At 36.0% G+C, this 72,089-nt stretch overlaps 3 protein-coding genes and 2 long non-coding RNA genes across 7 annotated transcripts; 3 read left to right on the top strand and 2 right to left on the bottom strand.

Moving 5' to 3' along the window:
• Positions 1-3,611: 3,611 nt before the first annotated feature.
• LOC130014228 (E3 ubiquitin-protein ligase TRIM63-like) lies at positions 3,612-5,942 on the bottom strand. Its single transcript, XM_056103122.1, has one exon. It carries the CDS (start codon positions 5,701-5,703, stop codon positions 4,465-4,467), a length of 1,239 nt encoding a protein of 412 aa, XP_055959097.1. The 5' UTR covers positions 5,704-5,942; the 3' UTR covers positions 3,612-4,464.
• Positions 5,943-13,154: 7,212 nt separating this feature from the next.
• LOC130014229 (uncharacterized) lies at positions 13,155-43,374 on the top strand. 3 transcript variants are annotated; one of them, XR_008789185.1, is made up of 5 exons: positions 13,155-13,892; positions 24,347-24,512; positions 25,161-25,274; positions 25,816-26,099; positions 42,541-43,374. It is a non-coding gene; the product is annotated as an uncharacterized LOC130014229 (long non-coding RNA). The 3 variants fall into 3 exon arrangements; XR_008789186.1 differs by lacking the exon at positions 42,541-43,374 and adding an exon at positions 26,324-29,372; XR_008789184.1 differs by lacking the exon at positions 42,541-43,374 and having other exon boundaries at positions 25,816-29,373.
• Positions 35,952-38,307, bottom strand: LOC126807830 (tripartite motif-containing protein 55-like). The gene has a single exon (XM_050532678.2). The coding sequence runs from the start codon at positions 38,034-38,036 to the stop codon at positions 36,798-36,800; it is 1,239 nt and encodes a 412-aa protein (XP_050388635.2). The 5' UTR covers positions 38,037-38,307; the 3' UTR covers positions 35,952-36,797.
• Positions 43,375-59,150: 15,776 nt separating the features above from the next.
• Positions 59,151-67,879, top strand: LOC130010533 (epidermal growth factor receptor-like). Its single transcript, XM_056103123.1, is given in 11 exon segments — positions 59,151-59,297; positions 59,738-59,918; positions 60,409-60,657; positions 61,380-61,519; positions 64,523-64,640; positions 64,642-64,689; positions 65,340-65,453; positions 66,099-66,383; positions 66,943-67,006; positions 67,293-67,374; positions 67,736-67,879. Coding segments are annotated over 9 exon segments (1,110 nt in total). The 5' UTR covers positions 59,151-59,297; positions 59,738-59,918; the 3' UTR covers positions 67,746-67,879.
• A 39-nt stretch (positions 67,880-67,918) lies between these two features.
• Positions 67,919-72,027, top strand: LOC130014231 (uncharacterized). The gene is made up of 4 exons (XR_008789188.1): positions 67,919-67,958; positions 68,355-68,452; positions 69,034-69,120; positions 71,889-72,027. It is a non-coding gene; the product is annotated as an uncharacterized LOC130014231 (long non-coding RNA).
• Positions 72,028-72,089: the final 62 nt, after the last annotated feature.

Raw genomic sequence — 72,089 nt, forward strand, 5'->3', positions numbered from 1 at the left:
TGATTAATGGAATATAAATTTTATTATGTATTGACACTAAGTTTTCTGGTTAGACTTTAGCCTAAAAAACATGCGTGCTGATGACAATTTTGGCAGTCATATCTGAATGACTCAAAAACTGGTCATATTTCTTCTTTAACTTTTGGTATACTTAAATTCGGGCATTATATGTGGTAGAAAGATATAATAAAATGAGCTAAAGCTTTAAAACATATTTTTAAATATGTTGATGCACCCTAAATTGAATTTGAAGCACCAGGGATAAAAAAATAAAAATAGCTATAATGCATGATTTTATTGTAACTAGTGAACTGATAAATATTGTAAGGGCGTTGTTTAAAGATATAAATAATGTATCTTAATATTTTTCGCTTATATAATTTGATTTTCAAATACAAAGCATTAATACTTATCTAAGCATTAAAACAATCAACCATTTGTGGTTATATTGAAATTTGTAAAAGACGCATTCTTTTTGAATATATGTTTAAAAACTAATAAGTTAAGTAAAACAGTCCAGTAGGTTTTGCTGCATTAAAAAATCATTTTAGTAACACTTTTTCAACAAGCAATTGTTATACTTTTAGTGATTTGTAGAGCGTCGAATCATAATGTTATTGTACTGTTTTAAATTGTAGATTTTATTCATTCATGAAAAACATTTATTACAATTTTATAATAAAATGTATAAAATGTATAAAACACTGAGTTCGAGATTCAAATCACAAATCCACCTAAGCTAGCAAACTGCAAATCCGAATATTTTTGTTAATAAAATATTTACTTTCCATTCAATAAATAATCCAGTCATCTAGTTTACGATTTGGGGAAATTCATTCTCCTTTTCCCATAAATACAGATTGCCGTATTATTTAAAAATCAAACCAAACAGCATGTAATCAAAGAACGCTTGTATCCGCCATATGTAATATTGTCACGTGACATTGTTATGACGTCATGTGAATTAACTCTATTTGTTGACAGCAAATACAGCTAATAATTATCTTGGATAAAATACCTCGTTTAGTAAACGAGGCAATTTTACCCAGCCTCGTTCTGAACAAAATACCTCGTTCCATAGTTGACCCGAGGTGAAGGCAATCCCTGAAAATGATATTTTATAATTGTGTGATATTTGGTTTGAGGACATTGAGAGGAGTATACATGGATTCAAAATATATGTCTACATTCCATAAGACCTGGTGTTCCATAATCGAATGTTCATTTCAGTAGACCCGACCTTCCATAACCGAATGTCCATTTCAGTAGACCCGACCTTCCATGACCTATTGTTCATTTCAGTAGACTGAATGTCCATTTTAGTACACGACTAGGTCATTTCGGGACCAACACAGGGTTCAATTTATTTCAATAATTTGCTCCCGCGTATTATCTTTCAGTGGAAGGAAACCGGAGGACCCGGAGAAAACCAACGAGGTTGGACATGTGACCCTACTCCTTGTCACGCACAACCGGGGAATTGAAACACGCCACTTGACTTAATGACAGAGCTTGTGATTTCACGCGCACGCGTTAAACTACTAGACCACTCGACCCCGTCCACCTAAGAAATATGAGGGATGGGACAGTGCTTATGCAAAGAACTGTATCTCCGAGAACACGTATTACGCTTCTGGACGTGGATCCTTGCTTACCTTTTTTCTGGTTGATTACATCGTTTATAAACATTGATGGTCTGTTACTAAACATGTCGGCCCTTTTCACCAAAGCTTCTTTAATCAAATCATAACCATTGATAAATATAAATAATCTCGGTCCAAAATAAACGCTAAATATATCTCCATGTTTCTTCCTCAGTTGTCTTATAGCTAATCTCATATCACCGTCTCCTCCTTCCAGGGACAACAGATCTTCTAGTATTGGTAACGTAAATCTTGGACCTGGGGGAATCCCTCGGGGTTTTCGCACCAGCCACCATAGTCCAACACCAACGCCAAATATTAAACAAGTTCTGACATTAACATTATCCTTACAAAACTCCTTGATATCGTCGATGGTAATGGCTAGAAATACGACATGAAGTTTTGTTAGAATTCCGGCCATGTTATTGAATACTAACTATGATTATATAAAACACAAATGAACGGTGCCTGGGCCAAAGTTCAATGTTGTAATTTCAGTTGAGTTAGTACCACACCACATAAACTACTGAACACAGTACATCGACGTAACATCAATTTATACAACTACTACGTTAGCGTAATATATATCACAAATTACATATTTGTCAGTTTTTGTTATCATACTGATTGAACATATTATAGAGTCTTGCATCATTAATGGAAGCAATCCAACCAAATATCTCCGCTATAACAGTGTTTTAACATACCCCAGTCTTATCGCTGTTTATATTATTTATTGTAGGTCATATTTATGGAGCGGAAATCCCGACATAATTGTTACTTGACGCAGTGTCGCGTCCTTTAATACATGTATCCTCTGGTTTGAATATCGTAAATTAAAAGAGTTAGAACTGTACCGTGAATTCAGCTCTATACAGTTAGTGCGTAAACAAGCACAGTCAGGCGCGAAATGAGTTAGCTAAGAAAAGAAACTATTCGTGAGTTTCGCGTCAATACATAGGGTCAGTAAAAAGGGCTAAATTCTGGTGGAATAAATACACTAACAGACCAGAAACATGATCTGTAGGCTACTGGCATAGGTTTATTTGTTTGAGGGTTTTCTTTTTATGGGTGGGGTAGAAAATAGTGTTTAATGTACACTAATCACTGAATAGGTCAGTTCGGGTACATATAGTACAGTTAGCTTGCCTGGGGTGTTTTTTAGAATAAGGTTTAAGTGGGTGGGGTGGGGGATTAGATATACTTGGACAGTTCCTGGAATCCCCCAAAAGACAATATTGGTGTCAGTCATTATGACATATTATGTGATAGAACTGGTTACGCTCTATATATAATTTTAACTCAGAGATGATTGCTACGATAGATGCGTTATGAAGCTTTCAAGAAAGGGAAGTGACGAACGCAAAAGGAAAACACGAGTTATCCTTCTATATAACTAACTGAAGTGACAAGTGATAACAGATACAAGGGCCAATTTCTGCTCACTAATAATTCCTTCGAAAACCAAAAGTTGTTATAAAAAAATAATTGACTGTCACTAGATACGGGAAAAATAGAAAAAGTCCATGCATTACCGTATTTTTATTGAGCATAGAATGAATAAAAACAAGGAAATGTACGGACTATTTCTATTTTTCTCGTTTTCCCTTATCTAGTGACATTCAATTAATTTTGAATTATCAGGATATCCTCTCACAGCCTCACAATTTCGATTTAATTGGACCAATCGGTGCACGAAATGACTGGACGATAGTACCCTACTTTCAGCAATTGATGGTGGCAGAAAATGTCTGTGACTTAGTTTAAGAAACTTGAATCTTGTAAAATACCTACTTAGCCTATTTGTGGTTGTCACCCATTTGTTTAACCACTTCAATATATTCAACAGAGCACCTTTCATAGAACTAAAATAACCCCTATAGTATTACAAGTTGCCATACTGAGCGAGGCCAATTGACCCTTACATTTGAGTGATGAAGGGTTGGGTGGGGTAGAACAATATATAACAAAATTAAAATATTTTATTAATATATGATACAAACAATTAATATGAACAATTAGATCTAGATAAATTACATACCAATGTAATCCGGGTGAGGGTGCTTTATTTAAGATTGATAGAAAGAGCTGACTATTCTTGCTACAATGGTTCAAAATGCATTTTTAAAAAATGAGTTACGAGTGTTTGAAGTTTTTAATAAATAGTCTCGATTGTCAAGTTGCTACCATAACAAACAAAGTCTAGGTTATCCATTTAAACTAAAAGGATGAATTATCAAATGGCGCGATTGTTCTAATTCATTCAATATCACGGCCTTCTGATGAACTAGAGAGTTAGCATGTGAATAAAGGCTTAATAACATTTAAAACTAGATAAACATCTCCAATAGTCAGATGTAGAACTTGTATATTGCTTATTAATTAATAATTTTACTACGTCTACACCACGAGAAGTGGTTTTAAATGTTCTAGACAGACTAAGTATATCCTACCTTGTACACGACACTTATAGTTATGTACATTGTTCCCCCTGGCCATTGACACACAAGTGTTGAACCAAGCGCAAAAAATTAGGCCACACAGAACAAATAATTCAAGATCTCAGATATCGCCGTATCACAACAAAAACAAAAAGAGTTGTAAATATATTGTCCACGTATTGTTGCCACAAAATGAAATATGCATACCACGTGATGTGTGCGCTCACTAATTACTAAAATTTAGAGGGAACATGTCGATAATATATACCTTACAAAAATTATGTTTGTTGACATTCTGTAGTTGATCCTATTATTGTTTATGAATGTAGGCTAATGTTTATTATATAACTATAACTGTTATTGTTTATTATATGTCTTCACTATCGTTCTACATCAGTTATATTAACAGTAGTTTGTACAGTAAATATCTTGTCATCATCAATAAAACCATTGTTTATATCTTGTAGTTCATCCAAGTCTATACCTAATACAGCACTATACATATAATCACCAGGTAAAAATATACGTGTATTTTGTCTAACTAGTGATTTACTTTCATCATTGATATTTAACAGTTTTAATGTATAAATAGCTTTAACAGCTTTATTAGTTTTATCTTCTACTTTCTTCGATTTAAGGCCAATATATAATGTTGATGTACCACGTCTAACACGTACACACCATGGTAATCCTTGTATTATTACATCATCACTATAGTAGTCCTCATGTTTCTTCACTATCTGGTTCAAACTAAAACTACTGGTAAATGTTGTTGGTGTTTCTACTTCACCCAGTAGTTGTTTTAAACAGTCAACATCAACCTCAACCATAGAATAACATGGATGTCTGACTACAGGTTTCTGTAAATTTGTTGATATGTTGTAATCAGTTTTGGTTTGAACATCTGTTAATCCATGTTTATCTACGGCTGTAATTATAGATCTATGTTGTAATATACGATCAGCATATTCACACCATTCTTTCATTTTAGATGTCATCTTGTCATCATCTTCTACTAGTTTGGTTAGTTTACTGTTTTCATCTTCACGAATTTTATTGATGTCATTTTTAATTGTTCCTCCCATCTTCTTGGCTTTTTCACAAATATCGTCTATTTGTTTCTGAACTTTATCACAAGCTGTCTTACATGAGTTGTTCGTGTCAGCTATTTTGGTCTTCAGAAAGTCAGAATGTTTCTGTAACTGTTTTATCTTCTTTTCTGATTCCGTTTTCAGTTTCATGACAATTTCTCTCATCTCCTGGTCTACTTCATCTAAATCTGCCAATATGTGGCCTGTATGATCCACCATAACACAAACAGAACAACATGGTTTACGACAATCTCGACAATAAACTTCTATTTCTTTCTTCTTGTGTTTTGTACAATACTGTTTATCATCATCATCGTCTTCTAGATAAAAGTTGTTGACAAACTGACTGGCGCCACCTGATGGCACCTCTGTTTCTTGTCTACAGAGAGGACAGTTAAACCTGTTCAAATGAGCATGAGCCTTGATGTAGTCATCTATACATTGTTGACAAAACGTATGATAACATGGCAGTAGCTTGGGTTTAGTAAAGTTGTTTAAACAAATAGAACAGGTATATTTAGAAGCCATATTAAAATCCCAGGAAATCAGAATGATAAATAATTGCCGTTATAAATCCATTTTAGAAAACATCCGTTGATTAACCATGTTAATGTTAATAACTACCGTTATACATCGACACAGAAAACATAATTTGATTAACCATGTTACCAAACATCCAGTTATAATCTGATATATTTTACAAGGTGTTTGAACAACATATAATGTTTGTGTACACCTCACTGGTTAGCGCGAATAAAATGAATAGACAGACCTATTATTCTCCTTAACGCCGTCACATGGGTAAAAATAAAACAGATATTTGAGTAACGTCTTTGTTGAATAAGTATGTCAACTGTAATATATAATGTAAAGACGACTGTGTGTGAAATTTTATACGTATGTATAACATCAACGATAAATAATTCATTATTTATACATTTGGATTATAACGTGGCTTATGATTTTTTTTCATAACCAGAGGCCTTTTATGAAGGGTGTTTCATGACAATTGGCATGCCTGTTCTTTGGCATGCATCGATGTGTTGAAATAGATGTGTATGTTCTTGTATGTTTAAGCGACACAAGACATGTTTGAATTGATTATGGCCGAACCGAAAGCAACACTGATTTAGTATTTCAGTCTACATTAGAACTAATCGACAAGGGACGCACGGGGATAAGTTCTTGTAAATAATTTATTAACAGAACAGTGTTATATTATATAAAGAAAACGAAACAAATAATGTGACAAATAATGCTTCGGAGTCGTCAATATATCCCACTGCCCACTAGTTTGCTTCTTAGCGATTTTACAGAACCATTCTCGACGTAGCCGTTGGTATCGCGTTCTGTTTTTCGTCCGGTGCGTTTTGGTTATGACGGTAGTGTCCGATTGCGTTTTTCACGACCGTTTTATTATTGGTGGCTTGATTGAATTCTAGGAGCTATCTAGAAATTTACCTAATTTCCTTTTCTCTTAGTAGCCACTAGTGCTCGTTACCGAGTGTATGGGTGCGTGTGTAGGTCGGACAGTGATTCACGCATGCGCGACAAAGCCTGTACTGATAATACGATAGGTTATCTTCGGGACTGTTTCTGTGAGGTTTAAGTAGATACATCCGCTGAAAGCCAATGTATCGTAATTAAAAGACAATTTAATAATGTATTTTCTGAACGCAGTGTGCGTGCTTTATGTAAATCCCGTTTTAATACGTTTTGGAAATTAGATATCTTGATACTAAGGCTCTTGAACGCAGTGTGCGTGCTTTATGTAAATCCCGTTTTAATACGTTTTGGAAATTAGATTTCTTGATATTAAGGCTCTTGAATTATTTCAGTTTCCATGTACTGTCTATAATAATTTCTACTGGTAACCAGGTTATTGCCAGAATATCAAATTTACTAATGAAGCATTTACAAACTTTTCGCCCAATTTTTGTTTCGGTTTATTTTAAATATATTGATTGTTTTCATGGTCTAGAGTGAATCAACACCCCCAGTTGATCGGGGCACTTGGGGAATCTCTCCCCCGCCCCCTTTCCTAATCCGGTGTTGGTCAATATTATTTTTTATCATTTGAATAATGTAATTGTATTAATATGCATAAAGGATTGGGCGATATTATAAATGAAATATGGTTTAACGTCCTACTGGGGTAATGAATAGTCAGTCATACGCCATTTTATGAAAAAAAGTTTGTTTAAACAGTTGCGTTTCCACCTACTAAAGGCTGTTTATGTGAAGTTGAACGCCGGGGAGACATTCCTCACGGGGTCAATCACTTTGAATTGCACATGACGTCAGAATTTGTTTATGTGCACGCCATAGAGTGTACGACTGGAACTCGGTTTTTCGTCAAATCAGCTCGTTCCTTTGATAGAGGCCATAAGCATGCCGAGTTTCAAGATGATCTATGAAAAATTGCGGCCACAAAATATTAAAATAAAAGAGTGGGCGTGGCACTGCCCGTTGGAGTGGATATGGGCCAATATCAATAGGTACAATCTGTTATTAAAATAATTGATCATGATTCATACTGAATTGTGGCTTGTAGGCGATACACATAAAAATAATTTCCGTGGTTCCGTCCCTGAGGGTCGGGCATGCACCAAAACCAGTAGGGGTCATCCTTGGGTATAAGGACTAGGTAAGGCAGAGTTTCAAGACGACCCGTTAAGAATTGCTCATTGAAATAAATAATTATTGTATGATATTATCCAGCAACGTCGATAAATATTCGCTTAACTGAGAGTTTATTTTCATGTGGTGGGTAGCCTGGAGGTCGGGTGTTCGATTCCTGCATTGTCCGATTTTCCGGCGTGGTTACCCCTTGTCAGTGATGCAGGACGGAGGGCCTGACAAGGACAGCGGTCTAGTCGTTCGGTTGGGACAGAAAACCGAGGTCCCGACTACACATTGGCGTACACGTAAAAGATCCCTTAACAGTTGGAATTCGATATAAGAGGAGGCTGTAGTGCCGTTGTCCGGGCAATATTTCCCTCATAGCACACTGTATGGCGTATGCCCGTCTTCATTAGCCCAGTTCGGAGTAGAACAGTAGGACGTTAAACCCCATTTCATTTCATTTTGTTTACTACAATACTTTCTATTTAGTTTATTTTGAATGGAGCTAGCCACACCTCACTATTATTAAAATGCTAAAAATAATCCTACAGCGTGATTGGTTGAGCCATGTATAAACTATTATGAACAGTGTAACGGGGTTTCCCCTAGGAAAACTATGAATGGAATGACTATGACGTGCGCTTCTAAGAAAGCGTTTTCTATTAATTTCTATCAATAAGCGTGTCACGATCATACCAGTATATAAGCTTATATGGATTATTATTAGTCATAATCATTATTGAGCAGTCTGGATGTTCGCTGCTTCATTATTTACCGTGATTCATGGGTAAACACACCAAGTTTCACTTCTAGTATTGCGACATTTGGTGTTTAGATTAATTCGATGTGGTCAATCGTTGTCAAATACACTAAGTAAAGGAGAATCCGTAAATATGTCACGGTCAAGTGGATCGGGTAGTCCCCGTTTATCTAAACTAGCTGTCCCTCACGATGTACTGGAAATTCCTCAACTACCAAACCCCAACATGTCCACCCTGACGATAGGGGGGCATACATACGAGTGCAATGATGCTCAATATTTTAAAAGAATTCGTCTTCTTGGACGCGGGGCGTATGGTGTCGTGGAGGAAGCCGATAATATAGAAAAGGTCCATAGGTCATTTTGTAAGAAAATGTTGGGTGTTAGAACATCAACAAGTAACGTATTAGTAGCCTTTGAACTTGGTAGATATCCTCTCAGTATACAGAGGAATATATTAATAATTTAAGTACTGGTTAAATATAATTAAAAGTAATAATAGTGTTTTAAGTAATTGTTACTATGATAACTGTTTTATTGTTGTACACATAATGAAAGAAATTGTGTTATTTCACAGCTGAATTGTATGGTAAGAACCGTAGAACCACCTTGTAGGGAATAACTTTTAATCTTTAACACCCTAATACACACTATGTCGGCGGCATGTTTGACCTACATTCACTTAACCTTAATCCAAACTTTAAATCATTCAACGGTTTACAAGAAGGTGCTAAATATTTCCATTTAAACTTTTAACCTCTGTAAATAAATACAAAAAGCAATTCGAAAAATAAACCATAAATAAAGTACCATAGATGGGTGTCATCATAATACAATGATTGTTAACTGATCCCATTTCATACAAGGGGTTAACTGATCCCATTTCATATAATTGACAGAAATAATAAAAGGTTGTATACGTTGGCATGCATGTAAGGAACCCTTGACAGATTTCGAAATAAGAGTAGGTTGTAGCGCCGTTGTCCGAGCAAGATTTCCCTCAAAGCACACACTGCATAGTGCACGCCTGTCTTCATTAGCCGAGTTGGAGCAGAACATTAAACCCCATTTCATTTCTTTTTTTTCAAACAGTGCCCTAGCTCTTAATATTATGATGACACATTTGGAATCGTTGGAATTGGTGAAGTTGAAGGAGATACGTCAAGATGGCATCCTGATAGCGGGCTTCCATTGCAAAGTGTCATTCCTCCACTGTTTTCCATGAGAAAGTGACTGTCTTCATTTAGAAAGTGACTGTTTTCATTTAGAAAGTGACTGTTTTCAATGAGAAATTGACTGTTGTCCAGGAGAAAGTGACTGTTTGCCATGAGAAATGATCGTTTCCATAGGAAAAGGTGACTTTTTTCCTTGAGCAAGTGACTGTTTTCCATGAGAATGTGACTGTTTTCCATGAGAATGTGACTGTTTTCAATATATAGCAAGCAGTGCCGGACTGGGTCCACCTGTCCCCCTCCTTCTTTCCTAATGATAGTGCTCTTAGGTCATTCTGTTATCTAATTGTATCAGAAAATTAAACATTTGCCTTCTTCTGCTTTGGTCTGAAATGCTTGGAAAATGTGTTTGCGGTTGTCAATTTTCTAAATTTTCCTTGGGGGAGACCCCCCCCCCAGACGCTCGTGACGCCTTTGGCGCGTACTTGTGTGTGCCTTGGTCAATGACCTGACAGGTCCTGCACTGATAGCAAGTGACTTTTCAATAGCAGTGTTACTGTTTTTTTTTATAGCCAAGTGAAAGTCTTCCATTGCAGAGAGTGGCTGTCTTCCATTGACAAAGTGACTGTTGTCCATAACAAAGTGACAGTCTTTCATTAACAAAGTGACTTTTGTTCATAGCAAAATGACTGTTGTCCATTGACAGAGTGACTGTTGTCCATTGACAGAGTGACTGTTGTCCATAACAAAATGGTATCATATATTCGAGAGAGATTGATGTTGTATATTTCAGGAACCGAATCAATGAGACAGTTGTAAGAATGTTACCATTTTAGATAACAACAATGTCACCATCTGTCTAGCAGAGTGTCCAAGTATCATGTACCCAGATGAAAATAATATCTGTAGAAAATGTCATAAAAACTGTGCTGATGGGTGAGTAGCCATCTTCTTTGTAAGCGTAAAATACAGAGCCTTAAAGCATCTTCAAGTTTATAACGTCAATGATGGTGTTATATAGACTGTAGCTAATCCTTTAAGCCATGGGGGGATTTGCAGTGGCTCAGTGAGTAAGACATTATCTCGCTAACCTGGAGATCGCAGGTTCAATCCCTGTGTTGGCTGAGAAAGTTCATCTGGATTTTACAGCGTGGGTTTCCCCTTGTCTGTGGTGCACGACGGAGGGTCTGACATAGATAGCTGTCTAGTCGTCGGATGGGACGAAAAACCAAGGTCCTATGTAAGCATTAGGCAAAATTTTCCTCATAGCACACTGTATGGCGTATGCCCGTCTTTATTAGCCCAGTCGGAGCAGAACAGTAGGACGTTAAACCCCATTTCATTTGCTGGTCTACATTAACTGAAACCAGGGGCCGTATTTATAAAAATTCTTAGAGTTTTCATAACTTTTACTCTAAGACTTCCTAAAACAACATTTAGTTAAAAGTTACTCTTTAGAAATATTTATAAAGGGTCTTAGAGTTACTTTTAACTAAATGTAAGACTTGGGTCCTAACCAAACTCTTAGCGATGTAACCATGGGAAATCCGGGGATTCCCTGAAGTTATTTATAGCTCAGTGTTGATGTCATGCAATCACTCTACTCACTGTAGGTTGACTGACGCCGAAATCGTCACCACTACACAGTTGCATTTTACCAGTAGCTAGGAAACGAAGCGTAATGGCGATCTTCATCTCAGCGTCGATTGAGAAATTTCGTTTAGTAGGACTCGTAAGTAGATGACGAACTAAATCTGTCACAAAAAGAATCCCACCCATGTCCATTCGATATCTCCTTATATAAGAAATCTCTTCTTGTTTTAAACTCTCTTTACACGGACGGCCATGTTAACCAAGATAAGGACGTGTTGAATTGATTCCTTGTTTCTCCTCGCCCGCGCGCTTAGGTCGAGGACCCCGAAAATCGTGCGCTTACGTTTTTAAAACAAAAAAAAAAACATGGTACACAACCCTCAGACTATATAGGTATTATGCCAGACCACTTTGTGTTTTGAAACCCACTTTGTGTTGTGTTTACCGCACTACCGCACATGATTGCCAGAGTGGTGGCAGGAGAAACAAGGAATCAATTCAACACGGCCTAAGAGTACTTTTAACAAGTTAGGAGTGCTACAGGAGGACTCCTAAATATGTGTCATAGTTAGGAGTAATTCTTAAAGTAAAATGTTTTATAAATAGGTCTTAGGAAAATCTACAAAGTTAGGAGTAGTTTTTGACAGTTAAGAGTTGGTTCCAACTCTTAGAATTTTTATAAATACCGCCCCAGTTCCCTGATTATATTTATGTTACATTTCGGTTAATCCAGGTGTTAAAGGCTTCATTCGGGTTCACACTTATATTTATACGTTACTTAAATCTATGTGTTTCAGATGTACAGGAAATTCTGATATTGTGGGTCCAGGGGGATGTAACTCTTGTGAAGTCGGTTTTCGAAAGTCTCATTTTACAGAAACCATAAGATGTTTACCAACCGATACTAATTCCTGCCCCGACTCCCGTTAAAATAGACAATTATAATCTACTAGGTGGAAAAAGGGTAAGATTGTGTTTCTGTCATTTAGGGATTGTGGTGTTAGAGGTATAATGTCCTAGGTTTTGGTCATTTAGGGACTGTGGTGTTAAAGGGATAATGTCCTAGGTTTTGGGAGCTCATTGTGTGTAAGGTGTTGACTCGCTACATTGCAAGTTCCGTTTTCGATCCCTGTGTTGACCAAGAAAAATTATCAGGATTTTCTGGTCTGGGTCCCCAAAGTCATGCAGGATGCTACAATCCATAGTTGTTTGGATGGGAGTAAAAACCGAGGTTCCATGTACATATCGGCGTGCAGGTAAATTAGCATGCTCTAAGGTGTATACTTGTTTTCATTAGCCCAGTCGGTGCAGAACAGTAGGACATTAAACACTATTTTATCTGTCGAAAATAACATATATTGCAAATTGTTTTTTATTTAAAAAAAATTATATATATTCCAAATTGTTTTTTATTTGCATAAATACTATATATTCCAAATTATTAATTCTATTTTAGATGTGTGAACCTTGTCATCGACTGTGTCAGACATGTTACGGGGCCAGTAATATGAATTGTAATAAATGTAAATTTTTCAAGGCCGATTCGTGTGTAGATTTCTGTCCAACTATGACATTCAGTAATAAAGCGACACAGAAGTGTGAACCATGTTTTGACGAGTGTCGAAGTGGATGTTGAGGATCAGAAAGTACAGATTGCTTGGTATGTAAAAACTTCATAATCTACATCGGTGAGGATGATAAGAGGGTAAGTGCTTGAATTTATCTTGTAGATGGTGGTAGAATTTATCTGGAAGGGTGCAGATTGGGAAGATGGCGATGATATGATGGGGGGGGGGTAGATATTAGATTTTATTTGGGCGTGTGACGGTAGGGAAGATGGCGATAACCAAGATGTTAGTGGTAGAATTTATCTGGGAGGGTGCAGGTTGGGAAGATGGCGATGATACATTGGGGGTAAATGGTAGATTTTATTTGGGCGTGTGACGGTAGGGAAGATGGCGATAATCAAGATGTTAGTGGTAGAATTTATTTGTAGGAGTAGGGAAGTTGGCAATGATACAATGATAGTAAGTTGTACATTTTATACGGTACTATTAAACGTTTTGAAAGGGGTGAGAGTAGGGAAGTTGGCAGTGAGGGTAAGTGGTATTATTCAATGTTTTGAAAGGGTGAGGATAGGAAAGTTGGTAATGAGGGTAAGTGGTACTATTCAATGTTATGAAAGGGTGAGGATAGGGAAGTTGTCAGTGAGGGTAAGTGGTACTATTCAATGTTTTGAAAGGGTGAGGATAGGGAAGTTGGTAATGAGGGTAAGTGGTACTATTCAACGTTTTGAAAGGGTGAGGGTAGGGAATGATAAAATGGGCAGTTGTTAAGCAAATGGGAGGCCTCTGTCTGGGATATATGTACCCGATTTCATTCATCCTGGCCGTTTGAATTTAGTAAATATATTTTATAAATTTGTAGTTTAACTGCACGGATGAATGTCCACAACATCTACCATATTCAGTGTTGGATAACAACACAAATAGTGAAACAGCATCTAGAACAGTTTGTGCTGATAATACCCATCCAGAAGTCATCGCTTTATTATCACGTAACGCTGAGTAAGTACTGTATATGTATTTAGTGTTTGTGTCTTCCATATATCGAGGAGGGGTGGATGGCTGAATGGTTAGTGTGTGCTTGTTGTATCATAAGGTCTGGCATTGAGTCAACTGTTGTGGTTTCCATTCCCCGGTTGTACATGACAAGGAGTAGGGTCGCCTGTCCAACCTCATATATTTTCTCTGGGTCTTCCTGTTTCCTCCCACTGTTAAAGACCCCTACTTGGAAAGGAATTATTGAAATTAAATTGAACCATATGTTAGTCCCGAAGTGACCTAGTTTGTGTTAGCTCCATTTCTCTCTTTCTCCAATATTGATAGAACTGCTCAATCTGACATTTCTATTACAAGATGTTATTTTTCATTTTCATATTTGAACATTTCTAATAGGAATACTGAGCACAGTGGGTAAGACGCTGGAGGTCGCGGTTTCGCTCCTGGTGTTGGCTGAGAAAGTTCATTGAGATTTTCCGACATGGTTTCCCCTTGTCCATGGTTCAGGGCGGAGGGTCTGATAAGGATAGCTGTATAGTTGTTCAGATGGGACAAAAAACTGAGGCTCTGTGTACACATTGGCATTCATGTAAAAGTTCCCTTGGAATTTTGAATTCGATACAAGAGTAAGCCATAACACCGCTGTTTGGGCCAAGTGTCTCTTATAGCATACTGTATGGCGTATGCCCGTCTTCATTAGCCCAGTCAGAGCAGAACAGTTGTCCTCAAAAATAGAATATATACTGAGCGCCATGGAAAACGCATCTCTTAGTTTTTCGTATAACAAAATGATCCTGTAAACAGATCTTATTTATTTTGCTTCTTATTGTCAACAATATTCAAATGGGAACACATCAATAACAACACATTTGTACACTTATGGATGTTTAATCTGTAATCAACGGTACAAAGTCAGAGGGGTCAAAACCAAAGGTACGACACAGATGTCAGTAGCGCGTGTGTCCTCCACGGGCTCTTACGCACGCTGTGCAGCAACGGCGCATGGAATTAACCAATGTTTGAAAGAAGGCCTGGGGCAAATTGTTCCATTCTTGGACAAGAGCAGCTTCTAAAGCAGCAATGGTGTGCATCTGTGGTCTCCGATACAGACGGCGTCCAATCTCATCCCAGACATGTTCTATCGGTGCCATGTCCGGAGACATGGCTGGCCAGTCCAAGACATTGATGTTGTTAGCAGCCAGGTAGTCCATACTAAAACGGGCGGTATGCGGACGCGCTTTATCCTTTTGGAAGTGCTGAAGTTGTGGGTGCGCTCGAAACATCGGACCAACAATTGAATGCAAGACATCATCACGGTAGGCTACAGCATTAACGCGACCCCTGCAAATGTGTAGGGTGGTCCGTGCGATGAAATGTGAAACCTCCCAAAACATTACACTTCCCCCACCCCATCGATTGGTTTTGAAGACGCAGCAGTCTGCAAGACGTTCCCCAAGACGTCTCCACACACGTTGACGGCCATCAGCGTGAGAAAAGATGAAAGCGACTCTCATCACTGAAGAGCACACTTTGCCAGTCTACTCTTCTCCATGTCTGGTGTCTTTGAGCCCATATCAAACGCCGCTGAAGGTTATGATCCCTGAGGATAGCTCCAGCATAAGGTCGTCGTGCACGGGGTCCTCCTTCTCTTAGACGACGTCTTATGGTGTTGGCACTTACTGGTACGTGTCTTCCGACGACTGCTGCACCTGTTCGAGTCGCTGGGTGGAATCTGTCACGCAGATGAGTGACCCTGATGTAGCGGTCTTGAGCCTGGGTTGTAACGCGTTGTGGACCAGGACGTTGACGGTCACGTGTTGATCCAGAAACTCGAACATGTTCCACCAACCTTACAATAGTGGACTGATGACAATTGAAGTGTCTGGCAATAGCATGTGTAGACATGCCAGCCCTGGACATTCCCATGGCTTCATTCCGTTGATTTTCAGTAAGTCTCGGCATCTCTAGTGCGTTTGGGAGCATTGTGTGAAACAATAGTTCATAGTATTGCATAATATTATACATACAGAACCACCTAGTAATAAAACATTTGGGAAAAAAAAGTGATGCGTTTTCCATGGCGCTCAGTATATTATATTATCTACAAAGATAATGTAGTTATAGGTCTGTTATAAATCCAATTGAATCCAAGCTGTGATATTATCTAGCTTCGGTATTTTCATTACTTAATATTAAAGGAGCTAAATTGCTAATATTTGGGACGTAGAAATTGACACAAATGAGATGCAACGCATATAATAATGTAATTTGAATGTATATAAATCTTTTTACATTCAATCGTTTCCGTTTTCAGTATAATTTCTAATCAGTTATGTTCGGCAAAATACGACAGAAGTCTCAATCGAATAGCAATCTCTAGTGTCTGGTTATTCCAGACTAGGCCTACACCGTAGTATTTATTGCACATGCTCTCCAGATAAGAATATGGCGTAACCGTTTGACATGACTTGTCGAAAATGTCTAGCCTTGTTCTTCGAATCCCTTGTTACAAAATGTCACTGAAATGCATTATGGTACACGATGTGTTTTCCAATGGTAAAATGTTTATTTCGTCTTAAATATTGGATATCAGAAGCCCATCTTTTCCCGGTAAGATCACATCATCGATGTTGATTTAAATTGACAAATAATTTGTGTTTTCAATGTCGAATACTTTGGATGATATTGAGTTTAAGACTTAGCTACTTTAATGTTAAATAATCATATTATGTTAAGTACATATTGGTGTGGGACTAAGCTGTAAGAAATTTGATATTTTAATCACATATATATGTTAAGTACATATTGGTAAGGGGTTATTTAAGAAATTTGATACTTTACACTATAAACCTCAGAATGCCTCGTTCGGCATTTCTGTCCAAACGAGGCAAAAACGTGTCAAAATTTTTGCCCCGATTTTGCCTCGTAACGAGGTAAAAAAAATACCTCGTTTCTCTGGAGTTCCAAAACGTGTTTTTTTAAATTGCCCTGTTTTTGGAACGAGGTATTTTGTTCAGAACGAGGCTGGGTAAAATTGCCTCGTTTACTAAACGAGGTATTTTATCCAAGATAATTATTAGCGGTATTTGCTGTCAACAAATAGAGCCATACAAATAATGTTCGGACCATCATGTGACCAATTGCAGATCTACAAATTAGATTATTTATTTGGGACATGATATTGTTCATAGTTATGGCTTACTACACTGGAGTTCTATTGTGTATAATAAACGCTTCCCAAGCAAAACAAAACATAACAATGTCACGTGACAATATTACATACGGCGGATACAAGCGCTCTTTGATTACATGCTGTTTGGTTTGATTATTAAATAATACGGTAATCTGTATTTATGGGAAAAGGAGAATGAATTTCCCCAAATCCAAAACTAGATGACTGGAATATTTATTGAATGGAAAGTGAATATTTTATAAACAAAAATATTCGGATTTGCAGTTTTCTAGCTTAGGTGGATTTGTGATTTGAATCTAGAACTCAGTGTTTTATACATTTTATTATAAAATTGTAATAAATGTTTTACATGAATGAATAAAATCTACAATTTAAAAAAATACAATAACATTGTGATTTGGCGCTCTACAAATCACTAAAAGTATAACAATTGCTTGTTGAAAAGGCGTTACTAATATGTTTTTTTTCCCAATGAAGCAAAACCTACTTTGAAATATATTCAAAAAGAATGCGTCCTTTACAGATTTCAATATAACCACAAATGGTTGATTGTTTTAATGCTTAGATAAGTATGGGCATATGCCATACAATGTGCTATGAGGGAAATTTTGCCCAGGCAGCGGAACTATGGCCTATTGTTATACATCTATCGACTTTCAACAGCCAAGGGACACACGGACCTTGGGGTTTTTTTTGTCCCATCTGAATAACTAGACATCTGTTTTTCTCAGGCACTCCGTTTGAACTGCACCACTGACAAAGGGAAACCCCCGCTGGAAAATCCTGATGAACTTTCTCGGCCAATGCATTGATAGGAAATAGCATAGATCCAATATTAGTAATCTAGATAACGAATGGATACCAAAATAGTCTCATAGATTGGTCCTAGAAAGTATATATATTGTGTATTGTAATGTGGCCGACAAAGGAGGTTATAATATCATCGTATGGCCCCGTAGAATTACCCAAAACAACCATATTTTGCTTAAAACTGTTATTTATCAATACCGGTATACTTATTGAGGTTTTTTCTATGTTGGGCTTTCTGTGATTATAAAGAAAAAAATCATTGAAATGTTCAAAGAAATATAGACCAAGAAAATTACACCATGGATTTAAAATAGAAGTCAATTAGGGGGAGAGAATTAGGCCTACTAGCTGACTCCTTTATTAGGGTTGTCTTTCTTGCTTTTATCTTCCATTTATTTACGTTTTTGTTGTCTCAGAGATGGACTATTATATAAAAAAAAGTTGAAAATCGTAAAGTTTAGGAAATGTTAATCATATAATGATGAAAAAAAAAATAAGAGCATATGATAAGAAAAATGTGTTTGAAATTGAAGGCTCTATAATTAGCCTATAATTAAGGCCGTGTTGAATTGATTCCTTGTTTCTCCTGCCACCACTCTGGCAATCATGTGCGGTAGTGCGGTAAACACAACACAAAGTGGGTTTCAAAACACAAAGTGGTCTGGCATAATACCTATATAGTCTGAGGGTTGTGTACCATTTTTAATAATATTATAAATAATCTAGTTATATTATTGGTTAGAATAAAAACACAGATAATATTTAATTAAATAAATTTAATTACAAACTAAAATTTGGTAACAAGTGGCTTCTTTGTTTAACTTTTTAAAAAATGAAATAACCATATTTTGATATAAATTTTCCGTATTCTTGTGTTAAAATACAATGGAAACATTCCAGTTATAATTTGATTCGCTTGTTGAGTTCTAGATGGTTTCGATAATATCATCGAACGTGAAAGTGCTGGGAATAACCACCAAAGTCGAGTCGAGATAAGTAAATTCGCGTACCGGTCGGCCTAATTTATTTATTGATGTTCAAGGAAATAATAGTGGTCCCGTTTGTTCGTTCGTTTGTTAAACTCCAGAAACGAGCGAACGGGGCCACTATTATTTCCTTGAACATCAATAATTTAGGCCGACCGGTACGCGAATTTACCTATGTCCCGGCATAGCTCACCATTTTGTAAGGCGTGCGTTATTTATTACACAAGATATGATTGGGTAATACTTGAATAATAATGACATGAGTTATAATTTTAGCCAATGAAAAAATTGATTATTCGGGTTCGCGGTTGAATATCAGCGATTGTCTTACAGTTTATAATATGCTTTCTCATTAGCCGAAATGACTGCTACACGCGCCATTTTGCGGAATTCATCCAATCATATACAGTGTAACTTATTCCATAGCATGCGGGCCCCTACATGTGTATTATCAACCGGATCCATTCACTTGATTTGATATTTGTTTATTCGGTGCAATGCCTATTTTCTGTCTTGTCCGCAGGTTTATCTTGTAGATTTTTGTTTTGCGTGTAGTGCGGCCCCCTGCACTTACTTATTTAGTTCGTAACGAGGAATAAACAACGAGAATTGACTTCTGATGTTTGGTAGAATTTTATTTAGATGTTATTAACGTAATTTTTTGAATATTTTTTTTTGTGTTAAAAACGTAAGCGCACGATTTTCGGGGTCCTCGACCTAAGCGCGCGAGCGAGGAGAAACAAGGAATCAATTCAACACGGCCTAAGGTATCAGTATGGAACGGATCGTAATCGTACGGTATTCACTTCTGTCAGACTGATATTCAGGAACGTAAAGTTATCAGTCTGGAACGGATCGTAATCGTGCGGTATTCACTAAGGTCATACTGATATTTAGGAACGTAAAGAAGACCATTTTACTAACCGTCTCCATTTTAAGAAAGAGCAGATATAAATATATGATTATATCGACAGAATCTCCACACGAATCTTTAATTTAGTAGAAGAAGAGCAAGTTGATCATTGTCGCCATATTTGAGCTATTTCTCTATTGGTTGTATATGCATTAAGGCGTGGATCTAACCAACCCGAGTAGCTCATTATTGAGCCGAGAGATTAATGAAATGAAATTGGGGTTTAATGACCCGCATTCCTTCACTATTCAGGCTAATGAACACGAGGCGTTCAAGCCAGCTCTTTATTCACAGAGCCGCCTGGCTCCCCTGAGAGACTTTCACTGACAACTAGTCATTGTCGAGACTAATGATTTTTATCGCCGCTGTTGATCAATATATATATTAAATAATAGCCCGAATTTAAGTATACCAAAAGTTAAAGAAATATAACCAGTTTTTGAGCCATTCAGATATGACTGCCAAAATTGAAATCAGCGCACATGTTTTTTTAGGCTAAAGTCTAACCATAAAACTTAGTGTCCATACATAATAAATATTTTATTCCATTAATCAATTCCATTCCGCCATTGGTTTGTCCTAAACTCGTCATTTGTGTTCATGGGCATCAGGGTCGAGATGGCAACGTTATATGTTTTATTCGTCTAATTTACTATAAAACATCATTCGGTTTGCCTCACGGGTTAACGGCATATTAATAGCTTTATTCACTGAGATGGTTCCTTTACTTATAGTTTATTTTTCGAATTGCTTTTTGTATTTATTTAAATGGAAATATTTAGCACCTTCTTGTTAAACCGTTGAAAGATTTAAAGTTTGGATTAAGGTTAAGTGAGTGTGGGTCAAAGATGCCGCTGGCAGAGTGTGTATAGGGTGTTAAAGTTTAAAAGTTATTCCCTACAAGGTGGTTCTACGGTTCTTACCATAGAATTCAGCTGTGAAATAACACAGTTTCTTTCATTATGTGTACAACAATAAAACTAGTCTAAACCACGGTGCTGTGATGTATGCATCTAAATGTTTCGACGACCCACCAATCAGTAGTTGCATGATGATTAAATTTATCGGATATGGAATGTGAAAATGCTTTGGAACTTTCAACTGTAACACGTTGCAATAATTACTCAATATAAGCCAAAAGGATCCGCCTTGTTCATTTATAATCCGGCCCTGTCTTCAGTATTAAAATATAAAATTGAACACAAAGTATATTTAGTAATCCGTATTGTAGTAATGGCAATCACGGCTTGTGTTTTTTTGTTTTGTTTTTTGTTGTTTGTTTTTTTTGCAAAATATAAAATAATTACGATGTCGTTTAACACTCACAATAACATATTTGGTTACCGGCCATTCAGCCATTCAGGTCGTACATGTGTCAAGTATACAGTCATATATACAAACGCCTAACTATAGAAGCCTACCATTCTTAATTTCTACTTTTCGCCCTCCAAAACACGAAAGTCGAAAAGTAGCAGTTACGACCAAATGTGAGGTGACAGCAACGCTATACAAGCCAAAATCGACTCGAAAATAGGAAATCAAGAAATAATACACTGCGATAATAGCGCCCCTCGTTTTTTTTCCTAATTTCTTATTTTCGACTTGCATTTTGGCTTGTATACCGTCTTGTCGACTTTCGACTTAGTCATATTTTTGTATTTATTGATGTCAGTAAGATGTTACTATGGAGAACGTAAATTTCAGATTATACATTCCAGACTTCGTAATTGTAAAAGTGCTCTAAACTTCCATAGATTTTTAATGCATATTTCACATAATCCGACATGCAGTTGTGGTCATACGCAAGAAGACAGCAACCATTATTTTCTACACTGCCCAAATTATTCGTCTCAGCGTATCTCAACATTAAATACCCTCCCATTTAAATCCATAAATACAAAAGCGTTCCTATATGGCGATACCAACGAAAGTAACCTGTTCAACAAAGTGAGTTTTAGTAAAGTTCACAAGTATTTAAAACTAAACAAGCGCTTTGAATAGATAAGGTAATTGTCAGGCGACGATGATTGGTGTTAAATAGTGATGATGACGATGATGATGACCATGAAGATGATTTATTTATATATTTATTTATATACTAGAAGAATGCCCGGCTTCGCTCGGGGGTCATAACTCCGAAACCGGAAGTGGTAGACTAACGCCACCTGGCCTATGTTACTCCCCAGTCCGAGCTACCCCTATACCCCAAATTTCAGACTCGGAAATGACAACGTGAATGATGGATCAGTCGAACGACAGAGTGAATGACAGGAGTTTTCCAGTCGAATAATAAAGATAATGGCAACTCTGGTCATAGCATATCTGTTTATAATATATTTCATATAAATGTTTATACACGTATTTGAAAAATACATTTAGGTCTACGTGTAATGTTGAATGTATAAATTCGGAAATGTTTTGATCTCTTGAACTGTATTATTTAAAATACACGATTAACGTATTAAATTGTAAATAATGAATCAAGCCAAGACATGTATTAAATGTTTAAAATGTTTTATTGAATTGGAATAGAAACTGAAAACAGATTAACACCCCGTGTGAGATATTTCATTCAAATATTGTGAAAGGGTTGGTAATAAAATTAAAATTGTCATTGTGTCATTTTAATAACATTGAATCGTCCTATTCTGTTACGTAGTCGTCTCAACATATTGTTGTCATGGGTTACTTCTGCTAAACAACTCAATAGAAACGAGTAAAGTATTATAAAAGAAATTATGTCTAAAGAGTTCTTCATGACATGTATTGACTGTAAGACACAAAGCGTACAGGATCTAAGTGTGATGTTAAAGGTCAACACGCAAATATTAATATGCCGTTAACCCGTGAGGCAAACCGAATGATGTTTTATAGTAAATTAGACGAATAAAACATATAACGTTGCCATCTCGACCCTGATGCCCATGAACACAAATGACGAGTTTAAGACAAACCAATTGCGGAATGGAATTGATTAATGGAATATAAATTTTATTATGTATTGACAATACTTTTCTGGTTAGATTTTAGCCTAAACACGACGTGTGTTGGTGACAATTTTGGCAGTCATATCTGAATGACTCAAAAACTGTTTATATTTCTTTAACTTTTGGTATACCTAAATTCGGGCTATTATTTATGGTAGAAAGATATAATAAAATGACCTAAAGCTTTAAAACATATTTTTAAATATGTTGTAGCACCCTAAATTGAATTTGAAGCACCAGGGATAAATAAATAAAAATAGCTATAATGCATGATTTTATTGTAACTAGTGAACTGATAAATATTGTACAATTTATCTAAAGAGTACATTTATGAAAACGTGGTACTTTTCTGATATCTAGTTGAATTAACACTTACCCAGATCTTGGCATAAGCATGACTTAAAATGATCACGGCTAAAACAATTCCGTGCGAATCAAGAATTCTTTATGTAAGAATAGAGCTTTATAAGACCGTAAATGCACCACACATTATGTCTCCATAAGATGGTAGCTATAATCTTTCAATCCAATCCCCTAATTAAGTATACCCCCACCCAATCATAAAAAAATAATAACATAGCAAAACGGTGTTTAATTCTGATCATCTAAATTATCAAATGATATTCGCCGAAGTAGTAACAGAGAAGGGCGTGTTTTAAGATATACATAATGTATCTTACTATTTTTCGCTTATATAATTTGATTTTCAAATACAAACCATTAATACTTATCTTAGCATTAAAACAATCAACCATTTGTGGTTATATTGAAATCTGTAAAAGACGCATTCTTTTTGAATATATTTTTAAAAAATAATAAGTTAAGTACAACAGTCCAGTAGGTTTTGCTGCATTGGAAAAAAACATATTATTAACACTTTTTCAACAAGCAATTGTTATACTCTTAGTGATTTGTAGAGCGTCAAATCACAATGTTATTGTACTGTTTTAAATTGTAGATTTTATTCATTCATGTAAAACATTTATTACAATTTTATACATAATAGAACTCCAGTGTAGTAAGCCATAACTATGAACAATATCATGTCCCAAATAAATAATCTAATTTGTAGATCTGCAATTGGTCACATGATGGTCCGAACATTATTTGTATGGCTCTATTTGTTGACAGCAAATACCGCTAATAATTATCTTGGATAAAATACCTCGTTTAGTAAACGAGGCAATTTTACCCAGCCTCGTTCTGAACAAAATACCTCATTCCAAAAACAGGGCAATTTAAAAAAAAACACGTTTTGGAACTCCAGAGAAACGAGGTATTTTTTTTACCTCGTTACAACGAGGCAAAATCGGGGCAAAAATTTTGACACGTTTTTGCCTCGTTTGGACAGAAATGCCGAACGAGGCATTCTGAGGTTTATAGTGTTAGTGAGAAATACCAAGTTATCAATCTAGTTATTAGGTAATGTGTCTTTATAAAAAAAACATAGAAAATACTCAATTTGCATCCCCACCGACGATTTAAATTTTTGATGGTCTATTGTTTTAGTTGATTGTATTTTTTATTTTCTCTCTCAATAAAATAAATTGATATATTTTTTTTTAATGTAGAGATGAAAAGAAGAAAATGGCTATAATTGTTGCTCCATCTGTAGCCAGTGTACTGATTGTAGCTGTTTTGATCGCTTGTATAGCTTGGTGCTGTCAAAAACGAGCTAAAGCCAAGAAAAAAACGGCAAAACTTACGGCCAAGATGACTGGCTGGGATGAGGAAGTGGTGAGTATTTATTTGATGATGTACACCAATTGGCATGCACCTAAAAGAACCCTTGACAGTCGGAGTTCGAAATAAGAGTAGACCGTTATCCAGGAGGACTTTCCCTCATAGCACACTGCACACATGTCCATCTTCATTATCCCAGGGCAGAAGATAAGGACATTAAACTCCGTATCATTTCATTTATTTGATCATACTTAAAACATATGAATAACTGGATTATGTTAATGTTTTTTATACAGCCGCATTGTGGTCGTATATTGCCGTCGCCTCCATCTGTATGAGCGTTGCTTGGCAACCTATGTTTTATATATGAATTAAATTAAAAAAAGAAAAACAGTGATCATACATCCTTGTGTTATATAACTCTTTGTAGATTTGATCAAATGTGACCATTAGAATTAACACATAGCTGAAGGGAAAAACTCCATTTAATCAAATTATCTGTTCTCTAAACATTTGTCACTGTGTTGATTTTGAGAAATGAAATGGGGTTTAACATCCTACTTTTCTGAACCAACTGGGCTGATGAAAACGGTAGATAAACAATTTACTGTAGTAGTTACTGATTTTAAAAGAATTAAATTTTTGTAATAAATTCAAGTTTGTTTAGGGCCACTTCATATTTTTCTAACATTTTTTATTCAGCCTCTTACACCTACGACAGCTAAACCTGACCTTGCTCAGTTAAAATTGATAAAGGAATACGATTTACGACGTGGAGGTATTATTGGCTCTGGAGCATTTGGTACTGTCTATAAAGTAAGTAATTATTCCTTTAACTGTCAGATTTTCCAGGAGGCCATTTTGCAGGTCATGACCTATAAGTAAAAATGACAAAAAATGTTAGATATTTTATACCACTGAATAAAGGAATTCAAGATCTTTCCAAAAAATATATACATTAACTGCGACAGTTGGAATTTGAAAAGGTGTAGATAAAAATTCCACTGTTTGGGCAAAATTCTACCCCTTCTATTGTATACATGACCATAAGAATTACAATTACTATATGTTAGTCTCAAAATAACCAAAAGTATTGTGTTGATGATACATTAACCATATGTTAGTCTCACAATAACCAAAGGTAGTGTGTTGATGAGACATTAACCATATGTTAGTCTCAAAATAACCAGAGGTATATAGTGTTGATGATACATTAACCATATGTTAGTCTCAAAATAACCAAAGTATTGTGATGACACGATGTCAAATTCCATTCTAGTCATGTAACAATTGCAAACATACTAGAGAAAATATATTTTATAATTATTTGTTTTTCGCTGCTTTTTTTTTTTCTAAGGATTTTGGATTCCAGAAGGTGAAAATGTTAAAATTCCTGTGGCTATAAAAGTTTTACAGGAAGGAACCTCACCCAATCAGAATAAAGAATTGTTGGAAGAGGCTCGTGTCATGTCGTCAGTAGAACATCAGTATTGTGTCAGGATATTGGCAGTCTGTATGACGGCACAAATGATGTTAATAACGCAGCTCATGCCTCTCGGATGTCTTCTGGATTACGTGCGAAAAAACAAAGATCACATTGGATCGAAAGTTTTGTTGAATTGGTGTACACAAATTGCTAAGGTGAGTAGAATCGCAGTTTTATCCACAAAAACAATCTTTTAGTTCCTGAAAACCCCCAACAATCCTTAAGATGCAACACTGACAAGGGGGAGTTAACAAGCTAGCATCTTACCCACTGAGCCACAGATAGGATTATGCAAGAGCTAAATCTGCCTATTGTAGGTCTTTGTTTAGGTCTGAAATGTTTTCTAAAGTATTAATTAGACATTAATTAACTGATCCAGGCCTTAATCAACTCTAGATGGTATCAGATTTCTCCAATATACACCAGGATCTAGCTGCCTTGTGCATGATGCCTGTCTGTAGAAAGTCATATACACCAGGATCTAGCTGCCTAGTGCATGATGCCTGTCTGTAGAAAGTTATATACACCAGGATCTAGCTGCCTTGTGCATGATGTCTGTCTGTAGAAAGTTATATACACCAGGATCTAGCTGCCTAGTGCATGATACCTGTCTTTAGAAAGTGATGTACTTCAGCCTCCAGATATCTAAAGATAATTATTTAAACATCCTGATCTACAGAGAATTAAAGATGATCTGGAAATTGTAATCATGCTCTTACTGCCTGGTGCATGACAACTGTTAATACCTATACTCCTGATATCCCATTTTAAAAATAAACTTTAATTGTTTTTGTGGAAAGGTGTACAAAGTGATATACTCCCGGGACCGTGTTCACTAAAATATGTTAAGAATGCAGCTTTTTCATTGGTTAATAGCTTAAATTTGTACTAGGATTTAAAGCCTCAGCCAATGAAAACCTTTCATCCTTAAGATATTTTAGTTCACGATTTCATGAATAAGGTCCGAGATATCCCATTTTAAAAATTAACTTTTTGTTTTTGTAGAAAGAAATTGTTTTCTCATTTTTAACCTCACATAATATAAAATGCTATCAGGTTTGGTGGAATTGTTAATAAGATAAAATTCTGTATAATTGTAAATACTTGTAATAAAGAGGATATTAATTCAATATATCATAGATCTAATATCAGTAATAATCCAAATACGACACATAGCAAATATTTTAATTTATTAAAAAACGAATTCCATATCATTTTTTTTTCTTTTTCATTTTTTTTTGTTTAGTAGCTTAGAGTTTCTAATCAAATCGTGGAAACGTGTTGTTTTAAAATCAATTGGTTCAAATAGATCATTAAAAGGTAAACAAAAGTAAACAAAAATCATAATTTCTTTTCTTAAACTATGTTAAGCCAATATTCTCTATATAATGAAATGAAATGGGGTTTAAAAGTTCTTATTTCCTGCAAAAACTGGGCTGATGAAGACAATCATACATCGTACAGTGTGCTATGAGGGGAATTTTACCTGGACAGTGGCACTACGACCTACGCTTTATTTCAATTTCTGACTGTTAATGGTTCTTTTAGCTTACTTGCTGCCCATCGTGTAAACGGGACCTAGGTCTTTCATCTGATCCGGAACGACTAGACATCGTTCGGTCTATATAAAGACAGTTGTAAATCCTGTTTTAGTTTACGTGCTGCCCATCGTGTAAACGGTACCTGGATCTTTCATCCCATCCCGAACGACTAGACACTGTTCTGTTGATATAAATACAATACAATTTTAAATCCTATTTTATTTGTATATTTACCAAAAGTTTTATAAATTTTATCAATCATATTGAAATTTTATAAACTGTAATTCCAAAACTTAGGGTTTTTTTTAAAAAAATTATTTTGAATTAATGTTTTATTTTCATGCAGTGATTTTAAAGTAGCCATTTTAAAGGGGCACAATTGTCAGCCATGTTTTAGATAGTCTTGGATACCCAGAACAATCTGAATGATAGAGACTATGTATTACATTCATTTGCCTAAAATAAATGTTATTAATAAATTATGTTTTTAGGGGCCAGAATACAAATGTAAATTCGATATCTCAATTTTGTGAAAATTTTGGACCTTATTCACAAAAACTAAATTATTTGAGGGATGCAACAATTTCATTGGTTGAGATTTGAAATCATAGTACAAATTTGATCTTTTCGCCAATAAAAAAGCCACCTTTCTTGAAATATTTTAGTTTAAATTTTTGTGAATAAGACCCTTGATGTTAATTACGTAATATGTTGAATAAAATCTCTTTTTCAACCTACATGAAAGCCAACCTAAAATTTAAAAATTTATAAAAATAAGTAATTCAGCTGGACACCATGATCATATGATAACTGAGGTATCCAGGCTGGATAATCGTGACTTAGTCTTGATTGTCAAGTACTGCTGCTACGGTATTAAATTCTCAATGATTCAACTTCAAGTAGTCATAATTTTGCTCAGAATAAAGTAATTTGAATGATATTTTCAATATTATCTATTTATCAACTGGTATATCAAGAAAGTCCAGGTTTTTTTTTATCTAAATCTTACATAATACATCTTTAAGAAGAAATCAACAACATAACCATTTTTATCCAAATTTTAAATATATTTTTAGCTTTATATATATATTTATCCACAGAGTCTGTAAGATATTTATCATTTGAACCTTGAATTAGGACAAAATGGGTCTAAAAGCACACATCAAAGTAATATGAATGTATATATACAATGATTTCAAAATTAGTCAGAAACCATAGAGTAGAGTACACGACTCGTGTACCTAATTTAAAATGTTCATTATGTATTAAATATTGGATATTATAATTAAGATCCCATATTTCTTATGGCAAGATAACAATATCAATAGTGATTGAAATGGACCAATATTGAATTCTACTTCATGTTTTTAATTTCGAATATTATAAAAAAATAGTTAGAGGTTAAGCTCCTTTAATATATTTAAATGAAAAGTAAAATATATATATAGATGTACCCGGAAGCTATATCACGTGATTTAGACAGATTAATTATCATACTAAACTTACGCTGTCTGTCTATAAATAGCTCGGTTTGATAACAGACAGGAAGTAGAGTAGATAGTTCTCTGGGTGCTGAATGAATAATTATAACCTGTTACTTCCTGTGATGTATTTGATTTCAGTAAGTTCTTAGTTCTTGTATAACCTGTTATATACACAGCTGTTGTTATATTATATAACCAACTACCTGATATATCGTGTGAGTTAATATGATGATCATGTCAGATGTATAATATACAAATTAATAATAAAAATATTTCTTTCAAACACTAGAAACTCACAGTTCTTATTTTGTTGTATCCAGCTGTTATGTTTTTTATACCCTCTTATCGTGGAGTATGTAACAGAATACATTGAAAAGAAAACGGGGCCTAACAGTACACTGATCCATGTGGTACTCCAGCTTTTGTATTTGTAATTTTCATTATTAATATAAAAAGAACCAGTTTTACTTGATTTTTGGACCAGGGACTGGTTATCTTTTTCTTGTTGTGGCGGTGGGGGGGGGGGTAAGTATTACAGGTGTCAGGTTATTATAATAACAATAGGGTTTTCTGTATGTGAGTCGCCGACAGGCCGCAATACTTATTCCTTATACCCAGAGGATGATCCCTATTGTTTTGGTACATGCCCGACCCCCAGGGGCAGAGCCACGCCCATTTCTTGTATTTGTTTGTCGTCTACAGGCCGCATTTCATAACGTAGAGCCTCGCCCATTTTCTTTTTGTGTGTCGCCTACATGCCACAATTCTTAATCAATCGTCTTGAAAAATGTTTATATTTATTCCATATACCCTAAGGATGATCCATATTGTTTTTGGTGCATGCCCAACCCCCAGGGACAGAGCCACGCCCATTTCTTGTATTTGTTTGTTTGTCGTCTACATCCCTATTGTTTGTGATGAATGCCCAACCAACAGGGGCAGAGTCACGCCCATTTTCTTTTTGTGTGTGTGTCACTTACAGGCCGCAATTCTTAATCGATCGTCTTGAAAACTTTTCATACTTATTCCTTATACGCTTAGGCTAACCTATTTTTTTGGTGCATGCCCGCCATATTTATGGAGATATGTAAGGATAGCAACTATTTATTTTGGTGCATGGCCCGACCCCCAGGGATGTGGTATCGCACCCACATTTTTGTTACTTTTTATCTGTAAACACAGGTTGAAATAATTAACATATTTTGTTTCAATTCAGCATATCAATCATTTCAATAACAGGGTGGTACCTATTTTTATTGTTCCATATCCACCCCCCCGGGGCAGAGCCACGCCCAATTTTTTGTATTTATCGTCTACAGGCTGCAATTCTGAATGGATCATCTTGGAACTTTGCATATTTATTCCTTATACCGTAAAGACAGAAACTGTTTATTTTGGTGCATGCCCCGACCCCCTGGGGCGGTGTCACACCCACTTTTTTGTTAATATTTTTTTCTGTAAAATTTGGCTAAACAAAAACAACGTCTAGCCTTTTTTTGCATTCTTGTCATATTACAGCCATTTCATATTTCATTCTCTACACTTTAAAAAGTACCATATCAATCAAAGCAAGAATGTGGACGTATATTGCACTTGTTGATGTTGTAAACGACAGGTTTTATCACATATAAACACAGCTAAAATTGAAATGAAATGAAATGGAGTTAAATGTCCTATTGTTCTGCACCGATTGGGCTAATGAAGGCGGACATACGTCATGTGCTATAAGGGATATTTTGCCCGGATAGCGGCACTACGGCCTACTCGTATTTCAAATTCCAACTGTCAAGGTTTGTTTTACGTGCAAGTCAATATGTACACGAGACCTCAGTTTCCTACAAGCTCTAAGAAAATCATCAACGTGAACTCACTTCCCGCCAATTGTACCCCCCCCCCCCATCCATACACGCACACCTGCTACCCCCACCCCACCTCCCCACAAATCAAAATAGTTGTCCAGGGGCACCATAAACACTTTTATTTATAGATGGGCAGTCCTAGAAATTTATGTTTTATTAATATATTATGTCAACATAATGACCCCCTCCCCCCCCCCCCCACACACACACCTGCTATCCCCACCCCACCTCCCCTCAATTCAAAACATTTGTCCAGGGACATCATAAACACTTATTTATAGATGGGCAGTCTTAGAAATTTATGTTTTATTAATATATTACGTCAACATAATGACATCTCCCCCCCCCCCATTGTAGACATTCGACCCCCTATATCTCGAAAACGCCCCTCAAACGCCTGATCACCACCCAGATTCGGAATCTACGCAATAAACTGGTCTAGAAAAACTTGGTCTCATAAATTCACAGCTCGGGTGGCGATTTCCCCCCCCCCCCGCCTTTAGCCACCGGACTAAGACTCTAGTTTAAGATATGTTTATACATGTATTTGATAAACACGTTAAGGTCTACGTGTGTGTCTCTTGAATTGTAGTGTAAAAAATAAATGAACAACGTAATAAATTGTAACTAATGAATAAATTCAACACATATCTTATTATATGTTTTATTGAATTGGTATATAAACAGATTAACACCCCGTGTGGGATATTTCTTACAAATATTGTGAAAGGGTTGGCAATTAATTTGAAATTATCTTTGTATTATTAAACATTGAGTATTCGTATTCTATAGTCGTCTCAACATGTTGTCACGTGTTATGTCTGCTAAACAACTCAATAGAAACAAATGAAATGAAATGAAATGTTGTTTAATGGCACGTCAGCTCAATAGAAACAAGAAATGTATTATAGAGTAATTCATAATATATCTCACGTGAAAAGGTTCATGGTAGTCCTACTTATTTGGTGATTGTAAGGATCTATGACACTTGCTCGCTAGCACTTAGATCCGTGTTTGATCCCAGTGTTAGCCGTGAAAGGTCCTCTGAATTTTGTGGTTTAGTTTCCCCCTGTGTCAGTTGTGCAGGACGAGTGGGGGTGGGGTTGTGTCTAGTCGCTCGTATCGTACCAAAAAAGGTATCATATACACATTGGCGTAGTTGCCATTTGAAATCCTAAATATGAGCAGGCCTTAGGCCGCTGTCCGGGCAAAATTTTCTTCATAGCACACTGTATGACGTATCAGCCATGTCCTCAATTTGAAGGCATGTTCTTATTTAGGTCCTCTTTTAGAAGGTTAATTAATAATGCTGATGTTTGTCCTAGATAATGATCATCCACAAACGCACACACACACACACACACACACACACACAAACTGGGTTATTTCGGGACTAACATATGGTTTAATTTTATGGTTAGCGCGTGCGCACTGTATCACAAGGTATGTCATTGTGTCAACTGGCGTGGTTTTGATTTCCGGTTGTACGTGACAAGGAGTTGGGTCGACAGTTCAAATTTGTGGTGTTTCTCCGGGTCCTCCGGATTCCTCCCACTTCTAAAGACCCATAGGGTCTACGTGCAAGCGAATTATTGAAATAAAATAGAACCATATGCTAGTCCCTAAATGACCTGGTTTGTGTCGAGTGGACGTTAAACCCCATTTCTCCCTCTCTGGACTACTCTTAAAACGAATTCCAGCTGTCAAGGGATCTTTTACATGCACGCCACTGTATATATGGGACCTCGGTTTTTCGTCCCATCCGAACAACTAAACAGCTAGCTGTCCCTGTCAGGCCCTCCGTCCTGACAAGGGAAAACCATGTGGGAAAATCCCGATTAACTTACTCGGCCAATGTAGGGGTCGATCACGCGGTAACCTCCCGGCTTCCAAGAAAACATAAAACAAATAGCGACATTAACGGGTGTGAATCGTATTTTGTATATAGTCAGGTCCGCTTGTTTGGAAACAAATCTTTAACAAAACGTGAACGGGGTTTACAGTTACTCAAAGACCCGGGGCTGCAGCCAGCGGCCAACATTATTTAAGGGGCCCCCAAATTAGTTCGAAATACAATATGGTGCTATAAATAAATATGTTGTATATATATGTTGTATGCTGAGATATAAATTATATTTGTGTGACGAACAATGGCCAGAATATGCCCGGACAACGGCGCAATGGCCTACTCTCATTTTTAATTCCAGCTGCCAGGGGTTGTTTTAGCTTCCTGTTTAAAATATTTTAGAATTTAATTTGTCGTAGGAAAAAAGTCAATATTTGGTGTTCATTAAGTCGCATCGATGTCATCAGTGATTGTAGCGGCCTAGCGAATATTCACTTCTGATCACTGTATCAGTGTGCGTTTCTGCCCCGACGAGGTTAACGGAGATAGCATAAAATTTAAAACAATATTTCGTGCCACGAATAATGGTTGCAACTATAGAAGGCTAGAATCAATATATTTGCTTTGTCTCCAGACGAAGAACTTTAATTTTAACCATTTATATAATTTTATAAATGGGAGACGCTGTGACTCGAATAATGGCTACATCTATATGAGCCTAGAACCTATATCTTGACTTCAATTTTAACCAGCTATACAATTTTATAGATGGGAGACGCTAGATCGCTTACCAGAAGGTATCGGGTTCGAACCCAGTGTTGGCCGAGAAGTTTCTAAGGGATTTTCCAATGCGGTTTCCCCTTGTCAGTGGTGCAGGACCGGAGGGCCTGACAAGGACAGTGCCTAGTCGGTCGTTCGGATGTGACGAAAAACCGAGGTTCCGTGTTCACGTTGACATGCATATGAAATAACTCTTGGCAGTAGGTTGTAGCCACCATCTTCATTAGCCCAGTCGATGTAAACAAAGTATGATGTTAAAACCCATTTCAAGTTTTGGGTAATACTGATGATAGTAGAGCGGAGAGATAGGGGGTGTAAAGTGTCTTTCTGCAGAGCAATCATTGTGTCGGAAGTGAGATTTTCACCCCAGTCAACTTCAAATCCCCGTAGCAAAAAATCTAAATGGTTAAACTACTAGACCACTCGACCCCGTCCACCTAAGAAATATGAGGGATGGGACAGTGCTTATGCAAAGAACTGTATCTCCGAGAACACGTATTACGCTTCTGGACGTGGATCCTTGCTTACCTTTTTTCTGGTTGATTACATCGTTTATAAACATTGATGGTCTGTTACTAAACATGTCGGCCCTTTTCACCAAAGCTTCTTTAATCAAATCATAACCATTGATAAATATAAATAATCTCGGTCCAAAATAAACGCTAAATATATCTCCATGTTTCTTCCTCAGTTGTCTTATAGCTAATCTCATATCACCGTCTCCTCCTTCCAGGGACAACAGATCTTCTAGTATTGGTAACGTAAATCTTGGACCTGGGGGAATCCCTCGGGGTTTTCGCACCAGCCACCATAGTCCAACACCAACGCCAAATATTAAACAAGTTCTGACATTAACATTATCCTTACAAAACTCCTTGATATCGTCGATGGTAATGGCTAGAAATACGACATGAAGTTTTGTTAGAATTCCGGCCATGTTATTGAATACTAACTATGATTATATAAAAACACAAATGAACGGTGCCTGGGCCAAAGTTCAATGTTGTAATTTCAGTTGAGTTAGTACCACACCACATAAACTACTGAACACAGTACATCGACGTAACATCAATTTATACAACTACTACGTTAGAGTAATATATATCACAAATTACATATTTGTCAGTTTTTGTTATCATACTGATTGAACATATTAGAGTCTTGCATCATTAATGGAAGCAATCCAACCAAATATCTCCGCTATAACAGTGTTTTAACATACCCCAGTCTTATCGCTGTTTATATTATTTATTGTAGGTCATATTTATGGAGCGGAAATCCCGACATAATTGTTACTTGACGCAGTGTCGCGTCCTTTAATACATGTATCCTCTGGTTTGAATATCGTAAATTAAAAGAGTTAGAACTGTACCGTGAATTCAGCTCTATACAGTTAGTGCGTAAACAAGCACAGTCAGGCGCGAAATGAGTTAGCTAAGAAAAGAAACTATTCGTGAGTTTCGCGTCAATACATAGGGTCAATATATAGGGTCAGTAAAAAGGGCTAAATTCTGGTGGAATAAATACACTAACAGACCAGAAACATGATCTGTAGGCTACTGGCATTTGTTTATTTGTTTGAGGGTTTTCTTTTTATGGGTGGGGTAGAAAATAGGGTTTAATGTACACTAATCACTGAATAGGTCAGTTCGGGTACATATTGTACTGTTAGCTTGCCTGGGGTGTTTTTTAGAATAAGGTTTAAGTGGGTGGGGTGGGGTATTAGATATACTTGGACAGTTCCTGGAATCCCCCAAAAGACAATATTGGTGTCAGTCATTATGACATATTATGTGATAGAACTGGTTACGTTCTATATATAATTTTAACTCAGAGATGATTGCTACGATAGATACGTTATGAAGCTTTCAAGAAAGGGAAGTGACGAACGCAAAAGGAAAACACGAGTTATCCTTCTATATAACTAACTGAAGTGACAAGTGATAACAGATACAAGGGCCAATTTCTGCTCACTAATAATTCCTTCGAAAACCAAAAGTTGTTATAAAAAAATAATTGACTGTCACTAGATACGGGAAAAATAGAAAAAGTCCATGCATTACCGTATTTTTATTGAGCATAGAATGAATAAAAACAAGGAAATGTACGGACTATTTCTATTTTTCTCGTTTTCCCTTATCTAGTGACATTCAATTAATTTTGAATTATCAGGATATCCTCTCACAGCCTCACAATATTCTATTTAATTGGACCAATCGGTGCACGAAATGACTGGACGATAGTACCCTACTTTCAGCAATTGATGGTGGCAGAAAATGTCTGTGACTTAGTTTAAGAAACTTGAATCTTGTAAAATACCTACTTAGCCTATTTGTGGTTGTCACCCATTTGTTTAACCACTTCAATATATTCAACAGAGCACCTTTCATAGAACTAAAATAACCCCTATAGTATTACAAGTTGCCATACTGAGCGAGGCCAATTGACCCTTACATTTGAGTGATGAAGGGTTGGGTGGGGTAGAACAATATATAACAAAATTAAAATATTTTATTAATATATGATACAAACAATTAATATGAACAATTAGATCTAGATAAATTACATACCAATGTAATCCGGGTGAGGGTGCTTTATTTAAGATTGATAGAAAGAGCTGACTATTCTTGCTACAATGGTTCAAAATGCATTTTTAAAAAATGAGTTACGAGTGTTTGAAGTTTTTAATAGATAGTCTCGATTGTCAAGTTGCTACCATAACAAACAAAGTCTAGATTATCCATTTAAACTAAAAGGATGAATTATCAAATGGCGCGATTGTTCTAATTCATTCAATATCACGGCCTTCTGATGAACTAGAGAGTTAGCATGTGAATAAAGGCTTAATAACATTTAAAACTAGATAAACATCTCCAATAGTCAGATGTAGAACTTGTATATTGCTTATTAATTTTACTACGTCTACACCACGAGAAGTGGTTTTAAATGTTCTAGACAGACTAGGTATATCCTACCTTGTACACGACACTTATAGTTATGTACATTGTTCCCCCTGGCCATTGACACACAAGTGTTGAACCAAGCGCAAAAAATTAGGCCACACAGAACAAATAATTCAAGATCTCAGATATCGCCGTATCACAACAAAAACAAAAAGAGTTGTAAATATATTGTCCACGTATTGTTGCCACAAAATGAAATATGCATACCACGTGATGTGTGCGCTCACTAATTACTAAAATTTAGAGGGAACATGTCGATAATATATACCTTACAAAAATTATGTTTGTTGACATTCTGTAGTTGATCCTATTATTGTTTATGAATGTAGGCTAATGTTTATTATATAACTATAACTGTTATTGTTTATTATATGTCTTCACTATCGTTCTACATCAGTTATATTAACAGTAGTTTGTACAGTAAATATCTTGTCATCATCAATAAAACCATTGTTTATATCTTGTAGTTTATCCCAGTCTATAGATAATATATCAGCATATATATAATTACTAGGTATAAATGTATCTATACCTTGGTCAACTAGTGATTTACTCTCATCATTGATATTTAACAGTTTTAATGTATAAATAGCTTTAACAGCTTTAATAGTTTTATCTTCTACTTTCTTCAATTTAAGGCCAATATATAATGTTGATGTATCACGGTAAACACCTACACACCATGATAATCCTTGTATTATTACATCATCACTAGAGTAGCCCTTACGTAGCTTCACTAGCTGGTTCAAACTAAAACTACTGGTAAATGTTGTTGGTGTTTCTACTTCACCCAGTAGTCGTTTTAAACAGTCTACATCAACCTCAACCATAGAATAACATGGATGTCTGACTACAGGTTTCTGTAAATTTGTCGATATGTTGTAATCAGTTTTGGTTTGAACATCTGTTAATCCATGTTTATCTACGGCTGTAATTATAGATTTATGTTGTAATATACGATCAGCATATTCACACCATTCTTTCATTTTAGATGTCATCTTGTCATCATCTTCTACTAGTTTGGTTAGTTTACTGTTTTCATCTTCACGAATTTTATTGATGTCATTTTTAATTGTTCCTTCCATCTTCCTGGCTTTTTCACAAATATCGTCTATTTGTTTCTGAACTTGATCACAAGCTGTCTTACATGAGTTGTTCGTGTCAGCTATTTTGGTCTTCAGAAAGTCAGAATGTTTCTGTAACTGTTTTATCTTCTTTTCTGATTCAGTTTTTAGTTTCATGACAATTTTTCTCATTTCCTGGTCTACTTTATCTAATTCAACTTTCGTATGATTTTCATGATCCACCATAACACACACAGAACAACATGGTTTACGACAATCTCGACAATAAACTTCTATTTCTTTCTTCTTGTGTTTTGTACAATACTGTTTATCATCATCATCGTCTTCTAGATAAAAATTGTTGACAAACTGACTGGCGCCACCTGATGGCACCTCTGTTTCTTGTCTACAGAGAGGACAGTTAAACCTGTTCAAATGAGCATGAGCCTTGATGTAGTCATCTATACATTGTTGACAAAACGTATGAGAACATGGCAGTAGCTTGGGTTTAGTAAAGTTGTTTAAACAAATAGAACAGGTATATTTAGAAGCCATATTAAAATCCCAGGAAATCAGAATGATAAATAATTGCCGTTATAAATCCATTTTAGAAAACATCCGTTGATTAACCATGTTAATGTTAATAACTACCGTTATACATCGACACAGAAAACATAATTTGATTAACCATGTTACCAAACATCCAGTTATAATCTGATATATTTTACAAGGTGTTTGAACAACATATAATGTTTGTGTACACCTCACTGGTTAGCGCGAATAAAATGAATAGACAGACCTATTATTCTCCTTAACGCCGTCACATGGGTAAAAATAAAACAGATATTTGAGTAACGTCTTTGTTGAATAAGTATGTCAACTGTAATATATAATGTAAAGACGACTGTGTGTGAAATTTTATACGTATGTATAACATCAACGATAAATAATTCATTATTTATACATTTGGATTATAACGTGGCTTATGATTTTTTTTCATAACCAGAGGCCTTTTATGAAGGGTGTTTCATGACAATTGGCATGCCTGTTCTTTGGCATGCATCGATGTGTTGAAATAGATGTGTATGTTCTTGTATGTTTAAGCGACACAAGACATGTTTGAATTGATTATGGCCGAACCGAAAGCAACACTGATTTAGTATTTCAGTCTACATTAGAACTAATCGACAAGGGACGCACGGGGATAAGTTCTTGTAAATAATTTATTAACAGAACAGTGTTATATTATATAAAGAAAACGAAACAAATAATGTGACAAATAATGCTTCGGAGTCGTCAATATATCCCACTGCCCACTAGTTTGCTTCTTAGCGATTTTACAGAACCATTCTCGACGTAGCCGTTGGTATCGCCTTCTGTTTTTCGTCCGGTGCGTTTTGGTTATGACGGTAGTGTCCGATTGCGTTTTTCACGACCGTTTTATTATTGGTGGCTTGATTGAATTCTAGGAGCTATCTAGAAATTTACCTAATTTCCTTTTCTCTTAGTAGCCACTAGTGCTCGTTACCGAGTGTATGGGTGCGTGTGTAGGTCGGACAGTGATTCACGCATGCGCGACAAAGCCTGTACTGATAATACGATAGGTTATCTTCGGGACTGTTTCTGTGAGGTTTAAGTAGATACATCCGCTGAAAGCCAATGTATCGTAATTAAAAGACAATTTAATAATGTATTTTCTGAACGCAGTGTGCGTGCTTTATGTAAATCCCGTTTTAATACGTTTTGGAAATTAGATATCTTGATACTAAGGCTCTTGAACGCAGTGTGCGTGCTTTATGTAAATCCCGTTTTAATACGTTTTGGAAATTAGATTTCTTGATATTAAGGCTCTTGAATTATTTCAGTTTCCATGTACTGTCTATAATAATTTCTACTGGTAACCAGGTTATTGCCAGAATATCAAATTTACTAATGAAGCATTTACAAACTTTTCGCCCAATTTTTGTTTCGGTTTATTTTAAATATATTGATTGTTTTCATGGTCTAGAGTGAATCAACACCCCCAGTTGATCGGGGCACTTGGGGAATCTCTCCCCCGCCCCCTTTCCTAATCCGGTGTTGGTCAATATTATTTTTTATCATTTGAATAATGTAATTGTATTAATATGCATAAAGGATTGGGCGATATTATAAATGAAATATGGTTTAACGTCCTACTGGGGTAATGAATAGTCAGTCATACGCCATTTTATGAAAAAAAGTTTGTTTAAACAGTTGTGTTTCCACCTACTAAAGGCTGTTTATGTGAAGTTGAACGCCGGGGAGATATTCCTCACGGGGTCAATCACTTTGAATTGCACATGACGTCAGAATTTGTTTATGTCCACGCCATAGAGTGTACGACTGGAACTCGGTTTTTCGTCAAATCAGCTCGTTCCTTTGATAGAGGCCATAAGCATGCCGAGTTTCAAGATGATCTATGAAAAATTGCGGCCACAAAATATTAAAATAAAAGAGTGGGCGTGGCACTGCCCGTTGGAGTGGATATGGGCCAATATCAATAGGTACAATCTGTTATTAAAATAATTGATCATGATTCATACTGAATTGTGGCTTGTAGGCGATACATATAAAAATAATTTCCGTGGTTCCGTCCCTGAGGGTCGGGCATGCATCAAAACCAGTAGGGGTCATCCTTGGGTATAAGGACTAGGTAAGGCAGAGTTTCAAGACGACCCGTTAAGAATTGCTCATTGAAATAAATAATTATTGTATGATATTATCCAGCAACGTCGATAAATATTCGCTTAACTGAGAGTTTATTTTCATGTGGTGGGTAGCCTGAAGGTCGGGTGTTCGATTCCTGCATTGTCCGATTTTCCGGCGTGGTTACCCCTTGTCAGTGATGCAGGACGGAGGGCCTGACAAGGACAGCGGTCTAGTCGTTCGGTTGGGACAGAAAACCGAGGTCCCGACTACACATTGGCGTACACGTAAAAGATCCCTTAACAGTTGGAATTCGATATAAGAGGAGGCTGTAGTGCCGTTGTCCGGGCAATATTTCCCTCATAGCACACTGTATGGCGTATGCCCGTCTTCATTAGCCCAGTTCGGAGTAGAACAGTAGGACGTTAAACCCCATTTCATTTCATTTTGTTTACTACAATACTTTCTATTTAGTTTATTTTGAATGGAGCTAGCCACACCTCACTATTATTAAAATGCTAAAAATAATCCTACAGCGTGATTGGTTGAGCCATGTATAAACTATTATGAACAGTGTAACGGGGTTTCCCCTAGGAAAACTATGAATGGAATGACTATGACGTGCGCTTCTAAGAAAGCGTTTTCTATTAATTTCTATCAATAAGCGTGTCACGATCATACCAGTATATAAGCTTATATGGATTATTATTAGTCATAATCATTATTGAGCAGTCTGGATGTTCGCTGCTTCATTATTTACCGTGATTCATGGGTAAACACACCAAGTAACACTTCTAGTATTGCGACATTTGGTGTCTAGATTAATTCGATGTGGTCAATCGTTGTCAAATACACTAAGTAAAGGAGAATCCGTAAATATGTCACGGTCAAGTGGATCGGGTAGTCCCCGTTTATCTAAACTAGCTGTCCCTCATGATGTACTGGAAATTCCTCAACTACCAAACCCCAACATGTCCACCCTGACGATAGGGGGGCATACATACGAGTGCAATGATGCTCAATATTTTAAAAGAATTCGTCTTCTTGGACGCGGGGCGTATGGTGTCGTGGAGGAAGCCGATAATATAGAAAAGGTCCATAGGTCATTTTGTAAGAAAATGTTGGGTGTTAGAACATCAACAAGTAACGTATAGTAGCCTTTGAACTTGGTAGATATCTTCTCAGTATACAGAGGAATATATTAATAATTTAAGTACTGGTTATATATAATTAAAAGTAATAATAGTGTTTGAAGTAATTGTTACTATGATAACTGTTTTATTGTTGTACACATAATGAAAGAAATTGTGTTATTTCACAGCTGAATTGTATGGTGAGAACCGTAGAACCACCTTGTAGGGAATAACTTTTAATCTTTAACACCCTAATACACACTATGTCGGCGGCATGTTTGACCTACATTCACTTAACCTTAATCCAAACTTTAAATCATTCAACGGTTTACAAGAAGGTGCTAAATATTTCCATTTAAACTTTTAACCTCTGTAAATAAATACAAAAAGCAATTCGAAAAATAAACCATAAATAAAGTACCATAGATGGGTGTCATAATAATACAATGCTATATCTCTATTGTTAGTCCAATACAAGGATAAATATCTCTATTTAACGTATGTTAGTTCAATCAGAAACATGTAAGTTACCTGTATGTGAAACAAAACAGATTTTAAACTTTATTTTGAAACTAAATCAGCGTAAGGTATGCGTCTATGGTTGTGGGTGCAATGGATCAGTAAATAGCTATAAACTGATACAGTGCACGTGTAAGGTATTTTTTTTATGGCTGTGTGTGCAATGGGTCGGTAAATAACTATGAACTGTGTAAAGGTACCAGTTACGTGTAATATTAAATACCTATTAACTATAAAGGTATCATTTGTGTTGTGAGAGATAGAAAAATGGGATTAAACGCCAACTCGAAACCAACTAGGTTTTTAAGGGACTTATACATGACTCAATTGATTTCAATAATTCTACCGCTCGTAGAGGTCCTTAGTAGTGGGAGGATGACTCAGAGAAAACCCACGACATTGGACAGGCGACTCAACTCCTCGTTACGCACAAGTGGAGAATCAAAACCACGCCACATGACTTATTGACAAACCTTATGATTTAACGCACACACGTTAAACCACTAAACCATCGCCGAATTGGGATGTAATGGTAAAATTAAGATGATTATGTGACACAAAAACAAGATAATAACATTTTTGTAATTCAGATAATTTATATAAAGATGTAATTTATCGACAGAAAATGATTAGCAGATAATAATTGTGTTATGTAAAATGGGATATTTATAAACCACAGTATTAAAATTCTAATAGTTTTTAATTCTTAAAATTGTAGTAATTTCTTATATTATATGTAGGCAATGTTTGATACATGAAATGAAAAGACATCGGGTTGAAGGAATGAAGACCGGCATACACCATACAGTGTGCTATGAGGAACTCTTACATTGAATTCAACTGTCAAAGGTTATTTTATATGCATGCTAATGGATACACCAGACGTCCCATTCCAACGTCTATACGCCGCCACTTGCCAGGCCCTTCGTCCTGCACCACTGGCAAGGGGAAGCTGGTCGCAAGATTCCGAGGAACTTTCTCGGTAAACACAGGGATCGAACACAGAAAATCCATGTTAACAAGCCAACGTCTTACTCACTGAGCCGCTGTGGCTTCATTTGGTATAATACAGCTAACAGGTTGTTTTAGAACAGATTATACCACTTATTTAACAATTTCTAAAATAATTATGATTGTGGTTTTCATCTATTATATTTAGTTTAATACTGGTGGCCTATATGCATTTTGTTGACTTTGATTTAATTGTATCATATATTCTACCTGACTAAAACCTACACACAGGTGTATTAACGTGTTATATACCTGTACGACGTTATCACCTAAAGAGATTTCAAGTTTTATATTAATTATATTTGGAGAATAGATCATAATAACAGGTAATATAAATATCCTGTATGTGATTTACACCTGTTGTTATAAATATACATTGTACATATTATAGTCTTTAGATTAGTATATTGGTGGATATTACAAATTTTACATTAAATAAAATATACCAGGCAACTGTTCCTTTCTTTCATAACCCGTGAATAACGTGCCTCGACCAATCAAAGGGCTTCCCCAACATGATGTCGTTGACCTCAGTTCGTCTTATTTCCGGTCCGTTGAAGATACGAATAGCCAAGTGATCACGCTTCAAGTTTGATTTGTAATTAATAACGCTGTAAAATGACAAATTTAATTACATTGGAAGGTGTATAATGATCAAATAAAGTCTCGTTAGCAATAAAAATGACGGGAAATGTTACAACTTTAATGTATGTATATGTCGTATTACTATATTATATACGTATAACTTGCACTAAATCTCATGATAAACTACGAAAGCCCAGAAGGCTCATTCCAAATTCCAGATTCCAAATTCCAAATTCCAGATTCCAAATTCCAGATTCCAAATTCCAGATTCCAAATTCCAGATTCCAAATTCCAGATTCCAAATTCCAAATTCCAGATTCCAGATTCCAAATTCCAGATTCCAGATTCCAAATTACAAATTCCAGATTCCAGATTCCAAATTCCAAATTTGCTGCTGTAGCAAAAAACAAATGCCAGTCCTAGGATACCGAGTAGCAGAGTAGCTCACTGCAGAGGAACTTTGCCCCAAACTGTTCACATCTCACGAAGCAAACCCGAACTGGAATATTGTTATTATACCCGGGGCGAATCCAGACGAGGGGGGGGGGGTGGGGGTCGACCCCCCCCCCCCCCCCCTGCTCAGCTACATAATTTTTTTTGTAAATCAACACTTTTTATGAGAAAGGTTTCTCGGTCGTGTGCTTTATCCTTTATCGATAGATTTGGGACAGGATGGGCACTCAAAGCACGAGGTAATGATATAGATATTATGTGATATCACAATTAATGCTTTGCATCCATGAAATTGAATCACAATGTCATTGTATTAATTCATAATAAAAATTGAAGTCAAACGAGGTGTTGAATTTCTCTGTTTAAAAAGATCAATGTGTATGTATATTCACCAAAATGACGATAGAGACCAAGCGGGAGGTGGGGGGAGATACATTGTCTCAGGAACATGACCCCCCCCCCTGCAAAAATTCCTTGATCCGCCCCTGTATACTCTAACTGATTAGGGGGTGGGGGTGGGGTGGATGGCCGAATGGTTAGCACGTGCGTGCTGTATCATACGGCCTGTCATTGAGTCAACTGGCGTGGTTTCGAATCCCCGGTTGTACGTGACAAGGAGTAGGGTGGCCTGTCCAACCTCGTGTGTTTTCTCCGGGTCCTTCGGTTTCCACCCACTGCTAAAGACCCCTACGCGCAAGCGATTTATTGAAATAAAATTTAAACCATATGTTAGTTTGTGTCGAGTGGACGATAAACCCCGTTTCGCTCTCTCTCTCTCTAACTGATTAGTCAAAAGCAAAAACCTGATCCGATTGGTCAGATCAGATTTGGAATTTGGAATCTGGAATTTGGAATTTGGAATCTGGAATCTGGAATCTGGAATTTGGAATATGGAATCTGGAATTTGGAATCTGGAATTTGGAATCTAGTAATTTGGAACGGGTATTTATCCGCCCCAGATAGGTAAACTAGAAGTAATTAGTTGTGTAAAATTACAATTTATATAATTTCTAATTTGTTTAATTGAGGGGGGGGGGGCTGCCAATTTGCAATTTATCGGTAAGACATGAATTTGGAATTTAGAATTTCGCATTTGGAATTTGGAATTTAGAATTTCGCATTTGGAATTTGGAATTTAGAATTTGGAATTTGGAATGAGTCTTCTGGGCTTTCGTAATAAACAGATTGCTCATGAACAATTCAATAAACGCTGAAAGATAAGTCATATCATGTTCGTGTAATCTGAAGCATGTGACAAAAAACAATCTGCATAATAATCATTTTTTGATTTTAAAGGCGACATTGTGGCGATATGAGTATTTGGGTAGGATGTATAGTTATAGACGGAGGGGGGGGGGTAAAAAAGATTAAACATGTTGTGGTGCTCTAGTTGGTCGATTAGAAAATGAAATGAAATGGGGTTTAACGTCCTACTGTCTGGGATAATGAAGACTGGCATACGCCATGCACCACTGACAAGGAGGGAACCACGCCTGAAGTTTCTCGGTCAACACAGGGATCGAATACAAGACGTCCAGGTTAACGAGCCAACGTCTTACTCACTGACTCACCGTGGCTCCTTTTGGTATATGCTAACAGGATGTTTTAGAACTCATGCCACGTATTTAACAATTTCTAAAATGATTCTGATTCTGTTTTTTTCATAATTTAATCAATCAAATACAAAATCTATTTAGTCTAAAACTGGTGGCCAATATGTATTTTGTGTAAAATCAAATTATTTTTATTCTATATTTTACATGAGAAAAACTACACACAAGTAAATTGAAATATTATATACTTAGTAGATATGGTCACCTGTACTACGTTATCATCTTGTGTTGTGTATATAGTCGATTATGACAACCTATTTAAAGATCCGTTTCGTGAAAGGGCGATATAATCCTTTGACGACGGTGTAATCGTACCTTTATATGGAAGAATAACGTTGCCATTATTATTTCAGTGTTCACGGTCCAAAATGCAAATGTCTATATTTCCAAATACTTATTTTAGTTGTACAATTTGCAATTTTCATTGCTCCACTTGATGTGTCGCTTGAAAGATATTGTTTTTTAAACCCAGGTAAGATAAACATAATGATAGTTGTTCTAAATAAATATAAATATATGGTCATATCATATTACACCACGTTAGTCTAATATGAAGTTATAAACATAAAATCTGCACGTCATTATTTGATTTTAAAAGTGGGTTGAGTAGAAGGACTGGTAGGATTTATTTAAAGTGGAGATAGGGTATATTCCCTTTCAGCTTTTAGGTGGTGATTCGAGTATACGTATTGAACAAATCTGAATGCTATATTAACTGATGGTTAAGATAAAATTTCACATTTGTATTATAATAGAATAAGGCATATGGAGATGCGGTATCGATCACTACAGGGTAGAACCACAGGGTAAAATATTTTCCATGCCGACACCCAGTAACTTAAACATAAAGCAAGCAGATGCAAACTTCGCCGTCACTTGAGCCAAGTTTTTAGAAACGGTGGTAAGATCATGTGTAATGAAATGTGGTAAAATCATGTGTAATGAAATGTGGTATTATAGAAATATTTTAGTTGAAGTAGTCATAGTAGCTTTAATTACCTGGGTATAGTTTTCAACTATAACGGTAAATTATCTGTTACCCGGAAAACTATAGCTCTACAGGGACAGAAATCTTGCTTTAGTTTAATGCAAACCTTCAAAGACAACCATTTTAATATACAAACCAGTTTAGCATTATTTGACACATACGTGATCCCCGTTCTAAATTATGCATCAGAGGTCTGGGGGTGTCAGGAAGCCGATAATATAGAAAAGGTCCATAGGTCATTTTGTAAGAAAATGTTGGGTGTTAGAACATCAACAAGTAACGTATTAGTAGCCTTTGAACTTGGTAGATATCCTCTCAGTATACAGAGGAATATATTAATAATTTAAGTACTGGTTAAATATAATTAAAAGTAATAATAGTGTTTGAAGTAATTGTTACTATGATAACTGTTTTATTGTTGTACACATAATGAAAGAAATTGTGTTATTTCACAGCTGAATTGTATGGTAAGAACCGTAGAACCACCTTGTAGGGAATAACGTTTAATCTTTAACACCCTAATACACACTATGTCGGCGGCATGTTTGACCTACATTCACTTAACCTTAATCCAAACTTTAAATCTTTCAACGGTTTACAAGAAGGTGCTAAATATTTCCATTTAAACTTTTAACCTCTGTAAATAAATACAAAAAGCAATTCGAAAAATAAACCATAAATAAAGGAACCATCTCGTTTCTAGAGTTTTACGTCCACTTCCAACTAGGGGCATGGAACCATCTCAGTGAATAAAGCTATTAATATGCCGTTAACCCGTGACGCGAACCGAATTGTGTTTTATAGTATATTAGAGGAATAAAACATATAACGTTGCTGATTGGGGCCATTATTAATTAAGAACGCTGTGTGTGTGAAATAATTTTACTTGGCGTACGCTTCGACCTAACTGATATCGCAGACAAGAAATTAGCGTTTTTTAAATTGAACACTATAGCATTGACTATGTTTCCTTTGAAACCCCATAACATTGCACAAAATGTCATTATTGGAGCAAGGCTATATCTACGTGCAGCGATGAATTTGTTGACTCATACCAATTGTCAATTAAATGTAAAATAGAGCACACCTCATACATTAAACTTTAATTAAAACGTTTAATTATAAAGACATATGGACATTAATAATGCAATACTAATTTGTGGTATGGCTTGTATTCTTGTCTTGTCTATTTCTTTCTTTGAACATTTTATAATATTATATTATAGTTTGGACTGGTTTTATTTTCGTATTCAAAAAAAGCAATCTTAATTTTCACAAATTCCTAATGCATGTATCAAACAGTATAGTCAATGCTATAATCAGGGTTTTTTTCTACAGTAAATTTAGAACATAAACTGGCGTATTGGCAAGATGAAATGTTATGCTTTTTTGAATAATAATAATGGATTATTTGTTGTGTTTGGTGGTTCGTTTTTTGCATAATATCAAAAATATACAGTCAAAATGGGTAATAAATAATGTAATTTTTTGTCATGGTTGATTGATTAGAATCCTTGATATCGTTGACCTATATAGGTGTTAGTAACAACTGCCGTGTTGTGATACCTGATTGGGGCCATAAATTAATCAAGAACGCTGTGTGTGTGTGAAATAGTTTTACTTGAACTACGCGTCCACCTAACTGATATCGCAGACAAGAAATTAGTGTTTATCTAATCTAACATATGCAAAAGAAGAAACACCAAACAACAAGTAATATATTCTTATTATTCACAAAAGCATAAAATTTCATATTTCCAATACGTCAGTTCATTTTTTACATTTACTGTAGAAAAATAACTTGACTACAGCATTGGCTATATTTCTTTTGAAACCCCATAACATTGCACAAAATATCACTATTGGAGTAAGGCTATATATACGTGCAGCGAGAGATGAATTTGTCGACTCATACCAATTGTCAATTAAATGGAAAACAAAGCACACAATTCATACATTAAAATTTAATTATTTGTTGTGTTTGGTGGTTCGTTTTTTGCATAATATCAAAAATATACAGTCAAAATGGGTAATAAATAATGTAATTTTTTGTCATGGTTGATTGATTAGAATCCTTGATATCGTTGACCTATATAGGTGTTAGTAACAACTGCCGTGTTGTGATACCTGATTGGGGCCATAAATTAATCAAGAACGCTGTGTGTGTGTGAAATAGTTTTACTTGAACTACGCGTCCACCTAACTGATATCGCAGACAAGAAATTAGTGTTTATCTAATCTAACATATGCAAAAGAAGAACCACCAAACACAACAAATAATCCATTATTATTATTCAAAAAAGCAGAACATTTCATCTTTCCAGTACGCCAGTTTATTTTTTATATTTACTTTAGAAAAATAACTTGACTATAGCATTGACTGTGTTTCTTTTGAAACCCCATAACATTGCACAAATTATCATGATTGGAGCAAAGTTATATAAACGCGCAGCGATGAATTTGTCGGATCATACCAATTGTCAATATAAATGTATATTATGTATAATAAGATTACAAACAGAATATAAGTGTTAACTAACAACAGAACCAAAACGGGGTCGATACTCGACTGCTTAGTTTATATGCATTACTCTAAAATCTTGAGCGGGCCGGGTGGGGATCCAATATAATTGTAAGATCCGTAATGAATTTAGAATAAACTATGTTGAAATCCTAGTTCACAGGTGTAATAAAAATCTTATTTGAAGTTGATAGTTATTTACTGTTAAATATTTTCGTTAGTTTATTTGTCGGATCTGGTGTCTCCATATAGCAAGACGCGAATGTCTTGTATATCGGGTGGGAGAGTTTTGATAATTGTTTGCTGTTCATTAAAGATAATTTGGACAATGTTATGGCAGCAACAACATGATTCATCTTTGTGAAAATTAGGATTTCTTTTATTTTATGCGAAAATAAAAACAGTCCAAGCTATATTATAATCAGAGAAATGTTAAAACAAAGAAATAGACAAGACAAGAATACAGTCCATAACATAAATTATTATCGTCCATGTCTTCATAATTAAACGTTTTAATTAAATTTTAATGTATGAATTGTGTGCTTTGTTTTCCATTTAATTGACAATTGGTATGAGTCGACAAATTCATCTCTCGCTGCACGTATATATAGCCTTACTCCAATAGTGATATTTTGTGCAATGTTATGGGGTTTCAAAAGAAATATAGCCAATGCTGTAGTCAAGTTATTTTTCTACAGTAAATGTAAAAAATGAACTGACGTATTGGAAATATGAAATTTTATGCTTTTGTGAATAATAAGAATATATTACTTGTTGTTTGGTGTTTCTTCTTTTGCATATGTTAGATTAGATAAACACTAATTTCTTGTCTGCGATATCAGTTAGGTAGACGCGTACGTTATATTTAATTGAAAGAAACCAAACGATGAATAAGCAAAGAACCAATCGGACACCATTCTCTGAATTTAAATGACCTTTGATTGTATGCATCGAAGCCGAAGGGCAACCGGTTAGTGCCGAAATGTAAATCAACAATCATCACAGTATTCTGTCTTGTGGATTCAGCTAAGGTTATAAGTTCCATAAATTTATAATCACCGAATGAAGGTTGTGATTTAAACTTTACGATGTAACCCGGTGGGAAGATGTTATATCTATCTTTTGTTTATCTTTTTTTATTTAACCAATATTTTATTCACGGGATAACGAAACAAGCCAATGGCTTATATAAATCAGATTCCCAAAAGCGATATACATAAACGATATACCATTTATTCAGATCGATATACATGTATGTAGAGTATTAAAGTACATATATAATAAGATTACAGAAGGAATATAATCAAGTGTTAACTAACAGAACCAAAAAATAGTCGGTACTTTGACTGCTTAGTTTATATGCATTGCTCTAAATTCATGGGTGGCATGGATGGGGGTCCACTAAAATCATAAGATCCGTAATGAATTTAGAATAAACTATATTGAAATACTAGTTCACTGATGAAGTTGATAGTTATTGTTAAATGTCAAAGCGCTCGGTTAGATTAATTAAACAATAAACAGCACATACAATATTTTCGTTAGTTTATTTGTCGGATCTGGTGTCTCCATATAGCAAGACGCGAATGTCTTGTATATCGGGTGGGAGAGTTTTGATAATTGTTTGTCGTTCATTAAAGATAATTTGGACAGTGTTTTGTATTGTGTGTGAATTCTGTGATCTATTCAATGGTGGTCTCAATGCTATAGTCAGGTTATTTTTCTACAGTAAATATAGAAAATAAACTGGCGTATTGGAAATATGAAATGTTATGCTTTCTTGAATAATAATAATGGATTTTTTGTTATGTGTGATGGTTCTTCTTTTGTTAGATTAGATAAACACGAATTTCTTGTCTGCATATCAGTTAGGTGGAGGCGTACGTTATATTTATTTGAAAGAAACCAAACGATTAATAAGCAAAGAACAAATCGGACACCATTCTCTGAATTAAAATAACCTTTGATTGTATGCATCGAAGGGCAACCAGGTGGCACCGAAATGTAAATCAACAATCATCACAATATTCTGTCTTGTGGTTTCAGCTAAGGTTATAAGTTCCATAAATTTATAATCACCGAATGAAGGTTGTGATTTAAACTTGACGATATAATATTACTTATGATGTTATTTGAACATTTAAATAGTTCATAAATTATAACTTTGATATTTCTAATCATTATTAAATAGAATATTCGTGCACTAGTATCAAGAATATACAGTCAAAATGGGTAACAAATAATGTAATTTTTTGTCATGGTTGATTGATTTGAATCCTTGATATCGTTGACCTATATAGGTGTTAGTAACATTAAGAAAGCTGTGTGTGTGAAATAGTTTTACTTGACGTACGCGTCCACGTAACTGATATCGCAGACAACAAATTTGCGTTTATCTAATCTAACATATGCAAAAGAAGGACCGCCGTGTTATTTCATATTGAAACCAAACAGCATGTAATCAAAGAACGCTTTTATCCGCCATATTTAATATTGTCACGTGACAGTGTTATGTTTTTTTCGCTTGGACCGCCGTGTTATTTCATATTGAAACCAAACAGCATGTAATCAAAGAACGCTTTTATCCGCCATATTTAATATTGTCACGTGATATTGTTATGTTTTTTCGCTTGGGTAGCGTTTATTACACACGATAGAACTCCAGTATAGTAAACCATAGCTATGGACAATATCATGTCCCAAATAAATAATCTAATTTGTAGATCGGCAATTTGTCACGTGAAGATCCGAACATTATTTGTATGGCTCAGTTTGTTGATAGCAAATACCGCTAATAATTATCTTGGATAAAAAAACCACGCTTAGTCAACGAGGCAATTTTACCCAGCCTCGTTCTGAACAAAATATTTCGTTCCAAAACGGGGCAATTTAAAAAACCCTCCTTTTGGAACTCCAGACAAAACGAGGCATTTTTTTTACCTCGTTACAACGAGGCAAAAACTAGGCAAAAATTTTAACACATTTTAGCCTCGTTTGGACAGAAATGCCGAACGAGGCATTCTAAGGATTATAGTGTAAACTTAGAGTTTTCAACTATAATTGACTATTAAGGACTTAAAATGTTGGTTGAACTAGCTTAGTGTCTGTTAGCGGTGTTACTTGTAGACAGACAGGTGTAAGTTTAATATGACCCAACAACCTGCACACTCTACACAGATCCACAGGCTATCCCACTGCTGCTACTCTTTTATGGGAGTGTTCCGGCTAACTGACTGCTGCTACTCGTTTAAGGGAGTGTTCCGGCTATCCGACTGCTGCTACTCGTTTAAGGGAGTGTTCCGGCTATCCGACTGCTGCTACTCGTTTAAGGGAGTGTTCCGGCTATCCGACTGCTGCTACTCGTTTAAGGAAGTGTTAGTTCCTGATCCCTTTCCCCACCTCTCGATTCACTGAAGTCTTGGCTCCATTTTCCATGTACACATTTTTGCATTGTTTCTACATGTGTTTTCGCCAGTGAAACCAGTCCGGGTTAAGCCTTATGTCTCTTGTTAGCTTAGTGGAACAAATGTAATGGGTCTGTTTCCATGTGATTACGTGTATATAGAAAATTGTGCATTTACAGTCTGGGAACACCTGATAACACCTGGTTAACAGCCGAGAATATTCACGACTTTGCAGCTTGTACCAAGATACAGGGAACACTCAGAATTTTTACTGCTAGTTTTCAAGGGTAAGTAACGAAAACTGGTGGTCAACGCCAATGTGTACACTGGACTTCTGTTTTTAGTATGAATGACTACCTATTTGTTTTCCCTTGCCAGACCTCTGTCATCAGGGCCATAAATGTGTGGGGGCAGGGGGAGGAGGTGTCCACAAACAAAATGTAAACATCTCCCCAATGCTTTCCACCAGATTTGAAAAGAATCTGTAAAAATGTGGCCTAGCTCTATCATGCTAACAAGGCTTCAGCAAAAAAGGGGGCAGAACTCTAAAAATTATTGATTCGACATTGACGACAATAACTATGAGTCCTAATTTGATCATAAACAAGCTTCCGTAAAGTTTGAGAAAAATCTGATGAAAACTCTGGTCTATATCGTACTGACAAGGATTACAAGCAGTGTGGATACGTTTCAGCAAACAAGGGGCATAACTCTATTAATCCTATTTTGATGAAATGAAATATGGATCTTCATCTCATCATAATAACAGCTTCCTAAAATAGGATTAAAACTGTAGCCTTTATTACGCTGACAAGTATTACAGGCAGTATGGACAGGTTTCTGAAAAAAAGGGGCATAACTCTTAAAAATCAATGGCACTCAATGTACGTATAAGCACCATCGTTTTATCCTCCTGGCGGGGGGTTGGGATGGCCTAGTGGTCTAGAGTGTCACGCTTCGACCTCTAGTTGGCCGGTCACCTCTGGCTTGCGGCTGTGGTTTCGATCCCAGGTGTGAGCGTATGTGGCTTGGAGATAGGGGCGCCTTCTCAACCTCGTGGGTTTACTCCGGGTACTCCGGTTTCCTCCCACAGCAAAGACCACTGCACGTGCGCTAAGATCATTAAAATGAACTTGTCTGCGTTATATCACCTTCGGTGGAAGCGGACGTTAAACGCTAAGAACAACAATCCTCCTGGCTTGTTGGCTTTTAGATTCATTGAACAGGAAACCAGTTAACGCTGCTGGTGATCAACTGATTGTGGCCGGTATCTGAATTTCTCGGATTTCATTTACAGCTTTAAATAGTTTGCAATTGTGACTATCCTGGTCACGGACTCCAAAAAGAGAAGACAGTGACAATACAGTAAATTAGGAACTAGGACTTCATGTTGTGTATATGATTAATTAATTCTGGATCCAAAATACAAATGGTTATATACAGGAAACTACACACACAGCTATAATATTATATATAAGCTAAATATAACTTCTCTATCCCCAGCTTGTGTTTTGCGGCAGTGTTTCTTAGCCTAGGAGGCTTGAATACATTAACCAGAGGATCTTTTAAGAGAACTTGGATAACGTATACAGTATATAGGTCCTATAGTATTACACAAATTACACAATTTGCAAACCAGGCATGTGTCCAGAACGGGAAAGGGGGGGGGGGTCCACAAAGGTCTACAGAACATATTTTTTTCTCTCATGGAAATAACGTCAGTTTGGACTGACTCTCTGTAATCCTATAAATATGTACACCTAAATGAGTAGAAATATTGTCACCAAGTCTTGTCATGCTAATAAATGTACACAACACTTATAGTTATGTACATTGTTCCTCCTAGCCAGATATCACTACATCACAATATAGCTGTAAATATCTTACCTACATGAAATTCTCACACCACATGATTTGTACACACACTAATTACTAACATTTAGAGGGAATATCTGTTCTATTAATACGTACAGGGGGACCACACCACACACGAGACAAACCTACCGTCATGACACAATATATACAGACACCACAAACAACAAACGTATCAGATCAAGTGAATGGATCAGTTTACAATAACATGTATAGTAAAAAAAATCTGTTTGTTGACATTCTGTAATTTATTCTATCATGTTTGATCAAGTGAATGGATCCGCCGTCAGTTATATTTACAATAACATGTATAGTAAAACAAATCTGTTTGTTGACATTGTGTAGTTTATCCTATTATTGTTTATGACATAATACTATAGAATACTGTTTATTATATGACTTGGTCTTTAATATCGTTCTACATCAGTTATATTAACAGTAACCTGTACAGTAAATATCTTGTCATCATCAATAAAACCATTGTTTATATCTTGTAGTTTATCCCAGTCTATACATATACCAGTATATATATAATCATCAGGTATAAATGTATATATACCAGTATATGTACAATCACCAGGTTTACGTGTACATGTACCTTGTCCAACTAGTGATTTACTCTCATCATTGATATTTAACAGTTTTAATGTATAACTACCTGTAACAGTTTTAATAGTTTTATCTTCTACTGCCTTCAATACCAGGTAAATATATAAACTTGATGTACCACGTCTAACAAATACACACCATGGTAATCCTTGTATTATTACATCATCATCACTAGAGTAGTGCTCATCTATCTTCACTATCTGGTTCAAACTAAAACCACCAGTAAATGTTGTTGGTGTTATGGCATGTACTTCACCCAGTAGTCGTTTTAAACAGTCTACATCAACCTCAACCATAGAATAACATGGATGTCTGACTACAGGTTTCTGTAAATTTGTTGATATGTTGTAATCAGTTTTGGTTTGAACATCTGTTAATCCATGTTTATCTACGGCTGTAATTATAGATCTATGTTGTAATATACGATCAGCATATTCACACCATTCTTTCATTTTAGATGTCATCTTGTCATCATCTTCTACTAGTTTGGTTAGTTTACTGTTTTCATCTTCACGAATTTTATTGATGTCATTTTTAATTGTTCCTCCCATCTTCCTGGCTTTTTCACAAATATCGTCTATTTGTTTCTGAACTTGATCACAAGCTGTCTTACATGAGTTGTTCGTGTCAGCTATTTTGGTCTTCAGAAAGTCAGAATGTTTCTGTAACTGTTTTATCTTCTTTTCTGATTCAGTTTTAAGTTTCATGACAATTTCTCTCATTTCCTGGTCTACGTCATCTAAATCAGCTTTCGTATGATTTTCATGATCCACCATAACACACACAGAACAACATGGTTTACGACAATCTCGACAATAAACTTCTATTTCTTTCTTCTTGTGTTTTGTACAATACTGTTTATCATCATCATCGTCTTCTAGATAAAAGTTGTTGACAAACTGACTGGCACCACCTGATGGTACCGCTGTTTCTTGTCTACAAATAGGACAGTTAAACTTGTTGAAGCTACCGTGAGCCTTGATGTAGTCATCTATACATTGTTGACAAAACGTATGAGAACATGGCAGTAATTTGGGTTTGGTAAAGTTATTTAAACAAATAGAACAGGTATACTTAGACGCCATCTTAAAATCCCAGGAAATCAGTATAATAAATAATTACCATTATAATAAATCAATTGTAGAAAACATCCGTTGATTAACCAAAGATCCAGTTAAAATATAATATACATATATTCTGGTAGGTGTGTCAACTGTATGTTATAATTTCCAAGGTTCATGTGATTAGATCATATATCAATTGATTGTTTGCTTATCACCATGTATTGGGTTTGTTGACTTACATCGTATGTAATCTATATACGTGATTGTATACTTTATTGTCATGTGACAATATTTGAATAATAAAATAAGATATCAGTTAAATAATATGACAGATCATGTTTACTAATTCTAACCACCAATTATTTAGTCTGTTCACTCACAACATATTTATATATAAAAATAAAACCCAATCATAAACAAAAAATAAAAATTGAAAGGCCCCAACCCTTCAAAACAGAAAACAGGCAATTCTCCCAGGAAACATAAGATGTCTATGATACCACTGTAGTATGGAAGCGGATGTTTCCCAGAAAACATAACCTGTCTATGATACCACCACAGTATGGAAGCGGATTTATCCCAGGAAACATAATATGTCTATGATACCACCGTAGTATGGAAGCGGATGTTTCCCAGGAAACATAACATGTCTGTGATACCACCATAGTATGGGAGCTGATGTTGAGTTCCACAAGAAGGGCACAATAAATAGCAACTTTCTTAGGGATTGGGGGTGTGGGGGGACAGAAAAATCTAATTTTATTTAAATTAGAATGATGAATAATGACTAATTTTTAAATCTCAGCCATCCAAGTTGATTATAGGCTTGTCGTGTGAATAAATGTATGAATAATAATTTATATAACATTTGAAGCTAAAATAAAAACCTGTAATAGACAGATTTAGCTCTTAAATAATCTATTTTTAATAAATATGTTTTGGTGTTTTAATTTCAGAGATCCCCATTTGAAGATACCTCCCATTCACCCATCCAATCTTTCCGTGTTTGAAGATGTGGAGGAGATATCGGGCAACTTAATTAGCCAATCAAATCACACAGAATTCCGGAATCTCTCATATTTTAAGAGTCTGAAATATATTTCTGGTCGGGAACCGAATGGGTGAGTAAAGTATTGAATATATTTTCATATAATAATGTGGATTCATTGAGGTTAACTGATCCCATTTCATACAAGGGGTTAACTGATCCCATTTCATATAATTGACAGAAATAATAAAAGGTTGTATACGTTGGCATGCATGTAAAGAACCCTTGACAGATTTCGAAATAAGAGTAGGTTGTAGCGCCGTTGTCCGAGCAAGATTTCCCTCAAAGCACACACTGCATAGTGCACGCCTGTCTTCATTAGCCGAGTTGGAGCAAAACATTAAACCCCATTTCATTTCTTTTTTTCAAACAGTGCCCTAGCTCTTAATATTATGATGACACATTTGGAATCGTTGGAATTGGTGAAGTTGAAGGCGATACGTCAAGATGGCATCCTGATAGCGGGCTTCCATTGCAAAGTGTCATTCCTCCACTGTTTTCCATGAGAAAGTGACTGTCTTCATTTAGAAAGTGACTGTTTTCATTTAGAAAGTGACTGTTTCATTTAGAAAGTGACTGTTTTCATTTAGAAAGTGACTGTTTGCCATGAGAAAGTGACTGTTTGCCATGAGAAATGATCGTTTCCATAGGAAAAGGTGACTTTTTTCCTTGAGAAAGTGACTGTTTTCCATGAGAATGTGACTGTTTTCCATGAGAATGTGACTGTTTTCAATATATAGCAAGCAGTGCCGGACTGGGTCCACCTGTCCACCTGTCCGTGACAGGTGGGCCTAAGCTCATAAAAAAAAGTGGGCCTAAGCCTATAAAGAAAAAAGAGAAAGGAAAAAATAAGAAAAGAGAAAGAAAAGAGAGGGGGAGGAAAGAAGGAAGGAAGGAGAAGACAGGACACTCTCCCTCCTTCTTTCCTTATGATAGTGCTCTTAGGTCATTCTGTTATCTAATTGTATCAGAAAATTAAACATTTGCCTTCTTCTGCTTTGGTCTGAAATGCTTGGAAAACGTGTTTGCGGTTGTCAATTTTCTAAATTTTCCTTGGGGGAGACCCCCCCCCCCAGACGCTCGTGACGCCTTTGGCGCGTACTTGTGTGTGCCTTGGTCAATGACCTGACAGGCGTCCTGCACTGATAGCAAGTGACTTTTCAATAGCAGTGTTACTGGTTTTTTTTATAGCCAAGTGAAAGTCTTCCATTGCAGAGAGTGGCTGTCTTCCATTGACAAAGTGACTGTTGTCCATAACAAAGTGACAGCCTTTCATTAACAAAGTGACTTTTGTTCAAAGCAAAATGACTGTTGTCCATTGACAGAGTGACTGTTGTCCATAACAAAATGGTATCATATATTCGAGAGAGATTGATGTTGTATATTTCAGGAACCGAATCAATGAGACAGTTGTAAGAATGTTACCATTCTAGATAACAACAATGTCGCCATCTGTCTAGCAGAGTGTCCAAGTATCATGTACCCAGATGAAAATAATATCTGTAGAAAATGTCATAAAAACTGTGCTGATGGGTGAGTAGCCATCTTCTTTGTAAGCGTAAAATACAGAGCCTTAAAGCATCTTAAAGTTTATAACGTCAATGATGGTGTTATATAGACTGTAGCTAATCCTTTAAGCCATGGGGGGATTTGCAGTAGCTCAGTGGGTAAGACATTATCTCGCTAACCTGGAGATCGCAGGTTCAATCCCTGTGTTGGCCGAGAAAGTTCATCTGGATTTTACAGCGTGGGTTTCCCCTTGTCTGTGGTGCACGACGGAGGGTCTGACATAGATAGCTGTCTAGTCGTCGGATGGGACGAAAAACCAAGGTCCTGTGTAAGCATTAGGCAAAATTTTCCTCATAGCACACTGTATGGCGTATGCCCGTCTTTATTAGCCCAGTCGGAGCAGAACAGTAGGACGTTAAACCCCATTTCATTTGCTGGTCTACATTAACTGAAACCAGGGGCCGTATTTATAAAAATTCTTAGAGTTTTCATAACTTTTACTCTAAGACTTCCTAAAACAACATTTAGTTAAAAGTTACTCTTTAGAAATATTTATAAAGGGTCTTAAAGTTACTTTTAACTAAATGTAAGACTTGGGTCCTAACCAAACTCTTAGCGATGTAACCATGGGATATCCGGGGATTCCCTGAAGTTATTTATAGCTCAGTGTTGATGTCATGCAATCACTCTACTCACTGTAGGTTGACTGACGCCGAAATCGTCACCACTACACAGTTGCATTTTACCAGTAGCTAGGAAACGAAGCGTAATGGCGATCTTCATCTCAGCGTCGATTGAGAAATTTCGTTTCGTAGGACTCGTAAGTAGATGCCGAACTAAATCTGTCACAAAAAGAATCCCACCCATGTCGATATCTCCTTATCAACTCGTCATTGTTGTACTCCACTAAGAAATCTCTTCTTGTTTTAAACTCTCTTAGGCGGCATACACGGACGGCCATGTTAACCAAGATAAGAGTACTTTTAACAAGTTAGGAGTGCTACAGGAGGACTCCTAAATATGTGTCATAGTTAGGAGTAATTCTTAAAGTAAAATGTTTTATAAATAGGTCTTAGGAAAATCTACAAAGTTAGGAGTAATTTTTGACGGTTAAGAGTTGGTTCCAACTCTTAGAATTTTTATAAATACCGCCCCAGTTCCCTGATTATATTTATGTTACATTTCGGTTAATCCAGGTGTTAAAGGCTTCATTCGGGTTCACACTTATATTTATACGTTACTTAAATCTATGTGTTTCAGATGTACAGGAAATTCTGATATTGTGGGTCCAGGGGGATGTAACTCTTGTGAAGTCGGTTTTCGAAAGTCTCATTTTACAGAAACTATAAGATGTTTACCAACCGATACTAATTCCTGCCCCGACAGTCATCATCTAACTCCCGTTAAAATAGACAATAATAATCTACTAGGTGGAAAAAGGGTAAGATTGTGTTTCTGTCATTTAGGGATTGTGGTGTTAGAGGTATAATGTCCTAGGTTTTGGTCATTTAGGGACTGTGGTGTTAAAGGGATAATGTCCTAGGTTTTGGGAGCTCAGTGTGTGTAAGGTGTTGACTCGCTACATTGCAAGTTCCGTTTTCGATCCCTGTGTTGACCAAGAAAAATTATCAGGATTTTCTGGTCAGGGTCCCCAAAGTCATGCAGGATGCTGCAATCCATAGTTGTTTGGATGGGAGTAAAAACCGATGTTCCATGTACATATCGGCGTGCAGGTAAATTAGCATGCTCTAAGGTGTATACTTGTTTTCATTAGCCCAGTCGGTGCAGAACAGTAGGACATTAAACACTATTTTATCTGTCGAAAATAACATATATTGCAAATTGTTTTTTATTTAAAAAAGATTATATATATTCCAAATTGTTTTTTATTTGCATAAATACTATATTTCAAATTATTAATTCTATTTTAGATGTGTGAACCTTGTCATCGACTGTGTCAGACATGTTACGGGGCCAGTAATATGAATTGTAATAAATGTAAATTTTTCAAGGCCGATTCGTGTGTAGAATTCTGTCCAACTATGACATTCGGTAATAAAGCGACACAGAAGTGTGAACCATGTTTTGACGAGTGTCGAAGTGGATGTCGAGGATCAGAAAGTACAGATTGCTTGGCATGTAAAAACTTCAAAATCTACATCGGTGAGGATGATAAGAGGGTAAGTGCTTGAATTTATCTTGTAGATGGTGGTAGAATTTATCTGGAAGGGTGCAGGTTGGGAAGATGGCGATGATATGATGGTGGGGGGGTAGATATTAGATTTTATTTGGGCGTGTGACGGTAGGGAAGATGGCGATAACCAAGATGTTAGTGGTAGAATTTATCTGGGAGGGTGCAGGTTGGGAAGATGGCGATGATACATTGGGGGTAAATGGTAGATTTTATTTGGGCGTGTGACGGTAGGGAAGATGGCGATAATCAAGATGTTAGTGGTAGAATTTATTTGTAGGAGTAGGGAAGTTGGCAATGATACAATGATAGTAAGTTGTAGAACTTATACGGTACTATTCAACGTTTTGAAAGGGGTGAGAGTAGGGAAGTTGGCAGTGAGGGTAAGTGGTATTATTCAATGTTTTGAAAGGGTGAGGATAGGAAAGTTGGTAATGAGGGTAAGTGGTACTATTCAATGTTTTGAAAGGGTGAGGATAGGGAAGTTGTTAGTGAGGGTAAGTGGTACTATTCAATGTTTTGAAAGGGTGAGGATAGGGAAGTTGGTAATGAGGGAAAGTGGTACTATTCAACGTTTTGAAAGGGTGAGGGTAGGGAATGATAAAATGGGCAGTTGTTAAGCAAGTGGGAGGCCTCTGTCTGGGATATATGTACCCGATTTCATTCATCCTGGCCGTTTGAATTTAGTAAATATATTTTATAAATTTGTAGTTTAACTGCACGGATGAATGTCCACAACATCTACCATATTCAGTGTTGGATAACAACACAAATAGTGAAACAGCATCTAGAACAGTTTGTGCTGATAATACCCATCCAGAAGTCATCGCTTTATTATCACGTAACACTGAGTAAGTACTGTATATGTATTTAGTGTTTGTGTCTTCCATATATCGAGGAGGGGTGGATGGCTGAATGGTTAGTGCGTGCTTGTTGTATCATAAGGTCTGGCATTGAGTCAACTGTTGTGGTTTCCATTCCCCGGTTGTACGTGACAAGGAGTAGGGTCGCCTGTCCAACCTCATATATTTTCTCTGGGTCTTTCTGTTTCCTCCCACTGTTAAAGACCCCCTACTTGGAAAGGAATTATTGAAATTAAATTGAACCATATGTTAGTCCCGAAGTGACCTAGTTTGTGTTAGCTCCATTTCTCTCTTTCTCCAATATTGATAGAACTGCTCAATCTGACATTTCTATTACAAGATGTTATTTTTCATTTTCATATTTGAACATTTCTAATAGGAATACTAAGCACAGTGGGTAAGACGCTGGAGGTCGCGGTTTCGCTCCTGGTGTTGGCTGAGAAAGTTCATTGAGATTTTCCGACATGGTTTCCCCTTGTCCATGGTTCAGGGCGGAGGGTCTGATAAGGATAGCTGTATAGTTGTTCAGATGGGACAAAAAACTGAGGCTCTGTGTACACATTGGCATTCATGTAAAAGTTCCCTTGGCATTTTGAATGCGATACAAGAGTAAGCCATAACACCGCTGTTTGGGCCAAGTGTCTCTTATAGCATACTGTATGGCGTATGCCTGTCTTCATTAGCCCAGTCAGAGCAGAACAGTTGTCCTCAAAAATAGAATATATACTGAGCGCCATGGAAAACGCATCTCTTAGTTTTTCGTATAACAAAATGATCCTGTAAACAGATCTTATTTATTTTGCTTATTATTGTCAACAATATTCAAATGGGAACACATCAATAACAACACATTTGTACACTTATGGATGTTTAATCTGTAATCAACGGTACAAAGTCAGAGGGGTCAAAACCAAAAGTACGACACAGATGTCAGTAGCGCGTGTGTCCTCCATGGGCTCTTATGCACGCTGTGCAGCAACGGCGCATGGAATTAACCAATGTTTGAAAGAAGGCCTGGGGCAAATTGTTCCATTCTTGGACAAGAGCAGCTTCTAAAGCAGCAATGGTGTGCATCTGTGGCGTCCAATCTCATCCCAGACATGTTCTATCGGTGCCATGTCCGTAGACATGGCTGGCCAGTCCAAGACATTGATGTTGTTAGCAGCCAGGTAGTCCATACTAAAACGGGCGGTATGCGGACGCGCTTTATCCTTTTGGAAGTGCTGAAGTTGTGGGTGCGCTCGAAACATCGGACCAACAATTGAATGCAAGACATCATCACGGTAGGCTACAGCATTAACGCGACCCCTGCAAATGTGTAGGGTGGTCCGTGCGATGAAATGTGAAGCCTCCCAAAACATTACACTTCCCCCACCCCATCGATTGGTTTTGAAGACGCAGCAGTCTGCAAGACGTTCCCCAAGACGTCTCCACACACGTTGACGGCCATCAGCGTGAGAAAAGATGAAAGCGACTCTCATCACTGAAGAGCACACTTTGCCAGTCTACTCTTCTCCATGTCTGGTGTCTTTGAGCCCATATCAAACGCCGCTGAAGGTTATGATCCCTGAGGATAGTTCCAGCATAAGGTCGTCGTGCACGGGGTCCTCCTTCTCTTAGACGACGTCTTATGGTGTTGGCACTTACTGGTACGTGTCTTCCGACGACTGCTGCACCTGTTCGAGTCGCTGGGTGGAATCTGTCACGCAGATGAGTGACCCGGATGTAGCGGTCTTGAGCCTGGGTTGTAACGCATTGTGGACCAGGACGTTGACGGTCACGTGTTGATCCAGAAACTCGAACATGTTCCACCAACCTTACAATAGTGGACTGATGACAATTGAAGTGTCTGGCAATAGCATGTGTAGACATGCCAGCCCTGGACATTCCCATGGCTTCATTCCGTTGATTTTCAGTAAGTCTCGGCATCTCTAGTGCGTTTGGGAGCATTGTGTGAAACAATAGTTCATAGTATTGCAGAATATTATACATACAGAACCACCTAGTAATAAAACATTTGGGAAAAAAAAGTGATGCGTTTTCCATGGCGCTCAGTATATTATATTATCTACAAAGATAATGTAGTTATAGGTCTGTTATAAATCCAATTGAATCCAAGCTGTGATATTATCTAGCTTCGGTATTTTCATTACTTAATATTAAAGGAGCTAAATTGCTAATATTTGGGACGTAGAAATTGACACAAATGAGATGCAACGCATATAATAATGTAATTTGAATGTATATAAATCTTTTTACATTCAATCGTTTCCGTTTTCAGTATAATTTCTAATCAGTTATGTTCGGCAAAATACGACAGAAGTCTCAATCGAATAGCAATCTCTAGTGTCTGGTTATTCCAGACTAGGCCTACACCGTAGTATTTATTGCACATGCTCTCCAGATAAGAATATGGCGTAACCGTTTGACATGACTTGTCGAAAATGTCTAGCCTTTGTTCTTCGAATCCCTTGTTACAAAATGTCACTGAAATGCATTATGGTACACGATGTGTTTTCCAATGGTAAAATGTTTATTTCGTCTTAAATATTGGATATCAGAAGCCCATCTTTTCCCGGTAAGATCACATCATCGATGTTGATTTAAATTGACAAATAATTTGTGTTTTCAATGTCGAATACTTTGGATGATATTGAGTTTAAGACTTAGCTACTTTAATGTTAAATAACCATATTATGTTAAGTACATATTGGTGTGGGACTAAGCTGTAAGAAATTTGATATTTTAATCACATATATATGTTAAGTACATATTGGTAAGGGGTTATTTAAGAAATTTGATACTTTAGTGAGAAATACCAAGTTATCAATCTAGTTATTAGGTAATGTGTCTTTATAAAAAAAACATAGAAAATACTCAATTTGCATCCCCACCGACGATTTAAATTTTTGATGGTCTATTGTTTTAGTTGATTGTATTTTTTATTTTCTCTCTCAATAAAATAAATTGATATATTTTTTTTTAATGTAGAGATGAAAAGAAGAAAATGGCTATAATTGTTGCTCCATCTGTAGCCGGTGTACTGATTGTAGCTGTTTTGATCGCTTGTATAGCTTGGGACTGTCAAAAACGAGCTAAAGCCAAGGAAAAAAACGGCAAAACTTACGGCCAAGATGACTGGCTGGGATGAGGAAGTGGTGAGTATTTATTTGATGATGTACACCAATTGGCACGCACCTAAAAGAACCCTTGACAGTCGGAGTTCGAAATAAGAGTAGACCGTTATCCAGGAGGACTTTCCCTCATAGCACACTGCACACATGTCCATCTTCATTATCCCAGGGCAGAAGAAAAGGACATTAAACTCCGTATCATTTCATTTATTTGATCATACTTAAAACATATGAATAACTGGATTATGTTAATGTTTTTTATACAGCCGCATTGTGGTCGTATATTGCCGTCGCCTCCATCTGTATGAGCGTTGCTTGGCAACCTATGTTTTATATATGAATTAAATTAAAAAAAGAAAAACAGTGATCATACATCCTTGTGTTATATAACTCTTTGTAGATTTGATCAAATGTGACCATTAGAATTAACACATAGCTGAAGGGGAATAACTCCATTTAATCAAATTATCTGTTCTCTAAACATTTGTCACTGTGTTGATTTTGAGAAATGAAATGGGGTTCAACATCCTACTTTTCTGAACCAACTGGGCTGATGAAAACGGTAGATAAACAATTTACTGTAGTAGTTACTGATTTTAAAAGAATTAAATTTTTGTAATAAATTCAAGTTTGTTTAGGGCCACTTCATATTTTTCTAACGTTTTTTTATTCAGCCTCTTACACCTACGACAGCTAAACCGGACCTTGCTCAGTTAAGATTGATAAAGGAATACGATTTACGACGTGGAGGTATTATTGGCTCTGGAGCATTTGGTACTGTCTATAAAGTAAGTAATTATTCCTTTAACTGTCAGATTTTCCAGGAGGCCATTTTGCAGGTCATGACCTATAAGTAAAAATGACAAAAAATGTTAAATATTTTATACCACTGAATAAAGGAATTCAAGATCTTTCCAAAAAATATATACATTAACTGCGACAGTTGGAATTTGAAAAGGTGTAGATAAAAATTCCACTTTTTGGGCAAAATTCTACCCCTTCTATTGCATACATGACCATAAGAATTACAATTACTATATGTTAGTCTCAAAATAACCAAAAGTATTGTGTTGATGATACATTAACCATATGTTAGTCTCAAAATAATCAAAGGTAGTGTGTTGACGAGACATTAACCATATGTTCGTCTCAAAATAACCAGAGGTATATAGTGTTGATGATACATTAACCATATGTTAGTCTCAAAATAACCAAAGTATTGTGTTGATGAGACATTAACCATATGTTAGTCTCAAAATAACCAGAGGTATATAGTGTTGATGATACATTAACCATATGTTAGTCTCAAAATAACCAAAGTATTGTGATGACACGATGTCAAATTCCATTCTAGTCATGTAACAATTGCAAACATTCAACTAGAGAAAATATATTTTATAATTATTTGTTTTTCGCTGCTTTTTTTTTTCTAGGGATTTTGGATTCCAGAAGGTGAAAATGTTAAAATTCCTGTGGCTATAAAAGTTTTACAGGAAGGAACCTCACCCAATCAGAATAAAGAATTGTTGGAAGAGGCTCGTGTCATGTCGTCAGTAGAACATCAGTATTGTGTCAGGATATTGGCAGTCTGTATGACGGCACAAATGATGTTAATAACGCAGCTCATGCCTCTCGGATGTCTTCTGGATTACGTGCGAAAAAACAAAGATCACATTGGATCGAAAGTTTTGTTGAATTGGTGTACACAAATAGCTAAGGTGAGTAGAATCGCAGTTTTATCCACAAAAACACTCTTTTAGTTCCTGAAAACCCCCAACAATCCTTAAGATGCAACACTGACAAGGGGGAGTTAACAAGCTAGCACCTTACCCACTGAGCCACAGATAGGATTTTGTAAACATGCATTATGCAAGAGCTAAATCTGCCTATTGTAGGTCTTTGTTTAGGTCTGAAATGTTTTCTAAAGTATTAATTAGACATTAATTAACTGATCCAGGCTCTAATCAACTCTAGGTGGTATCAGATTTCTCCAATATTAAATAGATTAGAATGGTTCAGCGATACTTTGATTTTATGAAATATGGAGGACCGAGACTTAGCTTCGATCAACCAGTACGGTAGTTGAAATTATTGCACACGTCTGTCAAACCTTCAAAGGCTAATATCTTCGCTTGCAATAGAGTAATTTGAATGAAATTTTCGAATTATTCATTTTACATCATCTACTTTCGAACTATTATAGCAAGAATGGCTAGTTCTTTATCTAAATCTTACATAATGTATCTTTAAGTCGGAAAATTTGGTTATTTTTTTTAGGGTATGGTTTATTTAGAAGAGAGAGGTATTGTTCACAGAGATTTGGCAGCTAGAAATGTTCTGTGTAAGTTTTAATATAGATTATTTTATTTTGTATATTTTGTTTATGGAGCAACCGTTAGCATACTCTTGCTTCAAAGCATGTACTACTGTTCGAGATGCCAAGACATCTTCCCTTGCTGGATCTTCCAAAGTGCACACAAACTGGAACCAGACTGAATAAACCTGAAACAGTTTGGACAAAGAAATTAAATCTGTTAAACTACTGGAACATAAAAAGATATAGAGAGAAAAGACATTAATAGATAGTGTTGAATATTTTATGAATACTTTGATTTTATTTATTTCAGTACATACACCAACCCAGGTAAAGATTACAGATTTTGGATTAGCGAAATTATTGGATTATGATGAAGTCTTATCAGGCTGCAGGTGAGTAGACAGATTACTTATATCTTGATTAAATACGTTTCATACCTGTAAATTTTATATGAAGAAATGTCAGTGGATACCTTTTAGTATTAAAGGGCCTTGTTTATTATGAAATGAAAGAGGATTTAATGAAGACGGACATTCGCCATACAGTGTGCTATGAAGGACATTTTGCCAAGGAAGTGGCACTGTTGCCTACTCTTATATCAAATCCAATATAAGAGTAGGCCATAGTGCTGCTGCCCATGAAAATTTCCCTCATAGCACACTGTATGGCGTATGCCAGTCTTCATTAGCTCAGTCGGAGCAGAACAGTAGGACGTTAAACCCCTTTAATTTTATTTCTATTTGATTATTTCAGATGCCTATAAAATGGCTGGCGTTAGAATGTATACAACACAGAATATTTACACATAAAAGTGACGTCTGGAGTTACGGTGTTACCGTCTGGGAATTAATGACATATGGACAGAAACCATACGACAGTATTCGTGCCCGGGATGTTCCCGATCTGTTAGAGAAAGGGGAACGACTCCCACAACCACATTGTTGTACTATTGACGTCTATATGATCATGATAAAATGTAAGTACCGGGGTATTGAACTCTTCTGGGAGGGGATGGTCTAATGGGTTGACGTGTGCACATTACAAGGTCTGTCATTGAGTCAAGTGTTATGGTGTTGATTCCAGGGTTGTACGTGACAAGGGATAGAGTCACCTGTCCAACCTCAGGGGTTTTCTCCAGGTCTTCCAGTTTCCTCCCACTGCTAAAGACCCCTACGTGCAAGCAAATTATTGAAGTAAAATTGAGCCATATGTTAGTCCTGAAATGACCTAGTTTGTCAGTTCACCTTGTCATTGTTGCTTAAGCAAGAAAACTTTTGTAGAAAAAAAGGAGCTATGTACTATATCCAGTTATTCACTTGCCCTGGAAAAAATACATACAAAATTAAATGTCATATATAATATCTTGCTATAGGTTGGATGTTGGATGCAGAAAGTCGGCCATCTTTCTTGGAGTTGCAGGAAGAATTTTCAAAGATGGCACGAGATCCTGGTCGATATCTCGTCATTCAGGTAAGATGCCATTTATATTTAATGTTTTTTTATAAACTTATTCATCTATATTTCCTCTGAGTTAGTCTCTACATATCTTTTATTATTTTATTTATTTGTTTTAAATTTATATGTAATTTGTAAATAAGATCGATTTCTGTGTCTATAAACATTATTTTAATGAAAAAAATAAAATAGAATAAAATTTGCTGTGAAATTTCTCATGGACAGTTTTATTACCGTACCGTATAAATTCTTTTTTTGAGATATTTTTTATTGTTGATTATATTTGAGTTTTTATTATCTATCATTTATCATTTAAATGTCCAAAAAAAAATACAAAATGTTAATTTTTTTTTAATTATGCTTAAAATTTTGAGTTATTGTGATTTATGATTTTTTATTTAAATGTTAAAAAAAAAAATGTTAATTTTTGAATTATGCTTAAAATTTCCTGACTGGTCATTGTTTTAGTTATTTTATGATTTATCAGTTAAATATAAAAAAGAATTTAGAAACGTTAAAGTTTGAATTATGCTTAATATGTCCTGAATTCAATCGTACACATTTTAAATATAGGATTATATAAATTAACTTTAAAGGGTGACGTTCTAAAACGCCTATCAGGAGTGTCCAATGGGGCGGAAGCGGAAAATAATGCGCAAAATTCTGCTGATACTTCTCTTCAGGTAGACTTGATCATCTGGTTTGTTGGCATGTTGTATCGTGAATGTTGTAGTTACCTCCCATTTCATCATATCCCATCATGCACTTCATCATTTTCATTATTTTTTAGTAGAGTAGTTTTGTCTGTCATTTGATTGGGGACTAATTTTCTTGAAAATAGTAATAATGGCGGTTATTTAATTTTTTAGAATCTTGTTATTTCATTGGTTGAGGTCGAGAGATAAAATATGTATTAGCATATCAATTCGCAACCAATCAAAATGCTATATCCTTAAAATTTACTTATTTTAATTTTAAATTGCTATTTTACACCAGTAGAGCGAATGAAAGAGAGGATATGGGGTTTAACATCCAATTAACACAAAATAGATCATTTTGGGACTAACACATAGTACAATTTTAATTGAATAATTCACTTGTACGTGGGGGGTCTGGAGAAACCCCAGTAGATTAGGCAAATAACCCCGTACTCTATTTCTGATTGAAACCACACCGCATGACTTAGTGTATCAGATATGTTTCATTATAACGTTTTTGATGAAATGATATTTAACTAAATAACTTCCCAACATGGAGAAGAGGTGTAAATAGGCCTATAACGTGTTTGATAAAATAGGCCTAATAACTTTCAAACATTTATCAGACATGTGTAAATAGGGCTATAACGTTTTTGATAAATGAATTGATATAAGTTTCAGCTTATTTTCAAATCCATTGTATCGGTATTTTATATACTAATGTCATACTCGAAATGAACTATTTCTTTAAACCAAAATGAAAGTAGAATAATACACACAGTAGGCTTATATTTGAAAGGATATTCTGAACACAGGGATATCCATTCATCTATAGACACAGAGACTGATGTGGCTGGTGGATTGTTTCTAGCAATGGAATGGTTGTAATTTGTATTTCAATAAATCCTGCATGAACTGTAGAAATTTACAAGTTATCTAATATAAACAATTTAACATCAAAATTAAAAGATACACTTATACCAAATTGCTAATTTCATCTGCACTAAATAAATATCTGAATAACATGATGAATTATTCTGTTGTTAATACAAGTTGTATAAACTAGTTCACATTTAATTGTCTTTATTTCAATTTCTTGTACGTAAAATTGTTAAAGAGCATGTGCATCGTGACTAGATGTAGCTTGTTACAGAAAGACAGACAGTTATAGCTACAGGTGTTCAAATGAAATGGGGGTTAACAATGGTTGCTGTTTCACCTGTATATGTCAGACATGTCGTACGCATTCAGACATCTGGATATGGTGAATCATATTCATAATTCAAAATAATATTTACTCTACTGAGTGTATAACTATTGCGCATCTCGACTGTCGTTGATAATAAATGAGATTGATTAAGTAATCATTTGCCAAGGCGGCGGTGCTAAGGTCTATTTGTACTTTGATAGATAAATTATTGTCAGCCCAGTCAACTAATGCTATCGCCCTTCACATAAGAGTACCAAAAAAAACCCTAATGACCTTTTGAGAATGATATATTGGTACCCAGACTCACCGTCAGTCAAATGAAGTGTTTTGTTTATGACTTTGATGAAAATTATCAAAAGATAAAAATTATAAATTGATACTAAAAATAATTGTTAGGGTGTCTGATTCGTGAGGCCCTTGTTCTTATTCTTCGTAAAAGTGCGCAATTGAGACATTTTCATATGCAATCAGGACATGCGTGGAATGAGAGAATACAATTCCAGAATGTTCAGTTGAGTATCCCCCATAATACTGAAATGAAATGGAGTTTAACGTCCTACTGTTCTCCCATCTTCATTAGCCCAGTAGGAGCAGAACATAAGGACGCTAATGAAGATGGACATATGCCATACAGTGTGCTGTGAGGGAAATTTTGCCCGGGCAGCGGCACTATGGCCTACTCTTATATATGGAATTTCAACTGCCGAGGGATCTTTTACGTGCATGCCAAGACCTCGGTTTTTCAACCCATCCGAACGACTAGACAGCTGTCCTTGTCAGGTCCTCCATCCTGCACCATCCTGACAAGGGAAAAACCACGCCGGAAAGTCCTGATGAACTTTCTCGGCTAATGCAGGGATCGGACACGCGGCCTCGAGGCTAGCGAGCCAGTGTCTTACTCACTGAGCCACCGTGGCTCTCCCCATACTACTATCATTAACATATTGGTTCTCTTCATGATTCAGTTGCTTCTTTTATTTTGCTTCGGCACTAAGAAGGTTTTTTTTGTTTGGGATTAGGAGGGTTTTTTGTTTCCTAATTAATTAAGCTATTTTTTCTGTTTTTGTCCTATTTGTTGATTTTATTTGTTCCTGCTTTCTGTTTGGACAATCCTATCGTAACACATCACACGACAGTGGGAATCTAGCATAATCAATGAGGCCCATCAAAAGATTTTAGCAAAGATTTACAAATCCAAGAGTGTATCAGATTTCTATATGTATGTACTATGTGTATATATATATATATATATATATATCTGTTTATCAGATTTCTATATGTATGTACTATGTGTGTATATATATATATATATATATATATCTGTTTATCAGATTTCTATATGTACGTACTATGTGTGTATATATCTGTTATGTTGAAAGATGTTGGTTTAGCTGTGAAATATTAGATATTGTCCAAAGAATGCAAGATTAGAAAAAATTTGACAAAGAGTTTAAACTACTCTGATTGACATGATGTGTAGATTTACAAATCCAACGTTTGTCAGATTTCTATATATATATGTATCTGTGATGTTTTATTAAAGGGAGACAAACTGATCATACGACAAACATGATCTGATGAGGAGCATGAGCGTGGCCATCGACGGACCGGAAGAGGTCGTTGAAGCAGATGATTATTTACAACCGCATTTGAACTCGGACGAGTCTCACGATAATAATAACGCACAAGTCAAGGTAGATAACTCTAGCAGAACGCTGAACAAAAACAAAAAACAACAAGAATC

This window comes from Patella vulgata, chromosome 9, assembly GCF_932274485.2.
Source record: "Patella vulgata chromosome 9, xgPatVulg1.2, whole genome shotgun sequence".
Lineage (NCBI taxonomy): Eukaryota > Metazoa > Mollusca > Gastropoda > Patellidae > Patella > Patella vulgata.

Excerpts from the sequence above, each read along its gene's own strand:
- LOC130014228 (XM_056103122.1), bottom strand. The coding sequence starts at position 5,703 with ATGGCTTCTAAATATACCTGTTCTATTTGTTTAAACAACTTTACTAAA.
- LOC126807830 (XM_050532678.2), bottom strand. The coding sequence starts at position 38,036 with ATGGCTTCTAAATATACCTGTTCTATTTGTTTAAACAACTTTACTAAA.